Genomic DNA, 71,481 nt, shown 5'->3' on the forward strand with positions numbered 1-71,481 from the left:
AATAACTATCATGTTCTTTTTAATTTAGGGACTGTACGGAAATAATTAGGGGCAACAGAGAAGGATAAGGTTATGTATGTGTTCTCCTTGTTGAACATCTAATTATTTTTGTGTGCACAATAGTCCATAAAGGCACCTTTATTCATATGCAGAGGCACAGCCATGAAGTCTCTGTATCAGGGCTTTATTTTCCACTTACAGTAACTATATCTAATAAACCGTAATATCTTCAGTAGAGATGTAAAGAACGCACCGTTTTTTACTCCGCCAACAGTCTCCTTTACTTTTTGGTTGGCTTTCACGTGTTTGGTAATTGCTAATTCCAACATGCAATTAGGGGCTATTTGAAAATATGGAGGAATTATGTCGGGAAGTAAGGTGATGTTGGTTTGTCGTTTTGGAAGGCACAAACAAATGACATCATCCGAATGATGGGGTGTTAGATCCTTTCTCTGTGTCGTCCAAACAACATTTGGTAAGCCGTAGCTTTTGTAATTTAAATAAATAAGTCTACGGTTGAGATTTGCTTTGTGTATTTTAGGGACGTTGTTGTTGAACTTTTGATAAGAATGTGAAAATAGCTTCTTTTTTATCAAATGAGAAACATTCCACGGTGGTGACGTAATTCCTTCAAGGCTCTGTCGGGCATCGTCCCACACAGAGCACACAAACAATGGCCGCTCCGTGCTCGCTGCTACCTGCTCTGACATGATTCAAGCAGTGCATCTCATAAACCGTTTGCAGAAAGAAGAACCAAAAGTATTTCAGAATGATTATGGAAAGAAAGAAATGTGTTATAATAGGTGTAGGAAGGGTCATGGAGAGAACATGATGTAATGATAATAAATAATAAGCAAAGGTCTTTCAGGAGTCATTCAATCATTGGAAATGAAGATATTACGAAAGAGTTTGAGGGAATTCTTTTTTTTTTGCATTTTTGCTTAAAAACAACTTAAATGATTGTCCAAATTGTTGCTGATAATAGTCATTTTCTTTGAGCATTGAAAACTAATTCAGAGTTATAATTTCAAGGCATAAGTTAATTAAGACTAGGTCAAGAAGTCACAAACTCATTTTGCAATGATAAACCGCAAATAGCACTGTTTCCTCTCTTTACTTCTTCGATTAGAAACCACTTGCACATGGTGGAGGCATTCGGGGCGTTTGAGTGTTTTTCCCCCCCAGCTCACAGACAGAATCAGGCCCTATATCCAAATGGGGATGTGGTACAACTGCAGCAGAAGTCAAAATGTAGCAGACTTTCCAGCTTTCCGTTCGCGTGTAGCGGTTCAACGTGACTCGAGGACAAGGGCAGGGTGCCAAAACAAGACGTGATGTAAGAGCTTACACGCGAATGCGCGTCACATTCGGGGGCGAAGGGGGGAATGGCCGCCATTGCTGAGATATTTGAGCTATTTCGAATCCCTTCTGAAGGAGAAGTCGGGTTGCCAACAGAGTGCACGAGCAACAGGGTTGGAACGGGATAAAGTTGCACTAATTTCAGTTCTAATACGATTTGTTTGTCTTTTCGTGCACTTTGCATGTTTTTTTCTGCGCAAATTTTGCAGCACTTGAATGCAACCGTAGTTGGATTTGCGTTTAATTGTCGTGCGAATGTGTGCCAGCGGTGTTTACCTCCTGGCTGCGCTCCAACAATGACTGTTATGAAGGGAGCCACGTGACTCACTCGTCGAGTAGGACGTCCCCGCTGTCTTCACAGTCCGTTACAAACAAGTCGCAGATAAGAGGACGAGAAGGAGCGCTTTCAACGTGACACTGTTTGTCTCCACGGAGCTGTCTGTCAGGGACACTTTTGAATTCCTGTGCGGAGTTCGCGGACGAAACGCTCGAGACGGGAAACTCAAAACGTTTGACACATTGACGCTGATGGTAAGAGGGGAATGAACTATTTTTCTTATCGTGGCTTGACATTGTTGTAGTTTATTTCGCGCATGCTTGTGTTGACTCATTTTAGGTTTGGTCTGAGTTCATGCAAACGAATGTTTAATTGGTTAATTGTTGTTGTTATGCATTTAAATGAGCCAAAGTAACTTAATTAATCCTATTTTGTTGTTGATGCTTACCATGTGGCTGTTGTGTGTGTGTGTGCGCGCGCGTAACTTGAGTGCAACGTGCTTTGACAAGATGCGGACTGTTTGTGTCGCATCTCATTGCCTCACATCCGCAGTGAATCTAACTGCGCCACGAAGTGTTTTTTGCACACTTAACGCAGCCTTTACATGCACTTTCTGGTGTTGTGTTCATTTTGAACTGTCGTCGTTTTTCTCGAGGGGGTTCCGGGTAAGATATTGAAGGTTTTCGCGGTGTTTTTACTGCACAGTGAGGACACCGAGCACCGCAAACAGACCTGCACGCCGCGCCCACTTCATTTTCGACGCAAACAACTCTCACTCGGAGAGAGCAGACCTGTTGTGGAAAGAACGACATTCTGTTTTTTTGGGTCATGCGTTTTCCACATCAAGTAATTTTTTTGATATTTATCCAACTCTGAATGAAACAGAAACGAGGAAATGGAAGTTGTGCGGTTGAAATTGACCATTGCTTGTGATTAGAGTATTCGGTACTGAAGAAAGTGTTTCAATGTGTCGCCCGCTGTGGTTAAAAACACATGCTTTGTTGAAAAAGGTTCGAAAAGTAGACCTACATCGTAAAATGACATGCTATTTGCCGAGAGACAGTGCTCTACCGAGTTACAATAGATGTCAAACTCTTACGTAACGCTTTGCAATGAATCCTGTTAACACAAACGAGTCGAAATAGCCTCTGGGCACCGCTCAGGACCCGTGCAAATAAATAACTTCGATTTGATGGTCAAACCGGCAGAAGTGATTGTTATCGATTTTAAAACAATAAAAACTGTTAATTTAGTTCAAAAATCGGCACCTGTTTGCAACATTTAAAATCAAGAAAATACAACTTTTGAGACCTCGAATAGTATCAGCAGCAGAACTATACACCTCTCAGCTCTGTAGTGGTTACTGCCCATCCCAGAAAACACATCTTCTTGTTTTACTGCACACACACACACACACACACACACACAGCTGATAAAGCACTGAGGCCTGGAGAGTACAGTCAGCAAGGGACATGGTTCGGATTAAACCCGTATCTCTCTCTCTACATAGAGGGACTGCAGAATGGCATACAGTAGAGCTGGAGAAGATGGGAGATTATCAATTACCAGTGCAGTAAATCTATCCCAGGATTCAACAGCATAGCTCTAATGTGGGTTTATGGGAAACATTCCCACATGGGCTTTTTTTCCTCTGTGACCTGCTGATCTTAGCTGGCGATCTTTGACTGGCAGATGCCAGAGCAGGTGGAGAATCAGGTTCACTTTAACACGGCAGGGCAGGGAATTTCGTGGCAGATTTATTTGGTGTCGGTTCAGTTACCCTTTGCTGCAGTAATTACTCAGCGGGTTAGGGCACACGTGTATTTGATCACATAAAAAGGCGCCCAAGAGGGCAGTGTACTGCCTGTGTGTTGTAAGAAAGTAATCGGTGCCAGTAAAAACCCAGATCACACCTCACTGGAACTCAGCAGGCCCAACGCTCGACCTCTGACCTCCCTCTAACACGCTGTTTGTTCTCCGACAGGGACGTGGCGATGGCCTCTCCATCGACACCAACAGCGGGACCGGCTACGGCGCCTCACCCAGAGCTCTCCGGCCTGGGGGGCGTTGAGGCCTTGAATTTGAAGGTGGGGCCGGTGCGGAGGAACCTCTTCGGGTCCGTGGACCACCAGCAGCTGCAGCAGGACTTCCAGCGGCTGCTCTGCGCGAACGCGGAGGCGGCCAAGAAGCGCTGGAACTTCGATTTCCAGAGGGAAACGCCGGGCGAGGACTCCGGCATCGAGTGGGAGGAGCTCAGGCACCGGGACGTGCCGGCGTTTTACCGCGGCTGCACGGTTCGGCCCGCGCAGCCGCGGCAGACGTCCAAGAGTCGGACTTCGTCTTCGTCGGGCGAGGGTTCCCCAGGGTACGGCAGCTGGTACGGATCCGGGGATGAGTACCTGGAGGTGACCACGAGGGGTTGCTACCAGATCCAACGGCACGCCAAACACAAACAGTCTGCCATCACAGGTAAAGCAACATTTGAGTAAAAGTTATTCTACCACACAGTTTTTAATTCTTCTCTTAGTCATAATTCTGAGACTGTAAGTGCTTTTCCTGACTTTGAGCCATCTGCTTTTAACTCTCCAGATTATTTCAAGGTGAAGAAGAGGAAGCTTCTGCATTACAAAGCATCTTCTTTGCAGTAGAACTAGACCCAAGCGGAGGATCACGTAGTACTCGACATCCCTCTACACGCCCCCTCACACAGACATGTGTCAACTATATATATATATATATATATATATATATATATATATATATATATATATATATATATATATATATATATATATATATATATATGGAGCAATTTGTAAGTGACTGTCCACACGCTCATTCAGCGCGAGCTCCTCTGACACCACAGACCTTCAGTTTTCAGCACAAGGAAGCTACATTTCCCTAGTTAGTCTTGCTCAGTCTTTAGGTTTTTTGTTGAGTTGTAAATATTATACATGTCCTATATACTGTTCTCCTCAGCTGTTGACTATACTGTGAACTTATTTTGAATGCACTCTTGATAACAGAAAACTGGCTCTAGTTTTAAGAGGTTGATTTTCTTCTGAAGGGGTGGATAGTGGATAGTATTTGGCCTCGGTCCTCAACCGCTCTTTTTTTTCTCTCCCTCTTGCTAAAAGTCATAAGAGGTTTTGATGAGATGAGTTACTATTCCTGGCCTCGCAGCGCACTTAGCCTTTAGTCTCACCCCGGGGGCTCGGATAGCAACAAGTCAAGCCAGGAGTCTAAATCTCACCCAGGGCTCAAAATGTGGCAGCGTGCCTGTGATTAGGCTCCAGGGCAAAGGTCAACGGTGGAGGTTCAGCAATGAGGTAATGCGGTCGTATCTGTCCAACAGTGACTTAAATTCCTGTGGGACGATTTATTTATTGTTCACGACGCTAGATCATCGGCCCCAAAAAAAAAATTAAAGTTTGTGGAAACCTGTGCCATTGCCCCCAAATTCTGCCTTAGCCTATAAGTCATAATAGGTCATCTACGCTCCACCGTTGTCACTTAAAAATATTGGCCTTGTCTATAATGAACACATTGACAACTAAAAATATACAAACTGCAAATCACATTCCCTTTGTGCATTGCATTGTTTGCCTCATGGGGCTGTACAAATCTGTATATTGTTTATACCTTATTTAGTTGTATATTTCGTCGGCTTTCCGCTTGTAATAATGTAGCATTTTTCATGTCCACCTCGTACGTGATAAATATGACTTTTTTTTCATGAAGGGACTGACTGTTTATCACTGTGTTGCAGCTCAAAGGAATCCAAACCTCTTGGTTCCATTTTCTTTAAAAAAAACAAAATGTAGTATGAAACATTGTGTTGCTTCCCTTTTTCCGTCTCCGTACCGTTCTATACGTGTTTGTGCGTATACATTTGTTAGTGTATGAATGTGTTGGTTTGGTGTTTTATCTTGAGGTTTTTCACGGGTTGCAACAGTTGCGGCAGCAAACTCCGTTGAACCAAAGAGAAATTGCAGTGCCATTCAAATCAGACGCACATCAGGCCACTGTTTGAGTGGTCAGTGAAGGGTCACAGAAGGCCTCAACCAAGTCAAGATATTCAAATATATAGTGTTAACGTGCCGCAGCTGCCCAACGTACAGTTTTGGTGACTCAACTAAGATGTGCCTGCTTCTCATCCCTACCTACAGGCGTTCTAATTTCAATATGGATAAAAAGCCACACCCTGGATTAATCCGCTCTTACTACCTCATCAAGTGATTCAAGTTGCGTAAAAGTTACACGCAAAATAACAAAACCAATGGAGGTTGTTTGTGTCTACAGGCGAAAGAGAGGCAGAGACAAGGGGGGGGGGGGGGTCTCCTCATTTTGTTGTGGTAAAAACTGTCGAGGTTCAGCACTCGGGCGTCGAGTTTCACATCAGGTAAATGAGTCAAGTGTCAGTGTGGCCCAGCTCAGAGGAAACGACCAGGCGGCTTGTGTTGTTGTCTCTGCCTCACTTTGCTTCTCCATGAATAGACTGCGCAGAGGAAAAGGGACAAACTTCAATCAGGGAACATTCACTAGAAAGTGTCTCAGATCAAAAGGATTTCTCCAGCCAGACTCGCTTTTGTCTGCTCCAAGTCTGTCTTTCACCAAACCAAGCGCCTCAATCTCGGCCAATAATCAGCATGAAAGGAGTCGTTGATAATCATGTTATTCTTTCATGGCTCCACGAGGCGATATTTCCACGTTTCTTGAAATAGCAAACATGGGATTACTTGCTTTTTTTTATCAACTTATCTATGTGTGTGAGAGTAAATGTGTGTGTGTGTGTGTGTGTGCAACGATCTTCTCAGATGGAATTTTCAATGTCTATATTAACTTATTTTGAGTTTGTATCATTTTAAAGTCCCTATGTTTTTGGTATACAACTACTAATTGTGTTATTTCCGAAACTACCGTACTTTTCGGACTATAAGTCGCTACGTTTTACCACACGCTTTGAGGCGTCTGCTTATAGTCCGGTGCGCTTTATATACAGATTTTTCCGTAGCTTTTCTCCGCCACCACAACAACCGCAACTTCCGGTTCCGGTCTAACACAACATTTACTCGCTCCCGACACAGAACAGTTGCTACCATCAACCCCTCTGCTACCAGCTGTTACTGACAGGGTCGCTACAATATGGATGAAGTACCTTTGACCTCTCACTAGGACTGTTAACAAAAAAGGTTGAACGGCAAGATGCTTTTAACAGTACATGTCCGATTCGCTAGCTTCTAAGCTAATTTTAACATTACGGAACATTACGGCCAATGGGGAAATGCTAACCGCGATTAGCATTAGCGAATATATAATATATCTTTGTACATCTTTTCATGCAGACATACTTGCATTACAGACTAAGGTCTCTCACGGCTACCAAACGAAAAGCAATGAGGCAATACCGGTAACTGTTGCTCACAGCTCTGAATAGCTGGTATATCTTTGCATGACTATTTTTAAAAATAACTATTTTTTTATGGTAATCTTTAAAAAAAAAAAGTACTCTGAGAAACTGAGACACAGATTGGACATTTGACATTTGAAATTAATAAAATAGTTTTTCCCCTTCAAATCACACTTACACTGTTAAACAGTTTCTAAATGTGTTCATTAAGTTTTGTAGCACGTTAGTCTTCCTCAAGTCAGTTAGGTGGAAAAACTAAAATGATCAATATAAAGATTGATCCATTAGTGTCTCACTGCGCCCGAGCAAACTTCGCTTTCCTAAATCCCCCGTCGCAGTTATATTTAACTAAGTGTAGCGTGTTGTGGTAACTTTGTATATGCATGAATGATAATCTTTGTACAACATTTGTAATTATTTCATTGCAATTTAATTGTAGTGTTTGTACCCTTGCAACATGTAAGAGGTGGACATGTTTGGTATGAGAATCGTATCTCTTGATCATATTTGTAAATATATTTCTGGGTTGTCGGTGCGCTGTTATTGCCTTTCATATTGTTGATTTCTTATCGCGTACTCAAAATAATAAAAATGAATGAATAAGATTGATACAAACGACTAAATATTAGTGTGAAGTTTTGTTTCCGCTGTGTTTTGAAGTGTTATGAGCAGCATGGATGTATTAAGAGAAGCAGAGAAAGGTATAATAAAAGAAAGTTCAGAAAGGAAACACTCGTTACATGATCAAAAATTTAACCTTTACCATTCCCGTCTTATCTCAAATATTCTGGAGATAACTCAGTGTGCAAAATTTACTTTGCATTCATTTAAAATGAAAATTTGCATTTACATCAGTTAAAACTGAAAAAGTACACATGAATAAAAATAAAACAGAGACACCACAGATAGTGTTACAAATTCCACACACATTTCACTTTATATCCTTTTTTTACACTTTGCAAGTTCAGAGACATCAGAGGTGCAGGTTTCATTTTCCTCGTGTAGCATAAGGAACACGCCTCATCAATAAAAGGGATGAAGATGATACCAAAATGCCCAGACGTCAAAAGACCTTTAAATGGTGCGAACTATCTACTACTACTTACTGATTTGAACCAAGACAATCCTCCCCAAATTGTTGTCTGGTTACTGACCACAGTGTCTGTTAAAGTAAAGCCAACCGTCCCAAATATAAACTAGCACATAGTTGGTGTTATAGGAGGTTTTCTTTCAGCCTTATGACACAAATTGATATTGTAAAAGTGTTTTACCTTCATTTGGCCTTTAAAACATAATACCAAATCTATTCGGACACAGACGGTCACGTTCCCCAAAACAAACGTGCAAATGTGCAGCTTCTGCTACAAACAGGCAAAACACATCTCTTCCGCAATGTCAGCATGTATTTTACACTTTAATGTGCGATAGGGAAGCTACACTATAAAGTCAATGTGTGAAATAATACAATGGTAGATTTGACTCATCGTGTTTGTGTGTGTGTGTGTGTTTGTGTGTGCTTGTGACTTACGACACCAAAAAGAATGAGCGTGTTTCAATCTGTGACAGAATCGAGAGAACCAGTCCCCATACACAATATATACTTTATAACCCTGATTGCGCAAAACTGTAAACAAGAGAAATCAAGTGGCAGTGATGAGAAAGTTTCCGAAAAAACCCAGCCAACACCCGAGTGGTTCAGTAAAATCATCAAGACGTTGCCTTCTTACCAATACTACAGTGCAATGCTCATTAAGCAACAAAAATATCATACATATCTACAACAGCTGACAACACATTTCTACATTTAAATTAGTGTTCACATTCTTTAGGCGATCCTGACCCCCAACTCATCTCAGAGGGCCTGATCTTTAAGTTAAGAACCCGTGATTTAAAAAAGGCAAAACTTCATTCAACTTGACCCACTCTACATTTCAAAAAGCTTTTTTTTTTTTACATCCATTTAAATCATAAAATATATACAATAGTACACTCTGTGACGGCCCCGCAAGGCCTGAATTCACAGACTGGAGAGCTTCCTTTAAAAGCCTTTTTCAAACAGGCACTTCAACACAACCTCTCAATCCTCGAAGTCACACTAAAAGAAGGGCGCATTTACATTTGTAGGCTTTTAGCGAGTGGATAAGAGTCCAGTGTTGTGCTCAGAGACTGTCTGTCTGCTCACATAGACAAACACCGGTGGTTGTGGGAATGAAAGTGGCGTCTCTCTTAAGTCTGGGTCACCTTAACCGTCGTGGCGGTGAGGAACCTCATCCCACGGATCTTTCCACCTCCTCGAAACTCACCTAAAAGCAGCCATTTGTGAGCGGCCCTGCTGTGCCGTCACTGATGAGAGTAGGAACATTATGGCTGCCAGATGTTTGACGCTGTCACAGCTGGCGTCGCAGCGCTTGTCTGTCTCTCCACATGGCACGCACCTCTTTGAGGAGCAACGGAGTAATGAACAAGATGCTGCCCCCTGTCTGTAGCATAAGAACACCAGGAGCTGAGTTACACAAGGGTTGTGTTGATGACACTAATGTTATACAACCACATGCAAGGACACACTAATGCTTCCACCAGTGCACGAACAAGTGGTGATAAAAACATTTAAAAAAAGGAAGAAGCACATCAAAAACATGGGGTTAACAGCTGGAAATTGACTTTAAACCCATGCAAAACATACTTCATACATTAATATACTTAGAGTAATTAATGACAATGTATTGTAAAAACAAACACCGTTAACACATTTTGACTCGGCATTACTAATTACATCAACGATGGGTCTGTTCCTCATCGACACATATGAGCTACACCTGTGCTTTCCCTTATTGTGCCTTCCTATAAACATTTTTTATTTTTTTCAATCATTTTGGCCGTGTTTATTTACATGGCACGCATTTAGGCATGGGCGTACGTTTTTTTCAAATTCTATTTTGGAAGTTTAAACTCCTATAATAAGTTTATGACAAACTGTGGAGCCAAAACACAGACTCTCAGACCCTGAAGGACTAAAAGTCTCCATTGAAACCACAATGTTTGGCTGTCACTCTATTATATCAGGCTTTCAATGTAGAGCCCTGGCTTTCCACCAGATTGAGCCATTTTCTTTTAAAAGTGAGGCAAACGGGTTAAAAGGGCCTGTTGTGATTTCTTACCATGACGATGAAGAAGTAGAAGACACACATCCAGCCCAGCTTGCTCTCTATCAGGGACACCAGGTACTAGAGGATGACAGAGACAGAAATGCACAAGTCAAACGTCGACCCGAGGGTGTGACCGCAGGTGTAATTGACACACAGCCATGTGTTTTGAAAGCTTCAATGCAAAGCTAAGATCCAAACTAAAACCCACTGCAGTGCTCTCACAGTTACCGCTGTTCCAGTGCAGTGATTCCACTTCTACAAGTAAGTTGATGACTACTTATATAACCGAATGAGTGGTAAAAATAAGTAGATTTGAAAGTGCAAGCTAGCGATTCCATTCCATAAAAAGACAAACATGGTGTCAAATGTATTCCTTTCAGGATATTGGCTCTGTGTTAAATGGTTAAATGGAGTTGAGCCGCACAACGAGAGTGTCTTAACAAGCCAGGAGAAGATGATCGATGCTTTCCGATAGCTTTTTATGTCCTTTATTCTGTAGTGTAATCTCGACTCTTCCTGCTCTTAGAATGCATTTGTTTGTACAGAGAACAGACGTTTCCTTGTGAAACGTCGGGTGTTTTTCTTCACCTGTCCGATGGCCGCTCCTATGCTTCCAGTTCCGTCCACTATGCCAGTGACGGTAGCCAAGGCCTCCTGACTGCCCCTCAGAGCCTCCTGTCTGCCGAGGTCAGCAGATATGGCCGAGCTGATCATATTCGACGGGCCGCCAATGAAGAAGCCAGTGGTGGCCAACAGCGCGCTGTTTATCACTTTGTCGTTCGGGGAGTCTGAGGAGGAGAGAGAGAGTAGGAGTCGTACTGTGGCCAACACTGACTTTCATCAACCTTATATTGTTATATTTTGGTAGTTTGTTGCTGATTGATTTCCTGTTGAAGGATTAACAAACTAATCTTAAAGTCTGTACTCACTGCTGTATCCCACCAGGGCTCCCATCGCCAGCACCAGGCTGATGGCCAACACTGGAGCTCTCTTCCCCATGCAGTCAGAAATCAAACCCTGAACTGTCCCTCCTGACGTAAAGACGCAAAGTGACAGAGACGCAGTGAGAAAAGAGGATGTTTATGTATACAAGAGACGATGATTAAATAAAAAGGAAGAAAATGTGTAAATTGTCCAGCCACTCACCGATAATTCCTCCAACGTCGTACCACACAGACAGGCGGTCGGCCTCGGCTTCCTTCCAGCCGAAGTTGTTGCTCAGGTAGAAAGGAAGCCAGAAGAAGAAGGAGTAGTTGACCAGCTTCAGACACGCATAAGCCAGGGAATACTGCAGTAGAAGAAGACACAGAGTCAACATGCGTCCTGTCATTTAATCTCCATTTGTTTAAAACGCCCTTTGTAAATGAAAACGTCTCGACTTGTTGGAGCTGCGCACTCACAGGAAGCACCCCAGGCAGACAGAACGCCTGGCAGAAGCTGATGGCTCGAGGAGTCTCTGCCAGAGGTTCATCCTCCGCCTCCTCCTCCTCCACCACCACCACCTCCGCCTCCTCCTTCTCCTCCTCCTCGTCGCTCATCAAAGGCCTGTGGCTGTCCGAGTCCGTCTCCACCGCGCTCAGTCCGGTCTCTGAGTCCGAGCTCAAACCTGACACACGAAATCACACATTCAAGCAGTGGAGATACAATCAATTTCGGCAATCGAGACACTAAACCGTTTCCATTTCGGGCAGAGTTCAAGTTGAAAATGGCGTCCGTCATCATCATTCAGCCCTTACCGACTTCTTTTGGAGAGGTAAGCAGGCCAAAGAAGACCACGATCCCCCCGGCAAACTGGACCACTGATGTCACCAGGAAGGCATACTGCACGCAGCCACAGACGGCACATCATGTTAGCATTTAGCTGCTGAGAAAATTACAGTAAAATGTCTCAATAAGTGTGTGTGTGTGGTTCTTACCTCATATCCATACTTGAGCACGCTAGAAGCCAGGAAGGCCCCCAGGATGTTGCCTACAGAGGCACAAGCACTCCACAGGCCAAACACAAAGCCCCGGCTGGAAGACGGCATCATAAGAAGAAAAATGTACGTCAGCAATGTTCCTATTCTTAAATATATCCTACTAAACACAACTTCAGGCAGCACAGTGACATGCTATCTTTATATTCAGCAAATTACGTTCACAAGTCCTGCCGCTGAGGAAAAACAGAGTCTCAATAGCGTCTATGTTTTGGCCGCAGCGCCACTGAATGGATGTCATTGTGAGTGTTTCCGTGTGTTCCCGTGTGTGGTGGGTGTGTCATCATAAAGCTCCACTTGACGAGACACCAACTCGACTAAATATTCCGAGCAGCGTCGGATAAATGCAGGTTTTTTGTTTGTAAACGGAGAAATGTCACGCACCCCTGCTTGCCGAACCAGTTGCCCATGACGGCCACGACGCAGGGCCAGACGGCCGACTGCAGCAGGCCGTTCACCACCCACAGGCCGCAGTACAGAAAGATGTTGTAGATGTGGAGCCATTCGGTGAGAGTGCCAAAAACAAACTCCTACGAAACACACAGACGGCTACAGTCGTACTCCAAAATATCATACAAATACAGTGTGTTCGGAACAAATGTCTGCTGCTCTTTAATATTCCATGAAGAAGCTCTCCATCAATAGCACGCACAACCTGACACGAACAAAAGCCCCCCCCCCCCCCCCGGACGAACACAAGGCCTGCGCATACTCACCACTGCAGCAGAGCCACACAGGCCGAAGCTGAGCACGTAGCGCAGGTTCACTCTGTCCCCAATCACGCCGCTCAGATACAGACCCTGTGTGGGCGGGACCAACGGGAAGTGACACAAATGACAGAGAAGTTGACGACTGCACACAGAAAGCCCCCCCCCCCCCCCCCCCCGTTGAGTACTCACCACCGCATACGAGAAGAGGAAGATGGAGTCCAGAGCTCCCAAGAACAGAGTGGCCTGCTTTTCATCTGCAAACATATGATGGTCCTCCCACGTCTGCGACAGGCGAAGAGAGAACACAGATATGCATGTGCAGTTTTGTCTACAATAGGGGCCGTTTAAATGTTACAGGTTGTTCGTGCTGCTGGCGGTCCCTGTACCTCGCCGGGGGAGAAAGCTGGTGCGCTGCCATTCTGGACGGATGGCGTCCACTGGGCCGAGATGCTGACTTTCACATTGCTGAACGTCTTCCTGGACGCATGCAGCAGCACATAGCTGGAGAGACAGAAGACCGTTTTATTCAGCAAGTGAATCTTTATCTCAACCATCCATGTAGAAAGGTCAACGGTCATACCGACGCTGGAGGGGATGCTCAACACTTATAATATATGTATATATATGCATATATAATGGAGCAATAGTTACAGTTTCGAAAAAGGGCAATTATGTACACTATAACGCCATAACACTTGACGTATTAATATTATTTTAAAGGATCTACATAGTTCTCTTGGGCTACTTAAGGTCACATACGGCAGGCAGTAAAGATAAAATTCCAGAGAAGCGGTTCGATTCTGGTGAAAGAATTTACAAGAAACACTTCAATGCAACATGTTTATCAACAAAAACAGGAAATGGCTGAAACCCCAAATGTTCTGCCGAACAGCAGTTTTCACTGTGTACTGCTTCCTGTTGCAAGACGGCACTTTGCTTTTGCTCCCGGTAGGAGTTTTGACTTTGCCAGATAAGGTGTGATACCACACTGACTGTACTTACAGATTAACAGCGCTGACTGAAATAAACAAAGATTAATATCCTTCTCTGTTTAACACTGCAGCACGTTTTCCATTTACAGGGTTTGAACAAGTAGACAAATAAAAGACCGATCCAAACACGTTAATAATAATTAACAAAATGCATGTTTTCCTTTTTTTTTTTCTTCTGCTGATTATTTTTTTCCCCCCAATTAGAAAATATTACAATTCATTTTCACAGCATTTTTGAGACCTTTGAGACCCAAACTCTATTGGAAATCCAATCAATGACTTATTGTCCATGTTATCTTGCCCTCGTCTGACCTGGGACCGTGTAACCTTGCCCCATAAACCTTTCACCTAAATGTACAGCTCACATCCATTCAGTGTGCTTCGGCACACTCGGCATCCTCTTATTGAACAGAACTGCTGCAGAAACTTGGTTGGAAATCTAATTCCATCTTTCTTATGACTCTTTTCCAATAAATATGCAATAAAAGAACAACACAAAAGCCTTAAAGAAACAGGTCACTGTCGCCCTGAATGGGTCTTTTACAGTGGCGCCAGGTTTTGAGGAAGACCTTGACGATGACCTGGATTACCTAAAGAAGGTGAGGAGGAAGACAACCAGATGATGGTGAGTGTACTGTGACAGGTAGCCACAGCACGAGGGAGGCATCACAGGGGCGGCCGAAGGGAGGAAGAGGAAAAGGAAGCCTTCAGGGGGGGACACCAAAAGGACAAGGAGCGGGGGTCCAGCTATAGTGTCCCACTATGTCAGATGGGACAAGCACATCACTAAGGGGAACAACAGAGAAAAGAAGGGGTTGGAAACCAAAGTTAAAATGCTTAACTGCATTTGAGTTCACCCTAGAGTGTGGTGACCAGGTGATGAATATTATTGTACCTGATTATACCAGTCTTGGATTAATCCTGCACTACAACATGCAACACTAGCTCGTAGAATGTATTCATCCCCTTTAGGCTAAAAGAGCGGTGTGATGAGATGCATCTGGTGTGAATGCTGGGTTGTGCGCACAGGTATCAATGAGCCCAGTGTGTGCTGCCGACTGCCTCTGAAACCACGACACCTCTCCCACCAGCCCGTTCAGCTGCAGCGATGCATCGCCTCGTGTTGTTTGCACAGGACTCTGCCTCAACTTCAGCACTGATCCAATACCAGTGCTGTCTTTCCCCCCAAAAATTCTAAATCTGTATATTTCAAAGTGTGGAACTCATTCGGCTCACGTTATTGAAAGGTAAACAGGAGACCAGAGATTGAAAAAACTGTCCCACTGACTGAATGTCTATGACTTATAACGAAAACACTGATATGTATTTTACACTGACAAAGACACTATATTTAACGTGGATCGGTTGAGGCTTTTATTCTGGAGGCCAGAGGCCGACATGTTGAGAACCACTCATCTAAGAAACACTTTTATGAAAGTCAATAGCATCCCTTTCATTTCCTGAATTAATCATTTCCGAATGAGACAATGTTTTTTGTCACCGCACCCATGAAATCCTGGCTGTTGTTTAGGCTGCTGGGGAGGGAGAGTAAAGCACACGTGTGTCGTAAAGGTGTCATATAGATAGATAAATGAGTCTTTAAAGCCACTTCAGCGAGAAAGATCCTGCATTGAGTATGGTACTTGGGTAAAGGTAATGAAGAATAATCAAGGAAATGTACTAAAAGTATTAAATGTAAAAGTACTCACTTCAGAAAAATGAGACTGTTTTCTTTCCGATTGATCGATTATTTGGTTTCAGGGCTTTCTGTCACAAAACCCTTTAGGTTCAGGCAACACACCTACTTAGTTAGGTTTAAGAAAATATCAGGATCTGGGTTAGAAAGAACCCTTTCTGGCAGAAAACCCTGAAGGTAAACCCATGGGCCAAAATAACTTGTAAGACAACTCCCATTCGGGAAATAGTATTTCTCCGCAATGGTACCCTAAAGCAGGTAACCGACATATATGGGACACTGCACACCACACTAAAATAGAAAATGTAAGCAGGACGTCCCTTTTTAAAGGACGCAATCAATTTTCTGTAGCTTACAGAACAGGCGGGCTCTAGAGTGTGCCTCTCGTGCCACGTTAATCACTGTTTGTTTATGACTTTTGTGTTCAAAGACAAGGATTGGATTCTTCGTAGAGGACCACAACTCATCTTTTATTGACAATACGCCCATAGATGTGTAGTCATTTTAATTAATTTGTTGTGCTTATGGGCAGCAAACAGCCACTCAACAGACCAGTTCATGTCCATCTCTGCCTCAGCGGGTGACATGGCACACATCGTTAGCTAGTTATCACTTGGTGACAGGAGCCTCTAATGTTACCTGGCGTTACATTGCAAGTTCCGGGTTTATTCGACCTAAAAGTCACAACAGACGTCTACAAATAAACAGCTGGACGTCACAGTTTTAAACTCTTAACCAACAAATACAAACCAAAGCGTTTTCTTACCTTTCTGCTCATGTAAGCGTCAGCTGGCTTGTTCTCTCGGTATGTTTACTGTGATTCCTTCTTCCCGCTTCTTCTTCGTCTCTGAGCATTTACGGCAGTTGTCATCCACGATGTCGCATTACCGCCACACCGTGGATTCCCGTGTCACGGACGTCGCTGCGCGCAGTGCACAGCGGCGCGCTGCTGCCGCCAGCAGGACAGGAGTGGAATGACAGGTAAGAGGAACTGAGGAGACGGCTGTTGATCTGTCACCTGTCACTGTGACACTTGTGTGGGTAGAGCCAGCCCACCATTGGCTGCTTTGTTCATAGTTTAAAAACTGCCCCGCCACAAACACCCCACTTCACTGCCTGACACCTCAGCAGGGATCCAGCACCGAACTTGTCCAGCACCGGAATTCTGGTAAGCCTTTGACATTAGTTTGCTCAGTAGGCCTAAATATGTGTTTAAACTGTGTGTAGTAATTTTAAGGGGTGACTCTATAAGATTAGACATTGTTCCAAATTTCCATTGTGGTTACATTTCATAGTATTACAAGGTATCATATAATATCAACACCATTAACTAATTCAAGGATTCAAAGGTTTGGAAGTTGAAGTAGTAGGCTATGTGTAGTGAAGTGCTATGTGGAGCACACCTAAGGTGGTGCTAATAGAATAGAAAAATGAAATATAAGGATTCAAATTCAAATCAGAAAGTTGTACGTATATGTCAAATATTAAAACGTCACAAGTGCAAAATGACAAAGTATCTTGTTGTATGCTTCCTATACCGATTCGTGAAACACTTATTGGCCACGTGAGTTCATTTATAATACAAGAGTTCAAAAAACGCTTACCGGTAGTTTGTTTTTCTTTGGATGTAACATCATAAGTCTCATGTCCTTTCTTTGTTCACTTGCTGTTTGCAGATCCCATTGGGCCTCTCTTATTCATATATTCATTTGTAAAATAATAGACACTCTGGGGCAATGAGGGTGGGCTACAGCTGCATGAGCAACTGTAGCCCAGAAGCAGTTGTGGTGTGAATTCCAACGAACTTCAGATTTGGAGGGAAATAATGTAATACAATAACGTCTGTCCCATGTGTCATTTCCCTGCAACTTGTAGGCAAGAATAGGATATTAAAGTAGCTTCAGTCTGTTTCACGAGTCATTCATTCAATCTATCTTGTTCGTAATGTCAGCTATGAGAGGGACAGTCAGCAGATAGAGACGTACATTAAGAGAGAGCGAGGGACAGACAGGAGGGGAGAGAGAGAGAGAGAGAGAGAGGGGAGGGGAGAGAGAGAGAGAGGAAGTCATATTCTGTGTGTGGGGAGAGAAAGAGTGAATCAAATTTGAAGATTGGAGAAGAGACAGGGAGGGAAGAGTACAGTCTCTATTCTCTCTCAATTAAACCTCTGACGACTCACTTCAAGGCTTAATTCGAGCTAGAAAACCGAATGCAGACTGTTTAGAGGAGGTTATATCAATGGATACTGTTACAGCAGCATCGGCTGCGTTATGCTCCCATTTCACTGATGAACACATGGAAACTTTACAACAGAAGGAGGTAAGAAGCCGCTTTGATTTTGTGTGTTTAATATACAAAATGAGTGGGATTTCCACTCAGTGTTGTGAGAATAATTGGGGTTTCGTTCTTAATTTAATTGAGTCATACATTTTGTACTTAGTCTTCTAAATGAGAAAAAAAAAGTCAGAGTAGGAGACAATAATATGTGGTGTATTTCTTAAGGTAAATCTTTCTGGGAGGTCATCTGGGCATTTTGTGAAAGCAACCTCTATAGCGTAATTTGATTAATAATGCAGCTCTGGATAGCTTGCTGTCGTTATCACACAGTAACTATGTCGCTGAATCTGTTTCCCAGCTAATCAGCGACAGCCACCGTCTTTCAGGGCTGCACGCGGTCCTTCTGCTCATGCAAACTGTCATTCGGGGCCACATGTCAACGAAGCAAATGATGGCAACGGCCTCATTGCTGGGAAATTACCAAGCACTATCTCTCAGGCCACTGAACTTTGAAACATTGGCCTGAGAGATGTGAAAAGTATGAGAGTCAAGAGGTGGAAGGCAGAGCGGAGCAAAGGTTGGTCTCCTGTGAGGAGAATAAGGAGCACTTCATGAACAGAAAGGTCAGAGAAGAGGGACTCAATCATGCATGAGTTCCCTGATGACGATTGAAATGTTGGTGCGTGTGAACGTCATGTTTTGCTTCGAGTCTGCCCAGCTGGCCCACGATTACCATACATTACCAGCTGTGAATGATGGCCACACTGCCTAAAATGTTAGGAAGGGCCTTAATCTCATGTTGACCCATAGAGTGAAAAAATAAAAAGTGTGTGCAGATGTATTCAGTCTCAGTAAAAAAAAAAAGAAAAGAGGGTAATTGTCATTTGGAGTCAAAACCAGACTGGATGCCAATAAAAATGTTAATATCTAGATTCTGAATGCCACATTCAGCTTAAGATGCCTTCCTCTCTATCTCCGTCTCAGGTGTACAGTGATCATGGCGGCCACGAAGAGAATGATAATCACGCCGGACTGCATCTACTCCACTGTCAACAGGTTTGTATGAGCACATCTATCAGTGAACATCGTCCCTGTAGGAGATTGGACACTTTCCTCACAATTTCCTCCTGCGCAATAAGCAACACGGCTTAACTTGCCCTTTATTCGTCACATCCATGAAGGAGAAGTCAGAAAAGGTCTTTCCCATTTCCTCTTGTTTATTTATTAAAACATAGCAGTTTGATGAAATGGGCCCCGGTCCAAGTATGTGTTTATTTAGCGAGGCTGATGAGAAGAAGATGCTTGGTCATAGCCTTGTCCTCTGGCATTTAGTCTCAGGCGGAATGTTCCCACTGTCGCCAGAAAAAGACAGTGTCCCCTAACTGGCAGTGTCAGTGACTGTATGGGAAGTCTAGGAAACTATGATAGCAGTCAGTAACTTAGCCCTTTGTTGGCATGTTATTGCATTCTTTTTTATTTACTTCAGGCAATCAGTGATACAGTCATCATTCAGAAGGATGTTGGTTCTCTACATTTTGTTGTTTTTCTTGTGAAACCCCTCAGATGAGCTCAAGAATCCATCACCAATCTCAATTGATTTTTAAAAAAAGAAGATATTACAAAAAATGTTTTTTCATACAATTGATTAAGTTGCTTTGGTCAAGTTGTCATGTTCATTCATCTAAAGCGACTTACAATTCAGATTCTATCACATTTCTACAGCGTAGGCACAGCTACGGGAGCAATTTTGGGGTTAAGTGTCTTGCTCAAGGACGCATCGACATGCGACTAGCGATCCTCTGATTGAAGGACGGCCCTGCTGTCCACTTAGCCACAGTCGCCTATCTATCGTAACTGTTTGTCCAATATATCCAGCTAACTATTGAAAACACTGATCCATTACTTTTAGCTATTTTAACGGTTTAATCACTTTTTGTTAGGTTGCTATTTCAGCTAGGTTTCACACTATCAATGGCAACAAGTGGTGGTCAAGTGTTAACTGACTTCATTTCATGTTTATTTGACAGGACCAAACACAATACACACAGATAGTTGCACAACAATTATCCAATGCAATGTATTAACCGCTAATTTCCAATTTTCCAATCCTTTAAAATAACAAATATAAAACATTTTCACAGATCACAACGTGGTACATTGTGTTGCCCTTACAGGAAAAGCTGTAGGTTGGTGGGAGGTGTGCACTGTGCAGTAAATATGGCAGTGAGTGAGCATTGTGTCAATATATTTACGAAAGATCTGCAGCACACCAGTTTGTAATCCTATTTGAACGGTTTTTTTTTTGTGTATTTTGATTTATGTTAATGTGTCTTGTCTTTGTGTGCTCAGGGTAAAGAAGGGCTGTGTTGGTGAGAGAAGTGATTTCCATATCTCTTCAGGAGAAAACAAGAAAGCTGGGAAAAGAAGAGAGGAGGCACCAAAACTCCCCTTCACCCCACGAGACAACCTGAACAACCAGCGGGGAGAATCACCCACGATGGCTCACAGGAGGCCGAGCTTCGACCCTCACAGCAATGAGAGCGCTCTCTTGGTGAGCAATAAGCTCCCCAGATCCAATGGAGGCAACATCAAGGACAAGATTTCTCTGTGGGAGGGGAAGGAACCCACACATTCGCCCGTTACCTCAGGTTCTTTTGGCCAGTGCGCCGGCATAAAAAGGACAGAATCACTCACAAAAACCAGTAAAACGTCTGATGAGCCGAGTGCAGAGAGTTGCAGGAGAGTAGCTTATAAGGAAAAGGAAAATCCTGTGAAAGAGAATGTTGGATATCTTAGGGATTCAAGGCCTTGTTCACCTGTTGAAACTGGGAAACAGCAAAGAGGGATGCTTAAGAGCGGCAAGCCCAGTGAAAACCACAAAGGGGAGGATAGCGGCAGAGTCGTGCACAAGGAAAAGCAAGATCACCAGAAAGAGAACTTGGAAAAGCTTGTTGGTTCAAGGCCTTGTTCGCCGACAGTAGCAGTACAGCAGCCAGTGGGGACGTTGAGGAAAAGCAATGAAAGCCAGGAGAAGAGATCTGTATTCACCCTTTTTAAAAACCTGGAGGCTATGGGGGAGAACCACGGGAAAACCCCTCCAGAGCTTGGAAACTACTTCAGTCCACCAAGCAAGGACAAACAGGTGGGTCAAACTAGTGCAGCGAAAGGGAAGCAGCCCCGGGAGAATGTGTACACAGAGCCAGGGGCGCCCCCAATCAACCCAGTCCCCAAACCCCAACGCACCTTTGAGCATCCAGCCAGCACCCCCATTGGGAAGAGTCAGAGGAAGGGGAGAGAGCAGAGGAACCTCCCCCCACTGCCCTCCATCTCTACAAAGACTTCCTCAAAACCTCCATCTGGTGTCTACGGGAGACCCAGGGGAGAGAGAGTCAGAGACAACGTCAACAGGTATAGAGGGAACACAAATGAAACGTGTGGCTCAGATACTAGCCAGAGCTAAACCTACAAAACACAACATATAGTTTTGCGGTCATAGTAACAGTTAGACCTGATGTTACGAGGGATGAGAAAAAAATCAATTACATTAACACATACATTTAAACATCTTCCCTCATTTGCACTTTTCTGTTCCCCCATGACAGGAGATGCTTTGAGTGTGAAGACCTCGCAGGGTCAACTGGCCCGCTGCTCTCTCACCCACTGTCTCAGGAGCATCACTATGAAGACGTCCCAGGTCAGACATTGTCCATTACTGATTCGCCTTTTTAAATACACTTATTTGCTCTCTTTGATGGAAAGAGTAGCTTTGCATGAAGACGTGAAACAGGGAGAATTTGTGGTTTTAGGGAAAGTGCTTGACTATTTGTTGGCTGTGGTGCAGTGCCTCCCTGGAGTTTTCCCGGTCGGCAGAACCAGGTTTTGCCGTTTCCCCCCCGCTTTCGGTCTTTGTGCTAAGCTAAGCTAACTGTCTCTCGGCTGTAGCCTCATAGTTATCGGCCACGAAAAAAAAAGGTAATACGGGTATTTGCCAAATTGTCGGACTATACCCCTATATTCAAACTAAGATGGGGCTACAGCTCACCAATGTGTCCCTGGTATTTTCGAAAAACCAGTGTGTTACCCCATGGATTAAATGTTTTTCATGTTTTTCCACTCTATACATGACCTCTACAGAAAATGATGTTGTAGGACATAGATATAGGATATTTCTACTGGCAGCTTCAGCCTAAAAATATGAGAAGAGCCATTTTGTTTGAACTTTGAGAAATGCCTATAAACATGTGTTGCCATCTTTGGTTTCCCTCCAGACTCGTCCAAAGAGAACCCATATGAGGACATAGAGTTGGAGAGTCAATGCTCTCAGCAGTCCCTGCCCTCCTCTCCTGGCGCCGATACCACCAAGGTTCTTGCAAAACAAGCCGAGCATAATACTTAGCAATGACACCACTTCTTTTCCAAATGACTGTAAAAACTGTATTTTTTTTCTTTGTCGATATAGACCTCGAGGCCCGGCTTCTTCAGGCAGAATTCAGGCAGAAGCTTCAAGCTGCTGGACCTGCGGAGAACCAACCAGGCGCCCCGCAGCACCAGCAGCGGGGGCGTTTCATCTCCACCGCAGCTTAGCCCTCCCTCCACCCCCGCTGGGCCTGAAAACACTTCCTGGGTGCCCGGAGATCCCTACAGCCGCACCTGCCGCAGGATACCAACGGTGTGTGTCTGAGAGCTGTATATGTATTATCTTACCCAGAAATCCCTGAACTCGAGGAGACATTTTATCCTACAACCCTAATGCTTACCACGTTACTTACAGATATTCAGCTTTAATCTAAATCAAGTGTGGCTACCAGGTTCCTCTGTAGGTGCCACATTAGTATGGATTTGTGTTTTGTTCTCATCCTTGATGAAAGATATGCTGATGTATTCAATCCCACTGAGTCAGAGCTTTTCCCCAACAGGTTGTACTAAGAATCAACAGCATCTTTGAGGCTCGGATCGGGAAGAAACATCTACGAAGGATCTATCATTACGCTGAGACAAGCTCAGGGAGAGGTGATGATGCGGACAGTAAACTTTAGAAAACTTTTTCTAATGCCTATAATGTAAATGTGGAGTTTTGTTTGACTTTTGTTTGCAGTTACAGATGAGAACAGTGACTCTGAGAGTGAAGTTGAAGAAAGAGCAAAAGGTAGATTACACAGAGCATTTCTTCTTCTTTTTTTTTTACATCTTTTGGCATCTTCAATTCATCACCATGCTGTATCTTACTTTCCTCGTCTCCAGCTCATCGTCAGCGTCTCAGGTCAGTCAAGTCCGTACTGAGCAAACCAAGCCAGACCCGCTACAACAGCACCAACACCGCAAACAGCTCTCTGGACCAGGAGCTCCACCAGCGTCGGCTCTTTGAGTATTTTCTAGTCGTGTCGCTGCAGAAGTCGAAAGCCGGTGCCCACTATCTGCCGGTGGTCACACAGCAGTTTCCCCCCAAGGTCAGAATGTTTACTTGCCATCTTGTTTCACAGGAGCAAACCACAAACTTAACTCATCATGTCATCATCAATACCACTCAGGAAATGTTGGATCCAATGTTTTTGGACTCACATTGAGGACTAAAAATTCTGCTGCATTGATTTTGACCATTCTTTAAACATCTTTCTCTTGTGAGTCCACAAACTTCATGGAAGTGCAATGTAAAAAATCCCAGAAGTACCACTTCAACGTTTGAGACCTAATGCATCAAAATACAAATGTCTTTAGCCTCAGCCAGACAATAGTCAATAGTAACTGATGCCGATTAACTGTTTAGCTACCCTAATTCCTACATGCAAGCCGTTACCTGTTGATTGTGGACGAATATGCATGAAAATAATGGTGGAAATGAAGCTGAAGAAAATGCACGAAAGTAGCAAAAACAAACTTATAACTTTGGTTATGTTGCAGCTGGAGCGGAGCTTCAAGTTCATGAGGGAGACGGAGGATCAGCTGAGGATCATTCCTCAATTCTGTTTCGCTGATGCAAAAGACTGGGAGCCGGTGGAGAACTACCCAAGGTGAGAGTGTAAAAGTTACCGTAATGCTGCTGTTTATGAAATGCCACATACATTTAAGATGATTCAATAGTACTGGAAAACTTTTATTACCGCTAGAAGACTTGTTGTTTCACCCATGATAGACATGACTGCTGGACCGGACTGATGATGTATGAGTCCCTTTAGTCAATTTGTATGAACATAACTATCTCTGTATATTTCTCATGTGTGCAATCAAAATATATACGAATCGCATGTTTGTGTATCTGTTGTGGGTCATCCCTCACAGTGAGATGTTCTCCTTTGTTTTGACTGGAGAGGATGGGAGCAGGAGGTTCGGATACTGCCGGCGTTTACTGGTAAATAGAATTGACTTGAATAAATAAGAGCGCTGCTACTGAACAGGAAGTGGCTAAATACCACGATGGCGGCTGAGTAAATAACTGTGCCAAAATAGTCAATGTGCCTGTGGGAAAATAGTCCTTCTGAGAGTCTGGGAGGAAGTGTGTGAGAATGTGTGTGTGTGTGTGTGTGTGTGTGTGTGTGTGTGTGTGCATTTGCATTAGTTTCTGTCTGTCTATTTCTACAGTATATGTTAGTTTCAGTGCTGGTGCTAGTATAGTATAGCAATATGTTTTCATTTTACAAACGTTTATGTGGCCTCTATCGGGACAGATCACATTATCCTTTAGGATACTTATAAAATACTTTAAAAAAACAGTTGTTAATCCCAGAAAATACTTGGTCATTAAACTGAATTACATTGCAATAAACACATTCAAAAGCTTCATGTTTCTGAGTTTTTCCCAGACCAGCAGCAAGTAAACACCCCCCCTCTCTTTTCAGCCCAGTGGAAAAGGTAAACGTCTACCAGAAGTCTACTGTATTGTCAGTCACCTCGGCTGTTTCAACCTGTTCTCCAAGGTAAACCACTTGCACTGCTTCCTTATCATAATATTGTTGACATAAAAGTAATTGACAACATTTACAAGGTGTGTGTGTGTGTGTGTGTGTGTGTGTGTGTACTGTAGGTGCTGGATGAGGTGGAGAGGCGGAGGGCTTTGTCTCCAGCCCTTGTGCAGCCTTTTATGAGAGCCATCATGGAGGCTCAGTTTCCAGCTCCAGGCAGAACCATCACCATCAAAACTTTCCTCCCTGGCTCAGGCACTGAGGTGACTGTCACTGCAATATTGAAATGAACCCTGTTAACTTGTTTCTGGAAAACGGATTTGATTGTCGGTCAGAAAGTTTAAAAAACTATTGTTTGAACCAGTATTCAAGGTGTGCTATAACTGTAGATGTATCCCTCTTAATCCCAGGTGATGGAGCTCTGTCGGCCCTCTGACTCGCGCCTGGAGCACGTGGACTTTGAGTGTCTGTTCTCCTGTCTGAGTCTGCGCCTGCTCCTCCGGGTGTTGGGGTCTCTGCTGCTGGAGCGAAGGGTCATCTTCACCGCTGACAAGCTCAGGTCGGTCCCTCCACTGGAGCTATTGCTCCTGTAGACCTACACAATGGCCCAATATGAGGTTGCACTGAACATCCTTCTTCCATCCTTTATGTAATTATGGAGTCTGCAGATATTAAGTTCAAGCCTCAGGGATGTTTTCATTACGAAGTTAGAAAGAAACACGGGTGGTCCAGACCCTTATATTTAAAATAAATTTAAGGCAGCCCCAGTTTTATTCAGGGAACACACCAGAGAGATATTTTGAGGCCAGTCTGTTGAGCTGTTGTCTGCTGGGTTAGGGTTAGGGTTTGTTTGTTCTGCCAGTGGGAGTCAGCGAGAGCGGTCACAGTCGTGGAATGTGAAGTTAAGTGACGTAAATGAAAGAAGTATGGAACTTTGCTTTCCTCTCTGGGAAATGTTACTGTAGGGAATATTCACCGAGATTAGACTGTATTTTAAACCATAGCCCCCCCCATGTGGTGAGAATGAGTATTACTTATAATTGTATCTTTCGCTGCCTCTCCCTCTCCCTCTCTCTCTCTCTCTCTCTCATCCAGAAAAAGATCTACTATCAAGACTTTAAACATGCAATGAAAAGCGTTCCCTTTTGTGCTCATCATCATTGGATAATATCTGATTGGCCTCCACTCATTCTCCCCGTGTCTGTCCTTGCAGTACTCTCTCCCAGTGCTGCCATGCTGTCGTGGCGCTGCTTTACCCCTTTGTGTGGCAGCACACCTACATCCCCGTGCTGCCCTCGGCCATGCTCGACATCGTCTGCACTCCAATCCCGTTCATCGTTGGCCTGCTGTCCAGCTCCCTGCCCCAGCTCACCGAGCTGCCCCTGGAGGAGGTCAGAAAGGCACTAATTCTAAGCAGTCGAGCAGAGAAACTAGAGTCATATAAAGAAAAAAATATACTTATTTGCAGCTGTGAACAGATTTATCACATCAATGCAGCAACAATAAATTAAGGCTTTCTGTGCTCAGGTTCTGGTTGTGGATCTTGGAAACAGTCGATTTCTCAGACAAGTAGGTCATGTGTTGTACCACATATATGGCTCTGCATGATCCGTATGGATGTGGAACAAATTATTTCACCCTTAACTCACCTACAAATCAGTTTTCTATCCTGTTTGTCCACGTTTAGTTGGACGATGAGGACTCCATCCTGCCCTCTAAGCTCCAATCAGCCCTGGAGACTGTTCTGGAGAGGAGAAGAGAGCTGGCTAATGAGAGAGGAGGAGACACACCTGGTGGTGAGACACATCAAGGACTGACACTGAAAACTAGCTGGCAATTCAATTTCGCAACTGAGCAAGTTCATGATCCAATGTTTATCTTCTTCTCTTCAGATTCTGGCCATCTTAGCACCGTTGTGTCCGAGGCCTTCGTGCGGTTCTTCGTGGAGCTGGTAGGCCACTATCCACTCTTCATCACAGGGGAGCGGGAAGACGGCTACTCGTCCTCTTCCTCCTCCCCGGCCCCCTGCTCTTTCCAGCGCGAGGGTTTTCGTAAAGCAATCCCGTCAAAGACTGTGCGTCGCTTCCTGGAGGTCTTCATGGAGACCCAGATGTTCGGCTGGTTCATCCAGGAGAGAGAGCTCCATAGGCAGGCTCTGAGAGGTAAAAGAGCTGCAGTGAAAACAAGAGGGCCGGCTGCTGGGGAGCTGATCCAGTGATTCATGATTCCTTCTCTTTCATCAGGACTGTTTGAAGCGAGGGTGCAGGAGTATCTAGACTCCATCCACGAGAATGAACACCGGAGGGTTAACAGGTTTCTCAAAGGCTTGGGTGAGTTTGTTTCTGAGCCGTTCTTTCCTTCGTGAAACAAACTCTGTGAAAACAATCTACAATAGGCTCATTCTCACCTTGAATCACTCTTGTTTTTTTTCCCTTTGCTCTAGGAAACAAAATGAAATTTCTTTCCAAGAAATAAGGCCACTATAACTGCACACAAAGAGACACAAACTCAAAAGAAGAAGCACTGAAACAAGGAAAGACTTCGCGGACTGCAGAGAGCCAACAAAATAAATGATCTTTTATTTTTAAGATGTGCTCGTTCACGCCATCCTCATCTGTGTCACCGTGTGAGACTTTTCCTCAAGGACTCATGATGGACACAATGAAGCTCTAGTGAATCCCCCAAAAAGGAAAATCCTGCTGTATTTCACATGCATATTGAAACACGGGACTGTAGACTCACAGAAATACATAAGAGGTTCCTGGCTGGTTGTTTTTTTTAGATTACATTCTTCAGGCAACAACATTCATGAGCACAAATAACACAATGTATGAAGATTAACTTGGCCTGAGGTATAATGCTGTAAGATACATATGGCTGGCAAATGAAAGGGAAAACCTGAATAAATGAGTATAGAGTGCAAAGGACACGAGGGGTCACGGAATGGTTTGATGAGTGTGACAATTAGGATGTTTGGTGGTCAGTCAACCTTTCATTGTTACTTAACTTGAAAGCCCACAGTCACTGCACTCTCTAAATCCACAAGGGGGCAGTAGTTTGTTTTCTTTGATTATTCGATGATCTTCACATTATAGTGACTGACCAGATAATGACACAGACCTGCTTTCCTGCTCTTTAATGCTTCAATTCGTTTTTTTTTATCATCGCAGTGACAACATCACAAGTAAATTAATAAAATAAAACAAATGGATCAATATTCTCTGTTTGGTGTTTTGAACTTGAAGTGGTGAGTTACTGTCTTGACGTTGCCGTGCGTCCCCCCCATTGAAACAAATGGCTCATATAATCAATGCATTACATACTTAGTTTGGATGTCGTCATTGTAAACTTTGTAAATCTCTCACCTCCCTCCAGTTTGTAGATTATAAACGGTTGCATCAATTGATGGTAAGAACATACGGTATCCAATGACTGTGTGCTCAAAATATTTGTATTTCATTACACATTGCAAAATACTGAGCTGAAAATCAAAGCCAAGTGAATTGCGTTCACTCAGCATTTGTGTGTCAGTTTTACACAGTGAGTAATCCGCATACCGCTCATCCGCGAACCAGTCACTGTGTTTGTGTGCTCAAAGTTATTTGGCCTTTTTTACTCCAAAGAGCCTCGGTTCAGAGTTGGTGTCAGCTTTACTATTTTAGTCTCTGAGTCATGGAAACAAAGCAGATCTTTAGCCCACGAAGAGGAAAGCACATCTTTGTCAGCATGAAAACACAACACAGGTGCAGAGCAGAGCATAGTAGTGTATTGTCTGGGGACCAGTGCGCTCAGTTCGTGCCTGCTGAGCAAGCCCAAGGGGCCCCCAGGGCATCGCCCAGCAACCCAATCTGTCATCTTGTTCATGGCAAGTCCACACACACCCGCTGACACAGATGTTGATGCATACACACAGATGCACAGAGAGTACAAAACATGTCAAAACAGATACAGGCTCATAATTGTACATACTCTAAAACAATGATGACCACCCAGAGGTATTTGCACCCCAAGGAGCACTTCTGCATTTGCCACTGGGTACACTGGGTACAGTGAAGCCGTCATGGAACGGCAAATGTGAAAACCATACCGCAGCTTCCTATCTGGCTCCCAAGGTGGGAAAGCTGTGGTGCTGTGGGACAGGAGGCGTCTCAGGAAGATGGATGGATGTGGTGAGAGAAGAGCGCTGAAATGCCAAAATGTTTGCTCGCAGACTCGGGTTCTCGCACTGAGCTTGTGTGCATGATGGGTGAACAGCAAACCCAAATTGTCACATACTGTTTCCCGCTTAAACACCTGGCGGCGGCTCAAGACAACCGGCTCGTTAGTGCGGAGGTAATTATGGTTTCCATTAATTCTAGCCAGCAGGGGTTGACCCCCAAAGCCTTACATCCTGCACTGGTGTATTTCCACAGAAAAACCTCCCTGTGGAATATCTCTCACCACTGCAAATGTCATGCGTTCTCAGTCAGGGAGAGAGAGAGCACCCTTCTCTGCCACTTCGAAACAACAATAGCTTGTTGAAACTCTAATCTTCCCTGTAAAGTGCCTTTCACAGGTCCCTATTACCTGACTGGATTCCACCTTTAAGAGCCGCTGCACATGTGATACCACATTATGCTGGTAATTGAAAACATCTACCTGCTGCAAAACTCAGATTTGCAACGTACCGATGCAGTTATGCCTATTAATCTGAGCAGAAATACAATCATACAAACATCACGCTCCATTAAAACCAACCACCAATTCAATTAAAAAGTCTCTCCGGAGATTTATTGACCTCCTTCCAAGGCTTGCAAACGTGCATTTAGTCACATTGATTGCCTTACGCTGCCTGTATGATTGCACACGTGTGAGAATAACAAAGGACAAATAAGTAGGAAAGTAAAAAGGCGGGAAACAGAGAGGAAAAATGGCAAAAAAAAGTTTGATGTATGAGAACAATACTTGACACAGGCAAAAATGCATGCCCAGTACACACATACACATGCATTGAAAAGGTTCTCGAACATGCACCCGTCAGCTTGTTTTTTGGAGTTGCAGGTGCAGTGTCCAGCTGCAGCCCTGCCATGCATGCCTGAATTATTTCCCCAGTTCAGAGGAGGAGCCATCGAAGCATTATGGAGAACATAACAGCAAGGCAGGAGGAGGTGGGAGAGGAGGAAAAGGCCAGGAGAGGAAAGGAGAGGTGAATTTGACAGGGAAGAGGTGAAGGGCTGCAGAGTATAGGTCGACAGGAAAGAGAAAAAAAAGGGCAGGATTTCCATTTTGCTGCTGCTACGCCACGTTACAGCAAAGCCTTTTAAACTGTGGACGCAGACCAGAAGCTGGCAAAGAGTGGAGGAAGTGGGAAGAAAAAGAAGGAGAGAGGGAGACGTGCAAAGTCAGAATAGTGTGAGGAAGGCAAAATCATTGTGAGTTTCTTTTTTTTCCGTGGCTGCTGTTTCTCGCTCTCTAATCTCAAATTGTGAAAGAAAGAAAACAAGCCATAAAGGCTCAGAAAAAAAGGTTGAAAGAGAGAAAGAGAGAGAGCACGAGAGAGAGCACGAGAGAGAGCGAGAGGGGGAGAGCGATTGTGTGTGTGTGTGGGGGTGTTGGGTGGGGTGGGGGGGGGGGGACTCTCAGGCCACACACATAGATTTCCAGGCCGGAGGGTGCGTCAGTCAGGCCTGTGGTGTGCTGTATGTGTCCAAGTTTATCCACACCACTATTACACCACCATTAGTCATGGTATCTGATGACAAGCACTAATATCCTCCTCTCTGTCTTGGTCTCTCACTTGCTCATTCAGCTCAAAAGGACCTTTTAAAGGGTCATACGCCCCAATTTTTAAGTTGTCCTATCTCAGCTTACATCGTCTGACTTTGTGTCTGCGTTGAGCATGGAGAGGAGCCTGTCTGGAGCCTGAGGAGTGGACACACACACACACACACACACACACACACTCACTCATGCACACATAGACCAGGGTATTCTTTGTCAGAGTAGTTGGGTGGTCTGGTCTAAATGTGTCAGTAGACTCATCTCTCTTCATGTGGGTTGACTGTGTGGACTTGAGTAACTTTGTGTGTGTCCTACAACTTCAGAATGGTGCACAATGCAGAAGGCAAGCGTTTGAAAAGTTTGTTTTAAGGATTTACCCGGAAAAGTTTCAGCTCTAGAAAGCGGTCGCATCATGAAACAAGACAAAGGATAGATCCGAAATCACACCCTATTTACTATGTAGTGCGCTATTCTTACACTGAGTGTGAACTGTATGAACCGTAGATTAAAAGTAGCGTCAATGGTGCTGCATGTCGGCATGCTTACAATGACAACATGCTGATGTTTAGCAGCAGGTATACTGTTTACCATGTGCACCATCATTTAGCATGTTAGCATGCTAAAATTAGCCCTACAGACACAAACTCCAGCTGAGTCCGATGGCAATGTCATTAGTTTCGCAGGTATTTGATTGGTCCATCGTCGAAGTGAGAGACATTGCCATCCTTCGAGCTATGCCGCTAGCATGGCTGACGTGTCTGTTTGTTTTGCACATGCATGCACGGTTGTGTGTCTGAAATCATGCATGTGCAGACTGGTTGGTTCAGAAGCCTGTGCGTGCACGCGCTTCTTTTTGTGCTCTCTCCTTCGCCTCTCACCTTCCCTCTCAGCGTCCCACTGGCTTTCCAACGTTAACAATGTGGCTGCCAATCAGAGTCCACAAGAATCATAATAACTTTTCCTGTAACGTCTACCATCTGCTAAAAAGATATTCTCCATGAAATGTGATCCACTCATACCTGCGATGGCACTCACCCCGGCACACTTGTACTTTTACAGTGGCCAGTTTGACATAAAACAGCTTGACTGACAATTACCGCTATAAATGGGGAGATTATACAGTAACGTGTGGTTTTCACATTAACATCAGGCTTGCGTTTGAGTGTGTTTTTATGGGCTTTTTGTGTGTATCCACTCAGAAATCAGGCATTATTTTGCATCTTGTGCGAATATGTTGACTATAATTTCATCTGTTGGGCATTATTTTTAAAAACAGGACTAATGTGCAGGTTGTGTTGAGAGAGTGGTGCTATTTGCAGAGAGAGAAAAAAATCGCCTGACAACTGTAATGCCTGAGAGTAATGTTGCCATGAGGAAGTACGCCCATACAAACAGGCTCTGTCTTTAAGCTGTCACTCAGCCACCATCATCCCTGTGTGTTTATTCCTGAGGATTAGAAATGCTTATCTCTTGGTGGTCATGTTTATTTTCCTCTGGAGCTGTCACAGGAGCGCTTATAGCTGCTGTCCGTGTGCGTCCAGGATGATCTACACCTCCACTTAGGTTTAGGATTTTTTAAATTATTTGCTCATATTGCTTCTCTGTATGCTGATGATAATGGCCTGGAAAAGTGCCACAATTCAACAGTATTTGACCTGTTGTTTGGACAAGTAAGACTGTACATTTTGTTCAGACAACCGTGAACGGGTTTCCACAGGTTTCTCGTACACCTCGCCAAGATAATATCAACTCTCTGCATGTGCAGTTTATTGCTTTGCTCTGATTGTTGCATCTTTACTGCAATACTTTGGCTCGTGCTGCTCTCCACTTGCGATGACATGCTGTGGATGAGAAAAAGGTTTTGCTTGATTTTGGTCCCCCTTTCCACTTCAGCCAGTCTTCACAGTGATTTGTGCTCCTCTGGGTTTCAAACCAGTAAGTCTGGAAAGTTCTGGAAAAGGTTATATGGAACGTTTCCCTCTGGTGCAGATGGTGGATGGTCTTTAATCAGTTATTGTAGGTCAAAGACAAGGTTTTTACAACGCCACATTGACTCAGACCGATGCCTTGAATACTGAAAAGCCATTATTATAAAAATGAAGGACTGAAATTTATGTGACATGTATTCACTTTAAATGATTTGACAAGTTCAGAAAAGAGAGAGGGAAGAACGGTAAAGGTTTGGCAGGGAGTTCCCACGCACATGGCAAATAGATTGGAGTGTACGGTAATAAAGAGGAGGTGTGTGTGTGTGTGTGTGTGTGTGTGAGAGGGAGTGTTCGTGCACGATTGTGAGCGCAGTTTTGATAGAATTCCAGGTCTCATCTACTGCTGAGCTGCTAGAACAAATTATTATATCCATAGTGATTGAGGCATTCACACACAGATCGTCAAACTGGGTGTGTATTGTTTTTTTTGTGTAAGTACAGAATTTTTGCATATAATATGTATTTTTTACTCCATAAAACCGTTCAAACTGTTTGGAATCAGTTTTTCAGTGTGACAGGTTGGTGATGATAAGGCCAAAGTGAATAGAATAACTTGGGGAGTCGTCGGCGTGTCTACACAGGCGCCGTTGTAGCCACGTTTTTCAGTTGTCCGTGTTTATACACATGTACTTCTATTTTAATCAATTCATGGCAGAATCATGGCTTAACAGCTTGCATTTTCTTTTACGCCTTCAGTCTATTTATTCCACATGAGTATCTAGTGACTGTCCATTGGAAACTAAGCTTTGCCATAGACTGTATATAAGAAGTGGACGCACTACCATTTTGAAGCCTTGAGTTTGGCATTTTGGCCAGTGCCAAAAAAAGTGACCATACTTGTAAATGTGGGTGGAACTATGAATGGATATGCGCTGCCACACCTCTATCATTGCACAAGTGGCCATGGCAGCAACTTGTCCATCACAAAGTAGCCATGTCTTAAAGCATAACCAGCTTTATTTAGTAATTTACTCTAAATGGCACCATAATTTACAAATGAACATCATGCTGTATTGAAGAGAACTTCAATACAGTTTATTGAGGCCATGAACTCATGTTTACAATGTTTTCTGAGGTCATTTGAGTCATTTTCTCAAAAAGACTTACGTAATGAGATCTTTCGCAATAAGGGAAGTCGCTCCCTGATGGACATATAGGAAGAATGCAGGTTCAAGGCACTTCCGCATTGGGTTCACTTTTCAGGCCCAGAGGCAACGTCTTTTACTTCTATAGAGTCTATGAGCGGCGCTAAAATGCTGCTAACATGCAGACATGGTGTGAGACAGAAATAGGGACGTGGATGTGGTCCTACTTATACACTGGGTGTCTGCACAGGCGAACGTGTTCACACATGTTAGGTGACGGCTACAGCCTGTACGCAAAGTCCCTGGGGCACTTGGCAGATAACAAAATCTAAAATGTATGTGGTCGAAAACATTTTTCTGTAAAAACAAATCATGTCAGCTCTTGAGAGAGACATATTTCTTGCCGTAACATATGTGGCAATTTGTCAAGTTGTTTGTGCAAACCATTGCCTGAAATCCCCTAAAGCAGGTCGGACTCCATGTGGTTGCAACATGTCACATGTTTCAGTCTTATAGATACCACCAAGTGTGACAGATACCATGGCAGACATAATGTACTGTATGTACAGTTCACATGAGGTAGCTGGAGCTCGTTTTTGATAAATGTGGGAAAAGGGGAAGTGGCTGGGCCGTGTGTTATCTTATCTGTGTGCCGTCCAAGCCACTGACTGTGCTGTGTCCTGGGAGTGACAAGCACAGTTGTGTGTGTGTGGTAGCTGGAAGCCCCCTCGGGCCTGTCTCTTTCTACTACAGGGGCAGAGAGACAGTGCAGACTCAGAGGTTTTAGCTAATTCTCCCCAGGATGTTCCACTGAGCTGTGCGTTGATATGTACAAAACTGTCCAGAGTGAGAAGAAAATGTTGAAAAGGAAAGCAGCGTAATTGCACTTAGCTCATGAGCGTGTATTTGGCTAAAGAGCAAACAAAGGACGTTTAATGACTGCAGGCCAGAGACATTTAATGAAATCCTCAAAATTACACATGGGTCAATTTGGCTGCAATAACCTTCGAACATTTTCTTCCAAAATGAGATATCCATTCTTGGAAAAGGGTGAAACTTTGTCTTGCCAAACAGCACACAATGAAATTGTGAAAAAAACTTTGATTGACGGAATACTTCTACATGCTGGATTCTCTTTATTCTAGAAACAGTGATTAATGATCTTGCCCTAAAGTCGTTCCCCCATAGAAAATATATGCATTACATCTTGGACGTGGAGCATTTTCTGCTGCTGCAAAGGTAACATTTCCACCCTGCACAAACCTTTTCAACATTGGACTTTAGTTTGAACAAGTTGATCGATTGACTCGTGGACTCTGGCCAACGTGTCCTCATTTCAACTGGCTGAATCAGAAAGGCCTCCACTGTGGTGGGAGATGAAGTCAGCTTTCTCCAAAACCGCAGCAGGTGGCCTGTGTTTGTTTCGTACACTAGCTCAGAGTCAAGTTTCCTCCTTACACACATGTCATCAATCAGTATAGATCCTCAGTGTGGTGGAGCCGACTGCTCATAGCTTTCTGTCTTCTCTCGTCCAAACCCAAAGATATGAAGAGAGCAACAAAAAGGAACCTGGCCCTGCAAAAATGCAGTTTACATTTCAGCCTGTTTTATAATCAATTAGGTGCTGGAGTTTTAAATAAACCTGGGAGCGGGTGGTCCAGTTGCAGTAAAAAATGTCATAGCAACCATCGTAGATGTCTATTAGCGATTAATTGAGTTTGCATGAATGTTTGTTGACAAAACATCCGGGCAAGAGAAACTGCAGGAAATAATGCAAGGCCACAGGTGTAGAACGGTAGTGCCTGCAAATGAATTCCTGAGAAGTGAGGCAGGCGTCTGAAGACCCTGGAATCTGACCGGACCCATCAGAGAGGAAAAAAAAATAGTTTCCCGAAATGGTCCGTCACTTGGTCTCATTCAGAAATATGTCTGAGACTGGTCCTGTGTGAAACACTTGTACAAACACACTCTGTCCTTTAATACGTCTTGGCTGTCGGTGGCTCAGAGAGCTGCCTCCGGGGAAGGGTCTCCTTCCAGTCAGTTTCCATTCAGAGGGAACCAAAATACATCCTGACTTGGCTATGGAGACGGTGCGTGTGCGCAAGAGAGACAGATGCACAAGCAGAGAACCAATGTGTACGCCTCAACGTGTGATATGACATGAAACCAATCCTTTCTTCTGTAGCGTTCGCTATATGTTGGGCATTACATTGAAGGAGTTCCTGGTCTACTTTGACCATAACTGAAAAATACTCTTCCAGGAAAACACAGGTGTATTTTTTTTCAGTTACTGTTCAGCATTATGTGTCACATGGGTAGATCTTTTTTAAGGTTCGTGTGCAGATTTGCCTTTACTCTTACATGACCTCGTCGCCTTGTCAGACATGTCAAAAATGGTCTCAAGGAGACTCTGTAATCCTACATTCAGGTGCACAAGGTAGACTCATTCTTCCCGGATCGTCAAACTTAAGCCCCTGATAACCATCTGACACCGGAATAGTTTGACATGTCCACACCCAAATCATTGCCAGGCAAACAAAAGGGATGTCAATTTACTGGTCAAAACAAAGTTGAACAGCAGAGCGCAACACAGCATTGGCATTTTCTTCACTGCTAAAGATGCTGTCCACATCATATATGAGGGAGCTTCTTTAATCCGCTTCCTGTGATAGGCCTACTTTGTCAGCTTGTCGTTGCTTTGGCACAATCCGTACGATTGTACGGCATAATTCTTCTTCCTCGTGCTTAAACTCGTTGTTATGCTTGAAGTCAAACACAACAAAGGCAAGCCAATTGGCCAAGTTGGCAACCCCGGTAGTCTCATCTAACTGTAGGGGACAGCACCCGCTCTTTTCATGCATTCAATGCATTCTCGCTGCACTTTATCAGTGTAATCTGCCAGTGTCACCTCTATTTCTCCCCACGTAATATGTGTTTGTTCTTGTTGCGACACTCATCCGGTGCAACTGAAGTATACAGTGACTACATGTGAAAAGTAGCATTTTAATGAAAATAAAATTATGGCGGGGGACAAAACAACTTTTATTCAATAATGAAAAAAAACAGGCGAAAACACAAATTGTGCTTTATTGCCGTTAAATCCAGATGTTGGTTTATGGGAGCATTCGGGGTAACAGGTAGGGCCTATGACCTCGCCAGGAACTCTCTAAATCCCTCATCTCCCGGCGCTGGTCCTGATACAGCTCATTAAACTGTGATTAGGTTGCTCCCAAGGGTTTGGGCCCTGGACCAGCTCATTATAAAGGCAACAGAAAACAGAGCTCGCAGAATGAATCGTAATAATGCCTCCAATCACTATCATCTGCTCTGCTACTTTGTTTCAAAACAAAAAGCTTCAGATTGAATCTTAAGACATGCGTGAGCTCATGTGGTGTGCACAGAAATGTCAACAGGAAACCAAAGCTATACCTAAGAAAAGGAACCTGTGCGAATGTGCTAAAGGCTATTATATAATCAGAATTAGTGGTTGGCTGACCCCACACGCCATCCTAACCACTCTGCTTCCGGGCTAATGGCCTGCTTCGCCTCTCAACTATTGCAGGCAGTTACAGGGATCTGGTAGGCTGGTCAGATTAACCTGACCCTATCAGGAACAGATTTTAAACACAGGTGTTTGAGAGGAAACACCAGGGAGGTCCAGTTCTCCCATGAGTATTTTAATCAGGACGGTTCTTGACAAAAAATTATACTCAAAGGCGGATATTAAGGTCATTTCACACAAAGCTGAACAGCTATTGATTCATACTGGTCAATGTTCTGCTGAAGATGACACACCTAACCCATGTTTATTTTTTAAAAAGGTATCACGATTGTTGTAGTAGCAGTGATGGTTTAGATATTCAAAGATATGTTCACCACAAAGGGCAATTTGGGGAGTTTTCTTGACGAAAGTAACGAAACCAAAAAATGTACACGGAACAGAAATGACAGCAAACACAATTGTCTGTTAAAGGTTGAGAGAAATATGAGATGTTAAGTGTAGAAATGCCACTTAAACACATGGTTACGAAAGGCTTTGTTTCACAACAATACCAATTGAACTGAAACCGCTTCACCGCATCATTTCAACAATCTCTCTCTCTCTCGCTAACTCTGTTCACCTACTTCTGTCTGGTATTTCCTTCAGGCAAAGATTAGAAGTGGTGTCAGGTATCCTGCCTTATGTCTGGCAATGTAACCCTCCTCTCGTGTTCTGACAGTCATTAATGAGGGCAGATAATACAATGACGGAAAGTGTTAAAGCCTCTAATGGAGATCTAAATGTATGCCAAAACAAGCATTCTTTGTGAGGAGAGGACAGGATGTTACTTGTACCTTTGACCGGTGCCAGACTGTGGGGATTGGCCTCGATGATATCTGAGTGCAGTAGATGCCAGGCTGAATACCAAGACAGTGAATATACAGACAAGGAAACAATAGCTTTAACAGACAGCAATAAAACCTTGGAAAGCCCTCTTTTCAATGGAGATTACACACTACGTTAGAAATGCAATTTAACCCTGCCAGTCATTTTAGTCTTTTTTTTGTATTTTGCTAACACATGGCATAAGGCAAGGCAAGGCAAGGCAAGTTTATTTGTATAGCACATTTCAACAACAAGGTAATTCAAAGTGCTTCACATAAAACCATTAAAAGCATCAAAACATAAGGCAAAAGAAAAGGAGATTTAAAAACAATTAAAGAAACAGTGTAAGAAATCAAATTCAGTCATAAAAAGTAGAGGAGATTTAAAACATACATTGAAACAATAATTGAAGTAGCCAAGGCCTCTGGTCTGGACCTGTCCTCTGCTACTTTCTTTTAAACTTCGCCCGTTATCAACGATTCATCGGTTAACTCAAGATTTGCGCTCTCGTACAGAAACTCCGTCGAGGATACTCTAAGCAGAGATATCATGTTTTTTCACTGGACGCTACCCACAATCCTGGTGTCCGGAGACTTGATGTCTTGATAAGGTAATTTTCACATGTCTCCCTGAGACATTACGCTGCACGCAATCAACCATACACTGCCGCAATTCTGCAATTACTCGCACACAAACCACGTCAGGAAAAGATCTCTGCCGATCTGCGTTTTATAGTGTACGCCTTGCACGAACTCGGTCCCGGAGGAAATGGCGATATATTGTGCAGTCCTTTTAAAACCATTAAAAGCATCAAAACATAAGGCGAAAAGGAGATTTAACAGCAATTAAGAACAGTGTAAGAAATAAAATGCAATAGTAAAATGCAGAAATGCAGGAAATTGATTAATATATTAATTGAATGTGGTTCAATTAAAGGCAGCAGCAAACAGAAAAGTCTTCAATCTTGATTTAAATGAGCTGAGGGTCTCAGCAGACCTGCAGCTTTCTGGGACTTTGTTCCAGATATGTGGAGCAGCAAAACTGAACGCTGCTTCTCCATGTTTAGTTCTGACTCTGGGAACAGATAGTAGACCGGTCCCAGAAGACCTGAGGGGTCGGGATGGTTCATAAGGTAGCAGCAGATCAGAGATGTATTTTGGCCCTAAACCATTCAGTGCTTTGTAAACCAACAGTAGGATTTTAAAGTCAATTCTTTGTTGGACAGGAAGCCAGTGCAAAGACATCAGAACTGGGGTGATATGATCCACCCTCCTGGTCTTAGTGAGGACTCGAGCTGCAGCGTTCTGAATCAGCTGCAGCTTTCTGACGGACTTTTTACAGAGACCTGTAAACACACCGTTACAGTAGTCCAGTCTGCTGAAGATAAATGCGTGGACAAGTTTTTCCAAATCCTGTTGAGACATAAGTCCTCTAATCCTTGATATATTCTTCAGGTGATAGTAGGCTGATTTTGTAATTGTCTTGATATGGCTGTTCAGGTTGAGGTCTGAATCCATAACTACACCTAGATTTCTGGCTTGGTTTGTGGGTTTTAACATCAGTGACTGAAGCTGAGCGGTGATTTTCAATTGTTCATCCTTGGTGCCAAAAACAATTACTTCTGTTTTATCTTTGTTTAATTGAAGAAAATTCTGGCACATCCAGATGTTTATTTGTTCAATGCAGTTACCCAGCCCTTGTATGGGATTATAGTCCCCTGGTGACATCGTTATGTAGATTTGTGTGTCGTCTGCATAGTTATGATAACACACTTTGTTGCGTTCCATAATCTGAGCTAGTGGAAGCATGTAGATGTTGAACAGAAGAGGCCCCAGTATTGAACCTTGGGGAACACCACATGTCATTTTAGTCAGCTCTGATGTGTAATCAGCTACAGACACAAAGTATTCTCTGTCCTTCAAGTAGGATTCAAACCAGTTAAGTGCTGTGCCAGAGAGTCCCACCCAGATGTTTAGTCTTTCTAGGAGTATGGCATGGTCGACCGTGTCGAATGCAGCACTGAGATCCAGTAACACTAAGACTGAACTTCTGCCATTGTCTATGTTTAAGTGGATGTCGTTGAAAACCTTAACAAGAGCAGTTTCAGTGCTGTGGTGCTGTCGAAAGCCTGACTGGAAAACATCAAAGCAGTTATTTACGGCCAAGAAGTTGGTCAGCTGTTGGAAAACCGCTTTTTCAATTATTTTACTTAAAAATGGGAGGTTTGATATTGGCCTATAATTTTTCATCGTTGCGGAGTCTAAACTAGCCTTCTTTAGGAGCGGTTTAATAACTGCTGTTTTTAGGGCTTGTGGGAAGACACCTGAGAGAAGGGATGTGTTTACAATATGTAAGAGATCAGTGGTCATGCAGTTTGAAATATTTTTGAAAAAGTGTGTTGGTAGAATATCCAAGCAGCAGGAGGATGACTTCAGATGTTGTATAATGTCTTCTAGGCTTCTACGGTCGATTGAGTGAAATTGTGTCATGATATTTGAATGGATGTTATTCAGAGATCGGGACAACACATATCCTGTGGTTGGTGTGGAGGCACTGACTGCTTGTCTAATTTTCTGAATTTTGTCAGTAAAAAAGGAGGCAAATTGATTGCATGCCCAGGTGGATTGGAGCTCAGCAGCTACCGACACTGGAGGGTTTGTTAGCCTGTCGACGGTTGCAAATAAGGCGCGTGTATTGTTCTTGTTTTTGGTTATGATGTCAGAGAAGAATGACTGCCTTGCATTTCTAAGTTCCAAATTATAATTGCGAAGTCTCTCTTTATAGATGTCACAGTGAACCTGGAGATTAGTTTTTCGCCACCTGCGCTCAGCTTTCCGACACTCTCGTTTCTCTATTTTGACCATAACAGTTCACCTGGCACCATCATCAGGTCGAAAGCTTCGCATTAGCTTTACATTATGCTAATGCGTTAAGTTAAACATGCTAGCATGATGAACATGGTCAACATTACATTTGCTAAACTCAGCATGTTATCATTGTCTTTTTGACTATGCTAGCATACTGGCGTTAGCATTTAGCTTAACATTTAGCCTCACGGAGCCGCTAGCATGCCCGTTTGATTCTCAGTCGTGTTAAAAGTAAGGAAATGACTAAATCCTTAGTTACTGCAGGAACTTTTAACTGGCTATGAAACCGTCTCAATTTAATACTGATGCCACTATTTGACCTACATAAGTAGAGGAGTACATCAGCGAGAAGATTGGCTGTTGCAGAAGTAAAAAGAGGTTTTCTAAAGGGAATCTGGTGATCAAGAACACTACCACCTTTGTCCACAGGGACCGCCAAATACAACAGATTTTCCATTGGTTTAGTCTATTACGTGTTCCCTCTAAGCACTTCAGTACATCGACAGTAGCCTATAAACCAAAGCAGCATTTCTTCCCTTCTGTTTTTCTGTATCATTGATAGTCGGGTCTGCTGACCGTTTTCCAGAGTATTTTTATATTAGTGTATTTCAAAGCGAGACAGAAAGAGGAGAAGATGGAGGGGCATGACACGGGCCAGATTTAAATCACACACAGCAATGCGGTCACATACCACACATGCCAGCCTGCTTGAGTAACAAGGACACCAGGGCCTTAACAATGAGAAGTTCTTTAACGGAGACGGAGTGAAATATGAAGGATACTGTAGAGCTGAGATGCAGGACAGAAGCCCTGAGCAGCACTCCACCTCGTTCTGGAGAAAGCTCATGTGTCATGTTCTCCGGGCTTCGACTCAAGTGTTATACAGTGCTGGATGTACACCATGAAGGGGTGGTAGCCGTCGTCCTGTTAACAAAACCAAGTCTGTGCACCGGATGTGTTTATTTTAAAATCTCCAGTAATTACTTAGCTATGCCTTAAAGATACGCTCGACAGAAGAAGAATGCTGTGTGTATATTTAGAGTAAATGCTGGGATAGTTACAGTCAAAACACTATATAGCAGCGCTAATACACCACTGACATTAAAATGAACGGCTTCCTGGCACTAATGTGCTGGAAAGTCATTCGAGGGAGACCTCGGCACTCGTATTCTATTAACGTTGCACAGAACATTTTCAAATCTGCGCTGTTGAGGGCTGCGGTTGGTGTGCCATCGGGAGAGCTTTCAAACAATGGACAGAAGGGGTTTCCGTTGCTTTATGATGGAGAACCTGAGCCGTGGCTGCCTGCCATCCGCAGCGCACGGGCCGCAGTTAAGAGGAAGGAGCTGGCATCAAACGCAGAAATGTAAGGGCACACGCTCGGATGCAAAGGCGCACACGTCACTTTGATCTTCAAAGCAGTTTGATGTTCTCGCTGAAAAGACGAGAGAGTAACTGGTCCTGCGGTGTGTTTTATCCATTAGAGACGAGGCCAGGGAGATGACTTTAACAGTGAAGATGGCTACAAAAGGTAAAACAAAAGGGGACAAAAACATGGCCGATCATTGCGGTTAATCATTAATTATTTAATATATATATTTTTAAAGGAAATCTCAGGAACAAACTAAGTACCTAAAAGGTGAAATTTCTTTTGACATTTGTGGTAAGACTTGAAATGATGTGTAAGTGGTTTAAGTGGTTGAAACAAAAAAGCCCCTCTCTTTCTCTCACACAAAACACACGTGCACACACTTGAGGGAACTTGTTTTTTCGCAATATTGTGACTAACTTATCACGGGAGGTCCAGACTTCTGCCATATGCCGAGCCTGCAGGTGCAGGAAGCTGACAGCTCCAAACACTGGGCACATTTGGGTCTGTCACACGCCGCCTTTTGAGACTCGACCCAAAGTGTGTTGACTTTAAAGGCTCGTTGCATTGTCTGTGAAGTCTTTCAAGCATTCTGTAAAGCATTTAAATGATCAGGAACCAATTTCTTTCCACCAGCCAAACGTCTGTGTAACCAAACAGCAGCAAAGGGTGAGGGGGTTTAGATTGTGTCGATTATGATTCTTCACTCTATGAATGCGCTGCAAAAATACATTATACTTATATGTTAATTTGACATTTTTACACCTTTATATACGTAGATAACTTTTGAAATGTTCCTAGTTTTACTGTAACTTGAACTAAATTTGGAGTTGCGATGAAACCAGCTTTTTCCATCCAGCCGGCATGTTTTTCAGAAGAGTAAGAATTTAAAACTTTTTCAGTGTGGTCCATAATCGCTCTCAAATCCAGATTGCTTACATCTTCCCTCTCCACTGGGCTGACATGCGAAGTGGAAGCTCTTCATGTCAATGTCTCAAAGAACACTAAAAGAAAATTATTTGAACCATATGGTGGAAAAAAATGAATACATGTTTTTTTTCCCCACTCTCTGTGCAGCTGTGCGTGCTGATTAAAAACACTTTTTGTACCCTTTGAACATTTTTAGAGTGATTAAAAACTGGAATTTTAAGGTTGAATCTGAAACCCCATCTCTGACAAAAAAAAAGTGCAGCCTGCAGAATGTAATGAACAGTAAAGGTTTGAAACAAGGCTACTCTGACAAATATTGTCTTTGGAGTGCAGCCAGATTCTTGTGCCGATGACTCTGTGCCAGACGCAAAACTCATCCAAGCCCAGAGTACTCTCAAGTGGGCCTGAGTGTTGTTTTAGGGTTTGAGGCAAAAGAGAATAGGCCAATGGCTCCCTGTGAGATAAACTATTAAAACCCACTCAACACAAAAACACAGAACTCTGTTTCTTCTAAATGTAGGCTGAACAGACACAAGACAGGCCGGGCTTTTGTTGAATCTTGATAGTCCGTATATGAGTAGTGCCTTGTGTTACGCTCCACATGCAGGTAATCCTACTTCAGCCCAAACTCAGCTTGGCTTAGTCATTCATGTACCGTGTGCAGCCCCATTGTTGCACTATATCCTGGCCTTTGTGTACGCTTCAACTTTCACCAGAAGGGACTTTTTGTGTGTGTGTGTGTGTGTGTGTGTGTGTGTGTGTGTGTTTGGCGCCTTTCATGCCATGCATAGTTACATTTCAGAGGTTTGGGAAGTACTATGCTTTCACCATACTTTTTTGCACATACATTTTTAAGTGAGCTTTTGTCATGGCGTCCAACATTATTGTATTCTGATTACGGTTAATTGTTTATGACATATTAGAAAAACTACTTCAGGGACTTCTGAGAGGACCATTTCGATTCCACAAATTAATGAAATGTGGAAAATTGACATGCAAACTAAAAATGTAACATCTTTTTTAGTCTGCTACCTGTAAACTTCATGAACAGCAATTAAATCTGTTTATCCCTGTTTAAGGCTAAGCTAAGCTAAGTTAATCAGGTTTGTGTGTGTGTGTGTAGTGCAGCCCGAGGCCTCTGTCGTCTTTCCCATGCCCCACTGTCACACAAGCACACAGTCACGTCTCAAGCTAAGGTATTTCCTCTGTCGTTATTATCATTATGAATAATATTTCTTTTCATAGCAACCTGGTGAGGACCCCTGTACTCGGCTGCATAGCTTGCATTTTTGCACACGAGCTGTTTATACAGCTGCGTATCCTTTCGGAGCCCCATTCAGGCCCAGTTGGGTAATGCAGATGTTTGGGTTCTGCCTGGTGCCATCTGGTAGCTCTGGCTCCCTGCAGTACTCAGCTGGACTTGGATTTCACGGTTGAAGAGGAGGGAGGACGCTAGATATGGTATCTACAGTGTGGGAAATGCAACAAGGACAGGAGAAAAAAAGAGAGACAGGGAAGGAGGACGGAAGAGTGTTGAGAAAGAGCAGGGAGCTGAGGAAATGAAAGAGGGCATTAGCTAAGAAGTGATGGAGGAGGGGGTTAAAGTGGTGAGAGAAGAGAAGAGGGATTTAGGTGTGTAAGGAGGCAGTAAGTGGATAAAGGGCAGCAGGGGCAGGAGCATGGAGGGAAGGAAAAGTGGTAGTAGGAGGAGAGATGGAGTGGTGGATGGTGGGAACTTAGCGTGTGAACGTGGGCATTAGGAAGCAGGAAACAGCAGGTCGAGGGGGACTCAGTGCAAGTGTTACACAGTGTTCTGGTGAAAAAAAACACCCACACATGTGCGTGATAATCGTTTTCTCACTGACTTGATGGATGCAAATGTTTCTGTATGGTGAGTACGATTTCTAACTCATGCTTGATTGAAGCCTATTAAACACAAAGGCTATAACTCCAGTATAAAAGTATCAAACGAACGGTGCCAACATTATCAGAACATCAAACCAAACTTTGAGTCGTGGGTTATATATCAGTGATGACACACGACTGATAAACGCAATCTTTGAGTCATTACAGCCAAATCCTGCCCATGTTCCGGTCCCGCTCCTGTGACAATGCTGAACATGAAAAAATGAAAAATGAAACCTCGATCAATAATGTGGGTACATTTAGTTGAGCTCAGATTTCATCACACTGTGACACACACACACACACACAAGCACAAAATACATCAAAAAGCCAATTCTTAACTGACCTTGACCGGTGAACAAAAATAATTGCTAGAAACATGCTGATCTGAGAACTGTTAGTCACATGTTGAAACGTTTGTACATTTTGATTGCAAAAATATTCTCAGCAGGGTTTTGTTGAGTGTATTAGGCAGTCAATCAGCAAGGCTGTATACAGCTGCATCATGTTGAAAGAGGGTCAAAACAATGAAGCATCTGGACAATTACTGCTCTCCAGGCTTTTGAACAACAGTCACCTTGGCAGGGAGACATCTGTGTGTTGGACTTGTCTGAGGGTTTCATCTGGGCAAAATAATTATAGAGAAACATGATTGTGCCGGATACAGTGCTAAAGAATATGTAATCAGTGCAAAATCCATCAGAAAAAGTCCAATATTTCTGCCATTTTTAGTTAGAAATGTGATTGCACAAAGAAGTTTGGAAAGCGAAGTAGAAAAGCTGACGATTTGGACAGAAAGCAAAAAAAAAAATACAAAGAACAACACCTCAGCTTTTGCTTCTTTTAACTGATTCTTTTCTATATTGTCACTCATATGTTGTCATAATCAATCCCATGCAGGGATCCCCATCACAGCACATACCTACTCTGTCCTTGAACCTTTTGGAATGAGTTTGATTTCCTACCAGACAACAACTGGCCCACATGGGGAAATGGAGGTTGCCGCGACAGACACCGTAAAAATGCCATATTGGCTCACTCCATTTAAAAGTCCATGTATCGTCTGCGGCCTGTAGCCTTGGGCCACGTCAGTCCCTCCCTCCTCGCTGCCTTTCCTGTCTACAATATGCCCCTGCCACTCTTTGATTCAGCTCAGCTGAAACAACAATAAATCAGAGGTTTACAGGTTGTTTAGGGTGGAGGGGAAGGAGAGGGAAAGAGAGAGGCGTGGAAGGAACGGGGGAGTAGAACTTTATTTCATTCAACCTTCATTTTGCTCTCCTTTTCAGGAGACTAAATTAGTGTACAAATAAACCACAATGAACACTGGTAAACGATACAGTTAAAAGACAATCGTGAATCTTTAAAATGTAACAAATATACAGAAGCAAAAGTTAAAGGAAGGACAAGCAGAGTCTGGATGTAGGAGCATTAGCGGGACGAGGGTGCGGTTTTATTAGAGGAGACTGACACACTCAGTAATAGAAGCTTATCCTGTAGGAACCTCCTTAAGAGTTTTGTGACTGCCCCATAGGAAAAAATGACCATCTGCAAGGTGTTGAAAGGGCCGATGATCGATTTCAGTGACTTAACTATCGTGTTGGCAAGCATTGACATGTATGGCTTTGAAAAGGTTGCATTTAGATCGCCTGGATTTCCCCATTTTCTACTTCCAGATACCCTTGGCGTGCTGAACAGGAAGGCTTTCCCAGATCTGGTCTTTTTTTTCACCCCACCTTCTGATGAAGCTGGTTGAATCAAAAGAATGTGCACTTTTACAGCCCATGTCCTTGTGTAATTGGGAGCCACCAACATCTCCAGGAGAAGAGGGATCAGATGTGGTGCATCAGAGTTGAGCGTGTCTTTCTTTTTTCACATCTTCATGCAAGTAAGTGCACTTATCCTTGCATGTATGACTTAATTATCGCAAGGTCACATTAGGTAAAGACAAACAAATATAGACGGTCTCATTTTTGTATGTGTGAGAGAATGTTGTGCAAGCAAATGCTGCTGCTGCCAGATCTTTGGTGTTTATTTTGTAGTTACTGATTGCCAAAGATGTGTCCATGCATATGGACATTTGGCTTCCAGACTTATTCTCTCAGTGTTTCGACCCCCATCTGGTGGTCCACTAGGGGGCGCTGCATTCAAGTCTGTCTGCTCGGTGCACGGTTAGCCAGGCCAAGTGAAAAAAGGCCCCCACTTACCATTTGAAGAAAAGTGACATAACATCTACTCCAAAACACATGACGACAACATGGGACAAACAAACTGCTTTCTTTTTTAAAAATGTATTTTAAGCCATCATGTGTATTTCAGGGTTGTGAACGTTGCAGTCAGAAAGGCCTCTTTGTCTAACTAAAATCAATGTGTAAACATTGCATCAAACTATAAAGATTAAGGGACACTGTGTTGTCTCTGCAAACACAAGTCCCGGACTGAAACTAACCTCAGTTAAAGTGCAACACTGAATTTAAATGACCCCTCCTAACTGGAGCCGTGTTTGAGTGGAACACTCGCCGTCTGAGAATCTCCAGAAAACTCACATCAAAGTCGACCCTTCTCTTTGCATCTCAGTTTTACATCTCAATGCGTATTAAATAAGACAGCCCATAACTTTGAGCTTGGACCTGTTTGTCATGTCACAACAGAACAATCGCAGGATCAAAACGTCTCGTTCTCTCTCTCGCACTCTGTCTTGCCACAGACGGTTAAAGTTTTACTCCTTCTCTTCTCACAGAATCCCAAAACAAATCACCTCATAAAATACAGACTCAGTTTGCCATATGTGAAAATGTATGGCTCCCACGGGTGCCCTGGAGGGAAATTACTGGCTGCAAGACAGCGATAGAGGATCCTTGTTTTCTTGCTTTCCTCTTTGGGAAAAAAAAAACAACCCTGAGTACGTGCAGTCAGAGGGACTGGATGTAGTTTTGGTGTGGCTGGGTGGTGCTAGTCAGGCCTTGTTATCCACTGTGACCTTCAGTCGCTAAACCTGTCAGAATGGGGGAAGCACTTTAGGCTGTTCCTGCCGATCATGACTACATCTTTACAGGGAAATGATGTTTTAAAAAAAAAAAGAAGCTTTTTATTCGAACTGGTTTCTTGAGAGGATTTCATTGTTCAATATTTCCTCAGGACCTGAAGCCGTAAAGTATAAAACTTCATTGGAACTAAACATCCATCAATTAGATATGGGATGGAGGAAATATTGCAAACACTGCATGGAGAAGAAGTTGAAGTTTTAAGTCCTTTGTGTAAACAGTGCTGCGGTGGCTGCATGCCATACAGCAGCACTTGTCAAAACCTACATTTACAACATGCATGTTCATCAGAGCAGTGTTTGCTCGTTTTCAATCTGTGACCGAGGTGTCTTTGTGCCTTCAGTTTATGTTGTCATTAATTCAGACTGTTTCCCCTTTTAAATATATATATCTTTTTTTTTTTTGTACCATAGACTGGTGGACCTGCATTATGGGACCATTTTAGCTCTGTTAGCTGTCTCACGCTATTTTAAAATCTGTCCCACTGATCTGATTGCCAGGCCTGCTTTATACCATATGGTGGTAATTGGCCTGATATGAGCCACCTTTGTAGCAGTAAATAGGTTCCTTCAGAGTAAAAGTCCTCAGCCACTTACAATCAGCAATTCCTCGGTTCCTTTTTGGTTTATAACTTGAGAAAGAGTGAAAGAGATTGTGGATTCTTGTCTAATTGTTGCACTGTGCCATCTGTTATACAGCACACCAGTATCTCTCAATGATTGTCTTCTTCTGCTGAGTCATTTCAGTGAGTACGCTGGAAGTGAATATCGTCTTTTCCCCTTAACACAGTGAGTTTGTACGAGGAAAAGGTCATTTCATTTCACATTTTGTTGTAATATCGTTTTAACCCTACACAGAGTTAAACCATACTGTGACTAACTTAAAAGACTTTCCTCATCACAAAAAAACACGAGTAAAAGTATCATCACATCGCTGTTATCTGTGTTCATTTTACAGTTTTCTCATTTGAGGTTAGCTTAGCATCTCTTTTTCACAACATGCAATAGAAATAAAATGTCAACAGAACACTTTTTAATGTATTCTATAAACCACACGAAAGCACATCATCGATGATGCAATCACGTACACAATTCAAACACACACGCAGACTTGAGTGAGCTATTCAAACTCAGTAGTAATTGATCACCGTGTCATCGGTTATCAGAGTTCAAAGGTCAAGGGAGCAGTTGGATGCATTGGGTGTAGATTGCGCATATCATTGACGAGGCTGTTTGAGCAGTGTGACTCATGGGTCGCATGGTTGTTTAGTCATTACTGGTGACAAGGATGTGTCAATGGTGTACGTGCATTTTTCTACAACCGAATTATTGGGATTTCATTTCAATATTTGAACCACTTGTTCACTGAGGCTGTGAGCTGGGTTACCCAGTGTGTTAGAAAGTGATGCCAAGGGGTCTGACAAAGCGTCAGCATTGTGAAGAGTTGGGAAAGAGAACGTGTCGGCGGGACACCAATACTCAATATCTCTACATTGCAAATTGCTGCAGTTAACTGCTCTGAGTTTGGAATTTAGCACCATTAATTATGGGCATTATCTTCTGACTGTGTAAGGGACTTAATGGCCAGTTAAGTATTTTTTGTTGTCATTGTCGTTATGTTCAGCTCATTTTGCAAACAGTGCCTTTACACCACAGCTGCAAATGTCCGGCCTGAATTTCGTCCTCTCGTGGAAAATGTGAATGTTCGAAATGATGGGAAACTTTTGCTCCATCAACATGTAAACTTTGAAGAAACTAATTGTGGGTCATTATGCCCGCTACATTGCTCTGTTACTCCTCTGTGTTTATTTAACTGAAAGCAAACCCAAAAAAGTTTGACTCTAATTGTGTGGTTGGTGTATTTTGTTTGTGTAAAGCAGCGCTGTGTTCCTCCAAGCTTTGGATTATGTTCTGCGATATCTCCCAGTGCGCCACTTTGTGCACGGACTACTTGCATGTCTCTGTATAAAACATTTGGATCGCAGAGTAGTATTTTTTCCCTCTTTTAAGCAAACCCCACCATGCCCTCTCCCGCCATAAAGTCCTGGTTTAACATTTGATCTGAGTGGTAATACGTGCTGCCACATTTATGTTTATAATATGCGTCAGCCTTTATTGCTTTTGAACATCCGCCAAGCGCTTCGAGTTGCTCGACCGGCTTGTTGTGACCAAGCTGAACCACGAAACTGAAATGGTCCGTGCATCAACAAGTAGGCCGCAAGCCTGCAGGCCTGCACACCACTACACACATCACCTGTGTCTGTTTTCTGTCATGCAGGGACTGAGAATAATGGCAGCGAATGGGTTTGGCGCTGCAGTCAGGATGCGCGCTGAAGGACAGACATGGGTCTCTCTTCATCTAGCCGAGAGAGGGGCGATGTGGCAAACCTGGATTTCATAAGAGGCCCCACTCTCTGACTCAGACCGTTAGTGTGTGGTAAGGCCGCACGTCTGTTGGGAAGAGAGAGAAAGAGGAGTGATCCTGTGGTGTGACCAGTCAGCGGAGCGTGGAGAAACCCGTTGACCTCGACATCCCTCTTCTTCTATTCACGCTCCTGCCGTTTCTTTCACCACATGGCTATCACGAACACTTTTAATAATAGGCCTGAGTATGTGAGTCATGTGTTAAGAGGCATGCATGCAGGACGTGTGCGTGTGGAGCACGTGTGTGTGTGTGCAGTGTTGCAGTACAAATCTACATTTTGCTGCGGGGGATTCTACCTAAACCGAACTGGTGAAATAGTTTACGTGTTCTCCGCTGGTTCGGGTTTTAGGTTTTGGATGTGTGTGTTTGTGTGTTTGCATTGGGGGTCTGCACATGACAGTTATAGTTCCTCATTATTCAGACCTCAGCAGTGGTTTCACAGCCCTGTGCGGTTTGCTACACCAGACAGCGGTTATCAACAGTCTATCGCTCTCTGTGTCACACGCCACCCACCCGCTGTCGTGCAAACACAACCCACTCAAGATGCAAACAAGTGTTAACCTGTCAGCAAATGTTTCTTCAGACATTTTTAGATAATTATATGTGAAATATTTGGTGATGGTGTGGTTATCAGCAATGCTTTATCAGCTAAATTAATTGGCAGGCTACAGATAAGCCGCCTGTGAATAACAGAATTCAAATGCCACAGTTTCAGTTTAAACAAAAGCGGTTGGCTATCAGTTCGTTGGGCAACGTGGGTTATTTGCAGCATAAATCGGTCACAGCTGTGCTTCGTCACTCCTCTCTGTCCCTGTCCTGTGTGTAACTCATTAATGTGTGTGTGTGTGTACATGCATAATGTGTGCAAACGGTGTGTCCCAATCTCACGCTATATATATATATATATATATATATATATATATATATATATATGGTATGCTGCTTTTGCGGTTAGCATACATGAAATTAACTTTGCTTTTTTGTGTCAGGAAATGCTACAAGTCATCGATAGGAACTGCAACTTCGGAGAGATACTGCAAATTTCTAATTTGGAAACGTATCCATGCACCAAACCAAAACCAAAGACACAATAACATACTTTTTGTTTTCCAAGATCTTCCCCGAGCTGTCTCACCACTGTCCACGAGTTGTCTCAATTGCCTCCAGATGCTGTCGTGAGACTTTTTCTTTTCTTTTCTGTTGTGGATTGCATTTTGGAACAATGGTGTCCCATCAACAGCACATTCAAAAATCGGTGCACTTTGCATGCTGACATCTTTAAAAGGTTTGGAGTTTCTTGCAATCAAAGAGAAGTTATGTTCATATTCAGTATTTCTGACCAAATTGAATTGCGTGTATCCTTGAGGTTAAATGCATTTCCATCCTCATAAAACCTCTGTGCAGACAATTAAAAAAAAACATGCATTTTTAGATACTGCATAATTGACATTCGTGTTTGCATGCCAGTCATTTTCTTTTTCACTGCCTTTATTGTCACATTGTCACACTCCTTTGTGACTTGTAGCATACCTTTAAGTATACTTAAAGAGGATTTTAAACAGTAAGATCAGTTTACTGACCACAAGGAGTACTACTCAAAAACAGTTACAAGATGTATTTTACTATGTTCTGAAAAAATAGCTCTGATTGAGTTTCTCAGATTGAGTTTCCAGCTTTTATCTTCTTTCTAACATGAAAGAAAGAGTCAGACGAAAAGGTAAGAAATAAGATCACAGAAACGGCGAAACAAAACACGAACATACAGAGGGACACATTTTGTGTCGTGTCCCTGGGGTGCACACAGAGGACAGCGGCAACCGTGCTCAGATGTGCAGGAGGCCTGGCAGCGTTTAAACTCTGCAGCTTTGCATCTCGTCTCACGAGAGATGAGGGGATGCAGAGCCTGGCCAGAGGTCAAAGGCCAGCGTTGCACTCTCTCTGAGCTGCGATCGAATTACAGGCGTCTGAACCCACTGACACATCGGCGTGCGTTGAAAGGCCTTGCTGACTCATTTGAAATCCCATGGAGAGGCCATTTATTTGTCAATGTCAGGCTTTTAAAATCAGAACAAAGAGAAGAACAAGGAGGAAGTGGGCATCAGTGGGGCTCGTATTTGCTCGTGAGTCATTCGAGGAGTTGTGGAAACAGTACGTTAGTCCCTCTGCCTTTTCGCGTGGTTGATAGCAGAGGCATTGGCGTGAAACAGTGTTTCCTTGAAGCACCACATGGATTTTAATTTGTTTTTAGTGTACTCTGTAACATGGGTGGCGTCAAACATATTTTGTAAACATCCAGATGAAAACTTACAGTGTTAGGGGAAAATTTTAGCCATCTGTCTGCTCTCGATTTACTTTTTACACCATCAAAGAAACCAACAACATGCGTGCAATGTAAGACCTGATGACTGAGCTGCTTGATATTTGGCCCTGGTCAGGAACTGTCACTTTCATCTGCCTTCACCCGTCCACACTTAGGAGATAAAGCTTTCATTGCTACAGATCCTCCTATTGTCTGCGACTGCCGTTTGCCGTGTACATCACACCTGACCCCGACACCCTTTGACCCTGCCGGTCTTTTGAAAGAGACATGCTTGTGACAGATGGATGGATGTTTTTCTGTTTTGTTGTAAAGACTTTGGTATGTTCCTACTGCTGCCTGATAACCCCACGGGACCAAAAAAAACGACTGACAGTAAGCGTTCTTCACATTCCTGCTGCAGGAATGTTCCGTTTTCAGACTTTAGGGGGATCTGGTGACATCATAATGCATCATATCCTGGTGGCGGACTCAAAGTCTCCCCCTTAGGGGTCTTTTGAAGTCCAAACAAAGCAGGAAGTTTCCGAGCAAAGGTCACTATGATGATGCATCTCACCCTAACAAACTGTGACTGAACTTGCTGGGGCCGCAGTAAACTGGTTTCTGTGGCACTTTACCTGAAACCAGTTTACCTTGGCTTCGGAGTAAAAGATTCTGCTTTAAATTGACCGTTCCACAAGAGCGATCGTCCAATCGGTTGCTGCTGGAGTCTGAGCTGAAGAATTTTCCGGTGAACCTGCATGATTCCATCTTATTTCGCACCAAATCAGACCCGGTGGCACCGATGACGAGCATTAACAATAACTAAGTAAAGATCGTCAATCTTCTCACTGATGGTCTTGTTTACTTATGCAGGTCATATAGAGACATCAGTATTAAAGTGAGACTGTTTCATTGCAAGTTAAAAGTTCCTCACAGCAATGTTATTAAAAGTGAAAACATACAACTTTGATGTATGTAAGTATGTAAGCTAAGCAGTAAAACAAGGTTATGTTAGAAAGGCCAGATCTTATATTTTCCTTTATCATACATAATTATACTAGAGCTAGGACCAATAAACAAGCCTCACTACAAGAAAAACACTTTTTGTCTGAGACATTTAGCTTTATTCTTTTAGCGTGATATAATGCATGTAGCCATTATATGCACATGTAGGACGTCAAAAGCAATAAATAACAATGAAATACATTTTGATTGTACTAAATCATGAAGTACAGGTCATTGTTTTAGCAAAATAATGGCATGCCATAACCAGACACACCACTACACTTACACATATAACCATAATCTCACCCCTAAATCCCCTTTAATTCAATGTCTTACACACGTCACACCCAGACATGGTTTTGTAACACTGTAATACTTTAGGAGATGAAGGTGTATGCTTTTCTAGATCTCAGCTGATCAAGTGATGAGACGGGGAAAAGCTCTGGCAGCAACTTGGCGGGGGCAGGTTGGGAAAGAGGAAGTTTTCTCTGACACCCGAGTGTAAAGAGAGGAAGCCTTTGCAGGGACGAATACATTTAAGAGACAACAGTCTGTTTTATAAGATAAGATAAGATAAGATAAGATAAGATAATCCTTTATTCGTCCCTCAGTGGGGAAATTACAGGATTACAGCAGCATTGCTCACAAGTAAAAAATAAAAGATAAAAATCAAGTAATATAATAAACTAAACGGTAAACAGTAAAACAGCAATAAAATAAGACAGTAAAGAAGAATATTAAATATACCATCAAGTATATTATTATTATATTATCCTGTCTCAGCTGTCAGGCGCATCAATTCCGTCTTTCTTTCTATTTCTCCAGGTTTCTCTGTGGTGACCCAACCCAGCTCGTGTTTGGATATAAGTTTTGCTTTTGTTTTATATTGCATTTGTCAGTTTCCTGTACCAAGACATAACACAGTTATTTTTTTCTGTGTTCAGACAAAATTTACAAAAATGAGAAGAAGCTCTTTTGGCAACCAACGGGATCACGGCAGCCACGGAGCAAAATCTGTCCAGGGTGTCCTGACTGTTGTGAGACTATCGCGTTGACAAAATCTGTCCACAGACATATAAACACCTGGTAAAGTACTCAAAACCACGTCTGGGGTCGTTCCTGAGGTGTCTCCAGGACCACAATTAGCCATGATGACACACACGTAGACAGAGAGAGAGAGACATGATTCATATGTGAGCTTAAGAAACTCTCCTTCAGGTATTCTAGTCAGTTCTGTGTCCTCACATTTAGAAAAAAAAAGTGATGTCCTGCTCTTCTTGTGATGTTGTTTTATTGTTCATTTCTTTATTGGGGGTTCAACATGATTTCTGGTTTTCTCTAATAGAATAAGCAGCAGCCAGGTATTGAGTTTTTGGGGATATAATCAATGCTAAGCTGGTGCATTTGTTTTGAAATAAATTGTCTTGTACCAAATCAGATCAAGAGATGACTAAATCTATCGTTTAAAACTTAGAATTGAATGTTTCGTCATGTCATAATGTTCCTCAGTGCATTTATTGTTGTTGCAGATGATCTTGAAATGCTTGTTTGGCCTGTTGGGTCACTTAAATGTCATTATCATTACACTGTCACTTGATGACATGTTTTGCTGCATGTTGGAGCTCTTTAAAACCAATCACGCTGCAACGCTTGCCTGCCACTGCTCAGAACATCACCTGTCATATTAACAACCAGTCATTCAGCTGGTAAATTACACAGTTACAGTCATTAGAGACTTAATCTGTCCACAGTGAGGAAGCAACTCAGTCTGCCAGGCAACTTAATGTTCATAATATCTGTCTTGAAGTTTAAATTTTCACTTTGTTTCTCATCATATTAAACCCTTTTGCAGCTCTTTTGAATTAAATGCAGCTGCAATTTGGGAACAGATTATGTGAGATGTCAACATGAGGCCAAAAATAGAGCTCTGCAGTCTCATGTTGCTTTGGGAACTCAAATTTACAGCAGATTGCCAGATCTCTTTTATAACCGACTAAAACTGTGATTTAGTTAAGTTTTCCGTGAGGTCTTTCAAGCATCTGTCATCTGTTGAAGCTTCGAGTCATTTCATCAGTCAGCCAGTCCACAAGGGACGGGTTTCATTCCTAAATTTGATATCTGTTTAACAAAAAACGGCAAAACATTTCCTCACACAATGACTGCTGGATTTAATGTTACCGTGTAATATTGAAGTCGGCAGTCACGAATAAAACACTTTAATTCTAAGGAACATAATCATCTGCACTGGGGAAGCATTCATCATGTGCATGCAAAATAGATGCACAGTGTGTTACAGTGAAACCCTTCACACCGACTTGTCCAGCAGCCAGACAGGCACTCTCCAGCTCCAGTCCTCACCCCTCAGGGACAGTGGCTGGCAGGGCGCCCTGTGTTTTTGTCTCAGGCACGCTATGCCTGTCTGCCACTCGCAGTTCCTCTGGCTGCAGTAACTCGGCCTCAGCCAATCACGGTGCGGCTCAGGTCGCCACAGAGGCCAGACAGGGGCGGCGTCCTCCTCTGAGAACACGCAGACGGAGTGGGAGAGGAGCTCACGTGAGACCTGTTTATTTGTCAGAGGAGAGATAGAGACAGTGAAATGAAGTTAAAAAAACTTTCAGTTGGCGGGAAAGCAGGAAGGGAGGGGAGGAGGGGGACTCGAGACACAGCACTGGACTGGCTTTCATTTTATGGACATTTCCACTCATCAGCTGTTAGTCATTGCTGTGGCTCATAAGCTGCCACACATCACTCTACGTGACCAATTACTTTAACCAACCAGGGACTGTATATGATTATTTTGGTTGGCCTCTCGGGCTTTGAAGGAAATCTGGTGATTAAATTACCAAGCAAATCTAGAAAAAAGTACTGTTTGTTAGCCATATTGAGCTCTTAGCTCTGACCAGGTAGCGGATGAGCTCTCTCTCTGGAAACAGCTCTGGAAACGAGGCTGTTGAGATCTGTGAACCAGAAACGTTGCCGGGTGTAAAACCAAAACAATGAGCTGAAAGACGCAAAAAGTAAAATCCCAGAAATCCTTGAATCCTGGGAATTGTCTGGAATGCATAAATGACCCGACTGACATGTTGATACATAAAGATGAAACATATACAATTTTCAGCCGTATGCACGACAGCGACCTGTGACCACTGTCTCTAACGACATTGTGGTCTTTGATATTTGTTTGTGTGGGCGATTTATGTTTCCTGTTTGGTTGTGTAGCTTCCTGCTCCGCCAGCAGCACCTGTGTCGCCTCCATTTGTCAGTGTACACGTCTTCAAAGCCTAATAAAGAGGGGAGGGGCTTTCTGAAGAATGATTTGACAGTCACATTACTAATGCCGAAAAAATGTCTTTGTGATTGACTTTTAATTTCCAGTTCAAGCAAAAAAAAACATGACTTTTTTCCATATGGAAAACCCGTGCCAGAAAGTGTCTAAACAGCCAGTCCAATCCAGCACAACAACTCTCAGAGGCAGAAAACAGATTTTCACTGAAAAACAAAGCTTGCCAAGCTCCACAGTGCTGTTATAAATCAGCCCAAGCGTACATGTCCTGTGTGGATAATATCCCAACTGTCTTTGCAACGGCTCCCCTGCTCTTGTTTTCTCTGCTCGAGTGTTGGTCGGCCTCCAACTAAAGCACAGGCCCCTTTCTACTGGATCCCTTCACATTTCCATCACTATCACTTCACCATTTGTATCTGCTGTGGGCCTCATTTCTCTCTCTCGGTCCCATCCAGGAGGTCAGTACGTGGTCATACAGTAATAATTGAAAAAATGTGGGATGAAATGAAGGCAAACAAAGGGGAGATGCGGCCTCTTTTGATGACAAATTGACCGGCTGAGCTTTGTTTTTTGCTCACATTGTAAAACAAAGAGATTATGTTGTTCCCCTTTTTTAATAAAGCAGTCAAACGCGATTGGTTATTACATCAGCGGCATTGTACAGTAATTGGCATTATTTCACTCTTGTGAACACGGCATGTTGTCGTGTCGGACTTGTGTGGCAAGGAGAGATTCATGTTATCCAGGAATGTGCACAACACACCCATCTCTTTCTGTGAGTGTACGAGAGCAACACACCTTCAAACATACCTTTAATCTCATCATGGCCTCTTATGGGTACTCACGCAATCAGTACAAGTACGAGAATACGTTTTTCCCACTTCATGCCTGTCTACAGAGCGAGCCGGCAGCATTGGAAACGCCTTCAAATGAAATTATACGAGCCACCTGTTCCTAATCCGGAGGCATTAATGGGCGAGTGGGAGTCGTGTGAGCTGCCTGCGGTTCAGTCATGGTAAAGACATATACCCGTCTCCTCGGGCACGTGAAACAGAGACACGGGTCCAGGCACGACAGAGAAGGGGAGAGGGGAGGATGCGTGTGATGGCGAGAGAGAGAAAAAGTGTAGATGAAAGGTAGCGTGACGGAGGAAGGTTTTTCACCAGTTAACAGGCAATTAAAGTTGACCTCATATACACACATAACAACGTCCCTATGTCCTATCTGTGAGATCTCACTGTGTTCACTGCATGATATGAATAGTATGAATAGTTGCCTATAACTTCAATGATAAAGCTGATGACTTCTGAGTTTGTGGGATTGACTTAAAATGAACCACAATGCCCGTGCTTATTGTAATGATGGAACATGTCACCCAGTGCAACAGTGTGGGGCTCATTGATGTGTATTTCACAGTGTGGGGACAACGATGGCGCTCTGTGGCACAGAGGGTTGACGTCCACAGTCTCTGTGGGTGTGGCTCCTTTCTTTGTCTGTTTAGGCTTCGTGGCTTTAGCTGCTAACTGCCCACTTCCTCCTTATTTTATGACAAACAAACCACTGTCGCGACCTGAGTGCCAAGTTTCAGTAAAAACGAACCTGACACAAGAAATTTAAAGCAACCTTTTGAAGTTTAACAATACGGGTAATGGGTGAAATGCAAAAAGCTTTAAATTATGATTTGAAAACAACAACGACAAATGAGCGCAGATGAGGCAGAATTTGACGAGGAGCGTTTCTTGATCCCGATGACCTCACCGTGGCAAAGAGGGCGCCGATTAGTGTGGGGTTCTTGTGTGTGTGCTTATGACTCAGGTCGACAGCACTGTTTGCTCGCTTTTCTTCTTTTAAGCTGAGTTTCGGTGACGTCATTTATCAAACAGGACTCTTGCTTGCTCAGACTGCAGGGCTAAGACTTGTGTTTGGTTTGTTTTTTGCCCTCTGGTCGGTATTTGCGACAGGAGGAGTTCACTTCCCGTCTTAAGCTTGAATGCTGCAGGCTACAGACTTGTCGACCTGGAGGCGTATGACTTGCTTGTGTCTGCGTGGGTATTTAGCTGTTCTTGGGTAAGGGTTATTATCTTTCGGCTTTTCTGGGTCAGTAAAGGTTTTTTGTACATTTCCTTGCAATGTTCCCATTTTTTTTCCTTTTCACTACAACCAGTCAATCTAATTTCGTCAGATGTGTCTGAACTGTCCAATAAATCCCCCCAAAAAAATCTACAAAGCTAAATTGACAAATGTATATATACATAGTACGACAACTTTAGGTTGTTGTAAACAACGCTGAGCAATGATGCAGATGGTTTTTTTTTAACATCACTGTGCTTCACCAACCGAGCAACATTGCCATCCTGAGAAATACTTTAAGCCTTTAAATTGATGCATCAACTGACCATTCCCGTTAGTACATGTGATAATAATATGTAATTTAGAAACAAACTAAAAACATACAAATAAAGCTTTATCGGCGATCTGAACAGCCGTGATTCTGCTCTATACATCATGTTGTTCCTCCCACGCTGAGTCACCGCATTACCAAAGAGGCACAGGTGAGAAAAAAAGTCCAACAGCACAGACAACGTGGCACTTTTTCTTTATATGCCAATGAAAAATAAACCCTGAATGATTATTTTCAAAATGTGTATGCTACCAACGCATGTGTGTGTATCTGCAGTCGTCCCTGAGAGTAAAATGGTGGAAAAAAAACCCCTCTGTGGTGGAAATGCGCATGGTGGCTTTTTTCAGCTTTCTCAGCTCAGTTGTGATGACAGTGTAAACATGAATTACTGCCGGTTTGTGTGTTTTGCAATGTGAACCGCCGGTTCCAAAGACCTGTGCTGCAAATCAGTTGTACCAAAATTCCCGTGCAGCATTTCCCAAACTAATTTTAGTTAAAAAAACAGTGGAAGGGCAAAACCCTGTATATGACTTCACAGAATTTCCTCCTTTTGTTTACCTACATGCTGAGTGTGGCAGGTGTTTGGGCAGCGGTGCCGGCCGCAGAACACAGAGTGGGAAGTGGGAATCGCTCTCCTGGGAGAGGCTGCTGCAGATTCGTGGCGTTTGTGTGAGAAGCTTCTGAGCCTGTGCTTGTGTTTGTGCAACCTCATCAGCGCTGACGAGTGATTAAGTACATACATAAGCCTGCTCACACGCCACAAGTCAAACAAGCCTGCACGCATACGTGTGTGAGACGTCATTCATTCTGACTGAGCAAGTCTGGTAGAAACCAAACAATGCGGCCCTGCTCACACCCTGTTAAGCCGCCACAGTGCAGCCCTTGAATTTACCTTATAATCTGAGTCTTTTTTACAGTAATTGCTGTGCTGCTAACACTCAAAGAAACACACACACACACACACACCTGTAACACACACACAAACAGAGTGCGCAAACAGTGTACAGTATTTACACACTGACACAAAGTAAATATACACGCTCAAACACACATGCACATCATCTGCATACAAACAGCTACGTGCACACGCTACACGATACCATCCAAATATGCCCACGTGCGCGGTTCTTTTTTGCGTGACCTCGGCTGCAAGTTCATTCTTCCCTTCGCACATATGGAGCCCTGGCAACGTCTCAGCTCTCGGTTGCTGCCCTGCTACTATCAGCTCATTTTTAATTGCCTGGCTTTAGAATATACCAGCCTATGTGATGACAGCACGCTTGCTTATTTTTGTATGCAACCATAAAGGTCCCAACAGCCCGGACCGTATAAGGTATAGATATAATGTTTTTCCCCTGACAAACATTTTTATTTTTAGCAGCGTGCAAACAAAGTGTACTTTTGAGAAACTAAGGAGTTTTCTTGTGGAAAGTGTCTGTAAAAGGCAGGGGAAATGAGCTAATGAAGAGTGGCAAACCTGACCTCTGATCATATATGCAATGTCAGTGGACTCAAGTGACTGAATAAAGGTTAATGTCCTCTCGCTGTCTGGGTTTTTGTGTTTCTGTTTGGCTTGAATAAACAGATTACGCCACAATATTGTGACTATTACCATGGAAGCAGAGCCGAGTGAGACCAATAGGATGAGATGAAGGAAGGCCTCAGTCTCACAGTCTCACACAAACGGACATATAATATGATAAAGATTATTGAGAAAGAAGAAAATGGGAAACCGGTAACAGGAGTCTGGTAATAGCGTGGTTACATAATGTGGACACTCTTCTCACGACATCGGAGTAACTTACTGTACATCAAACAATAGATTCACGTGATTAACCAACTGATGTACGCCCTCCTTGTTACCGCTGTACTACAGCAACCCGGTTACACAGGCTCTGTCAGCAAAAGAGTCTCATCAGAGTGGTAATGAAGGCAGGACATTGTCACATTGTTTTTTGACATGTCGCACAATGAAGCTTAAGATGTTGAATAGCATTGCAGATAAACTAGATAAACCTGCTACCCATTAGACTGTATTGTACAGTGTTGAGTAATGTTACAAACATCGCAACCAAAGCTGATGGCATCATGGCCGATGCAAATAGTACTGTTGGGTTTGAATCTTGTCATTTAGTTGGTAGACCATCTTTCGACGCAGGATGCCTGCAGGTCCCACTAAACTTTCGGCCTTCTGTTGACTTGACAAATTAACCTGGACGTCATAACCACCACTCACACAGGATGAGAGAGAGAGAGAGAGAGAGAGAGAGAGAGAGAGAGAGAGAGAGAGAGAGAGAGAGAGAGAGAGAGAGAGAGAGAGAGAGAGAGAGAGAGAGAGAGAGAGAGAGAGAGAGAGAGAGAGAGAGAGAGAGAGAGAGAGAGAGAGGGGAACGGCGTGCGACGTGAGGAGTGCTCCCTATACTTAGTGAACTTCTGGCGTTTTAATGGGCCTGACGTAGTTCCATGCTGCGGTCTGAGGTCTCTCAACCAGCATCTATTTTCCCTCAGAAACTAAGAATTGGAAAAAAAGCATTGAAGCAGGCTAAAAATGTATCTGATGGCAACCACCGTTGGCTGAAAATAGCCCTAGAAGGGTATTATTATCATTAATGAGGGATAAATTTGTCGGCTGACTTACCCCGGAATTATTCTGGAGTTTGCCCTTTTTTTGGCCGGTTTGGCAAAGCTGAGCTATCAAGTCTGTCTGAGGAATGGATGGTCTCCTGCTGATTTCTACTCATAAAGTCAGCTTCCCCTGTAGAGCAGAGGAGATCTTGCTGAGTAAACATCAACCTAAGCGCCTTTTAAGTTCAGCTGACACAGAATGGGAGTCTCAGCGTGTTGCTTTATTGACCACGTGGACTGTGTTGCATATTTTAGCCTGTTCACTTCAAATCACCAATGCTCTACATTTCTGCTGACGATCCTCCAATGCTAACAATGTGTTTTAGATTGGTTTCCAGGCTTCCATTGTTTTCAGTTCATACCACTACACCAGGGGTGTCAAACTCATTTCCACTCTGGGGCCGCATCAGCATCACGGTCGCCCTCAAAGGGCCGGTTGTAAATGTAAGATGGTGTAAATGTAACTTCTCCTAATATATTTAGTTTAGTTTCCCGGGATATCTGTGACTTCCACAACACCTACTAAGCAGAAATAGGTTCTTTTTTCCATGGTTAATGGCGGACAGTTGAACGGCTTTCAGGGCGATAAGCCACGCCCCCTCTCCGGCGCGTCCACTGCGAATGAACACAAATAGCCCCCGGCGAGACCGGCGGCGCGAATGGTCAACTTAAATGCTTAAACAACTAACTTCTCGCCTCAAAACATCCTAAAATTACTTTCTGTGACTTAACAACAGTAGTATTTTGAAAGTTTCAACTTCCAGTTGTGTGATTTCTCCTCCGCCATTGTTTACTGTTGCTGGTACAAAATGCATTCTGGGATATTTGGCTGTCCCAAGTACAGACAAGTCACCTCCGATGCATCCCCGGTAAAATGGGCGGAGCCACATCCGGGCATTAGGACCGTGCTTGGCTCGATGTGAACTTTGAATTGGAACAGTACTTGGGCACTGATGACATTTCACAAGTCCACGAGTTCACAAGTGCAGAGAAGTACGCATGTTGAGAAAGGCACGATCACTTGTTGGAAATCCTCTTTATGGGTTGTTGCATCTCCTGTCCACCTGTTGTGATAGTTTTAATGTCGGCACACATGCCATCTCATCACTTCGACTTTCTATCTCATAATTTCGACCATGGGGATATTTTTATTTTCACATCTAACTTTAAATTTTTGTAAAAATTTTTTTTTATTTATTTATTTTTTTTTTGGCTGGCGGATTCGCGGGCCACATTAAATGACGCAGTGGGCCGGATCCGGCCCGCGGGCCGTATGTTTGCCACCCCTGCACTACACCATGAAGGACACGATGATTGTTTGTAAAAAGTTAATTTATACCAGTAACAATATCTTGAAGACTTCTTTGTTGGTGTGTTCAAGGGAAATGTGACATCATCAGCTTCCTTTCTTCTGTCTACAGCCATGCTGGCAGCTCTGTGAGGCTCTGTTAACGTCAATATGCTAACATGCTAATTTGCGATAACCACAAAGTACAGCTGAAGCGAATGAGAATGCCATTCATTTTGCAGGTATTTAGTTATCGGCATTTTGTTTTTTGTTTTTTGTCTGTCGCCTTCTCCTTATTTTGCTCCCAGGAAGTGACACGAGAGGATGCAGCTAAATACAGGTTGGTTTTTAGGCAACCAACATGTTGAAGTGAGAACACACTGTGAAAGGGTTAACGTTGCAACTTGAAAACATTGACAACTCTCAGACAGGACACCGCCGTGGTAGTGACCTGTCAATCACAAGGTAGCCACGCCCTAAAGCACACCCTGCTTTATGGTCTATTTAACTCTAAAGGGGACCATAACTTACTAAATGAACATCATGTTGTTTTGAAGGGCACTTGAAACGAGCAATTGAGAACATAAACCCATGTTTTACAATGTTTACTGAGGCAATAAATCAAATGAGAAGTAGGGTCATTTTCTCAAAGACTTCTATACAACCAGACTTCTTTTTGTAACCAGAGGAGTCGACCCCTGCAGGTTTAAGGCACTTGAGCATTGGCTTTACTTTTCACCAGCATCCCACCATCCCTTAACCACAAAGGAATCTAAAAGCAGTTTATCATTCAGTCATTCAGACATTCTGCTGCTATTACATGTGTGTCTCCTACAATTAACAATTACAGTGTGTGGAAATTTGCTCATTTGTTCCCTCTGAATAAAGGTGGATGTAGAACAGTTACCCGAACAATTTCCAAGCTGTCCTGTCTCTCAAAAGTCTCTCCACTCGTATCATCACATCAGCAGTTTAAAAATACTACAACGTAATTCATACACTGAAGGTCAGGCTAATATAGTACATGCTGTTCTCGAGCTCCAGAGATATAGTCATTTGCATATCTCCACTGTGACTGCTTTTAATAGCAAGCAGGTCATACCTTCATATCATATATACAGCATATATAGCATATAAATTAGGTGGGATTAAAGGAAGACAGTGAAGCTGTGTCATCTGTGTTCCTCAAACGTCTCTCAGACATCTGTGACTTCCAAAACCAACACCCATGCTTTTCATGGCACTGTGATGGTCAACAAACGCAAAGAAAACAAGAAAAACATCTGTCCCAACCCAGCGTTCCTTCATGCCACCCAAACGCCTCACATACTTTAAGATCAGAGACTTGCTGGAGGACGGATCGAGATCAAGGCTGTCTTGTTCATTCCTGACATCTTATGCATTCATTGCAGATTCCGTCACATACTCTCTCACATGTTGTAGATCACACATACAATTCACAAGGCAGTGGCTTTGTTATCTGGTAACAGTTGCATGCCTTTGCATAAATATTTGTGTTTATTGCATTAGCCACCGTGAAAAAGATGTGAAGCTCCTTGACTTGTTGTAGCAGCCAAGATATCTTTTAAGTGAGCTTCCGATCTTCTTCTATCTTAAGCTTGGCTACTTCCTTTTGTAAAATATGAATGAATTGATAGTCATGTTAAAATACACTAACGCACCGTTACTATGCGCAGGACATCCATGATCATGTGTTCCTTAAATGGGGGGCTGTGGGGTTCATGCATTAACCCTGCATGAACCAGATGGAGAGAGATAAAGGAGGTGTGACGAAAGAGTAAGAACAGAAAGAAAGAGATAAGGAGAAGTACAGTATGATGAGGTATGCTGTTCCTGATGACCAGGCGGGGAGGAGTGGAGCACTCTACAGTTTATGTTCAGGGAGAGAGGGTGTGTGTGTGTGTGTGTATGGGGGAGTTACAGTAGACGGAGGCAGTTGGGTGAGGTATATAGAGAGAATGGGGGAGGAAGGCAGAGTAAAGTGCAGAGGAGCCAGGGAGGACAGGCAGAGAGTGTGAGGGGGTAGTCTTATCTCGGCTTGTGTATCGCAGTGGCCAGCTATCACGCACATGTGGGAGGTAGAGTTCATTACCGTAAGCCAGGAATAGTCATGATGACTCTTATGTGTTTTATATATATATACGTGAAGTAAATACATTTTTGTTGAAACTGGTGTTTGTGTGTCATGATTTTAAACAGATGCTATTCAACCAGCTGTGGCTGGTGTACAGTTATATAGTTAACTGAACATTATATGTACCGGTAAGTCTAAATCAGAAATGAAGGCTGCAATAATGTTTTGGCCACTTGGGGAACAGAACAAGCCCTACATACGACATTAACGTGTGAAGTTGTTGGGGCAAAAATGTAGAAAAGTTAGACGTAAAGTAGACACAAAGCAACATTCGCATTCATTTGTCATCATGTTTCTGGTTACCTTGCAAATATAGGTCGAATAGTCACTCTCCTTTTAGCTCGGGATTGGTCTCCACTAACTCCGGAGAGAAATATCTGGCTCTTTACCTGCTAAATGCTCCACTATGTTCACCAGCTAGTTGTTAATGTTGTCTGTCTGTTATTTGGTGCTGGGCAAGTAGCTACAGTGGGTTTATTAATGCTTTTTTTCCTAGTGAAAGCTGGCTGGAAGAGTGAACCAAAACAATGAGCAGAAAGATGCTAAAACACTCGAGCTGAGGGGAACTGCAGAGTAAGGTTAGTTACATATCCATTGTTGATATAAAATATGGATTGGTGCAGCTTTAAAGAAGAAGAAGAAACTATTTCATTGTCATGTCATACTGACACAAATCCTTACACTTTTGATTGTCTTGCATCAAGTGAAGTACAAAGCAAAATTTCATTTTTGTTCAAGTGATCCCACTGGGAGGGTTATTTTCTTAATTTTGAAACACAAGTTTAACATTTGGAGCAAATGATGGCACATAAAGTGTTGTGCTGCACAGTATAAAATGTAATTCATATCACACATGAATAAGTAATAAGGTAATCTGTGTTCGTGATACCACTGCTGACAGAGGAACATTCCTACTGAGGGCTGCACGCAACCCAGACGTTTATTGAGCATAATGCAGCTTTAATCACTACCTGCATGGCTTGATTTATGGGTGTTACTGCAAACTTTACCTCTACTCTACACACACAGGTTGTATTTATATATAGCTCATGACTTCTCGGGTTGACGGCATTGTCACAATGCCAGCACACACCTTTATACGTAATGATTTTTTACACAAATGAGCAAATACTGTAGTTACAGTACAGTACACACTCACCAATAAATGCACTTGGACTATACACATACTTGTGCATACACACTTTATACTTCTGTTGAGTGGGTGCAGGTCTGGTTCTTGTTTTTATTCATTTATTTCTATCTGCATCACGTCAGGCTAGAATAAAACCCTGAAGCATTGTTTTTCATTACTGCCTCTCTGCTACAACTTCTCTATAACATACATCTTCTCGAGGAATGCAAGGAAAAACCCTGGCACAGATCCCAGTAGTGGTTTACCCTCCCGGACAGGCTTTACCATTGGGTTGGAAAAGTACCTCTCTATCTGTGTTGAAATGTTCCCTGCCTGCAGAGCAGAGCGGGCAACGTGCCAACACCCTCTGCACCTGTGTCTCCGCCCAGCAGGTTTGGAGGGAAATAGTTGAGTTGCTGGTTGGAGCAGTTTGGCTGTTAGAACGAGTAGTAAAATCAGTTCCTCTGATGCGTTTGTGTGCATGTTTTCTTCCACACAGACTGAAGAAGAGGACAAAGCAGGTACTAGTATAGTGAGTTCCACATTTTACTGACTAGACTGGCTCTCTCAAGCCGTGTGGCACTGCTCGTTTGTGTGAGTGCATGTGTGGCGAAGTTAAGCACAGCCAGACCCTTGTCGTAGTAAAATCACACACGTCATTATGACGCAACCCAAACAAAACGCAACTGCGGTGGCAAGATGACAATGTGTGCCACATTGTCAGCTTTAACGTCATCTTGTGCTTGTAACCAAAAAGCAGTTGACTACTGTTACCTTTTGAAGCCATGTTTGGGTCATTTGTATACTTTCTGTCTCGTGGTAATTTCATATCTGACACAGTTTAGATACAATGAAGGCCTTTGAGCAGAACTGGCCCTGAGCAGTTTGGTGCCCAAAGCAAGACTTTAGCTGGTGCCCCTCGCATCGCAGCCAATTCCACCACCAATCACTGTGTTCAGACGCTCACACAGACACTGCTTAGCTTTCTGACGTTGAGATTTATTCATGCAGATCACACTTCAAAGAAAACGGTGTTATGTTGAAGGTATAGTCCAACTTCCCCGAAAGACTTTAAGGTGGAAGTAACTGACGTTAAAGAGATAGAGAAATTGGCTGAATGTTGAGCATATTGCATACATGTGTAGCATATATATATATATATATATATATATATATATATATATATATATATATATATATATATATATATATATATATATATATATATATATATATATATGAGTGCCAGCACTGGCTCCATTATTATTAATCAGCCATATGTGGCTGCTCAGTATGGAAAATATTCTGGCGTTTGCATATTTTTTTGGCAGGAAATCAAATACCTCGCATGTCTCCCATGTGTGGAAAAAAAAGTCCACTGTATACTGCCTATCCAAAGATTAACATTAAACTCAAAATCTTCAGTGTTCTTAATCCATTTCATTTTAATCTCAGGTTGAAGTCTCATCTTTCACCCCTTATCTCACCCCTTATCTCCGCCTGTCTTCATCATGTGTGTGACTTCACCTTAAATCACTTTTAAGGGGAACCTTGGAGACCTGAAGAGATCTCCTGCTTCACACAGCTGTCGGAGATAAAAGCTTGTCCTCGTGCCTGAGCACCTGTCAAACAGCAAAGACGAGAGGTGAGGGGAATAACAATGAAAGAAAGATTTTCGCTCCCACCCTTGATGCTGGATATGTTCCAGCCTTGCTTTTATTTTTCTGGCTCTTTCTCCTCGTGAGGCTCCACTTCATCTCTCTAAGCAGGCCCTGATTGGATTAGCAGACTTTAATAGTTGCCCGAAAACCAGCGATTAAAAGGTAGATAGACAAACATAAAGAGAGAGAGAAAAACCATGAGGTCACTCTTTGATCTGTCTCGCCTGGGAAATACTTGTCCCCTCCAAATGCCCTTCATCACCGAACATTCACTCTCTCTCACACACACACACACACACACACACACTTTTGCCCTCAGGGATCAGTGCTGTAAGCACGCACACCAGCGCCTGTCTTTCATTTTGCCTTTCCAAAAGCAAACGAGAGAGGTGGAGGCCAAGAGAGACAGAGAGAGAAATTACGAGACGCGCTCCCAACATTCCTTACAATTTAATGGCCGCTGCAGTATGTCCTGTTTTGACAAGGAATGGATTTGGGCCCCAATACTCGCCACGATTTCCTTCCATTAGATGACTTGTGGCACGGTGGTCGGAGCATATGAGGGGCTCACTTCCACAAATGTTAGCGTCTCAGTTTTTGGGGTTGAAACATGACCTGATGCTCGTCAGTCATCTCTAGATTTTCTGACCATCAATTAATCATTTTGTCAAGCAATCATCAACATGTAGTAAATGAGTTCAAATGTTTTGTTTTTATCTTAAATTATGATGAACATTTGAAAGATATATAGAGTTGGAGTAAGTCTCATAACAGGCTTACAAACAGTTCAGTTCCACTTTAGTTTGAGTTGTACGCTCCAAAAATAAGTGAGAATAAAGAAAATTCATGGTTATTCACGGCAGGTTCCAGCTGTTGTTGTTCAATTTTCCTTGTTTGACCCTGGATGAATGTTATTGAGCTTAGGATAGATACATTGTTTGTGTTCTCAGCCGTGTTTTCTGCATTCAGCTTAGCTCAACTAAGTCCCCAAAAGTGTTGAATAAAAATGACATGTGGGACATAACAAACAGAAGACACGCGTGGAATTAGTATGGAAGCTCAATGTTAAATTTATGGATTCATGAAACACATCGACATTGCTGGTAAAACATGGATTCTGCAAGTAATCTGATTCATTTTCCCGAGAGCTATAATCAATATTTTCACAATAGCAATGGATCAAATGACTATGCATAATGTGAAAGCTGTTTCTCGGTAGTGCTGAACCCAAAGAGGGGAAACCTCTGTGGATTTTCCAACCTGCAACTTTGCTGTTTTGGTTCACTTCCACGGAGTCTTTTGCAGCCGCAGGAGGCTCAAAAAGCTCCAAAACCCCAGTGTACAATACCGGTTGAGAACCAAACGGCAGATAATACAAAGTTAGCGACTAGCTGGTGAACATAGTTAAGCATTTAGCAGCCGAAGAGCCATACATTTTCCTCATGAGTTGAGACAAAAACAGAGCTTCTCTGTACAATATTCAGAGCATTATTATGGAAGCAAACAACTATTTGCTATTTAAACATCTAGTAATGTCCACCTTAGCATGGAATGAAGTTGATCTCCCTCTGTGTGTGTTATAATCTGAGTTTCTCTGTGTTTTGCTGACATATTTGGTCAGCAAAACACATTGGCTGGCTAATGGCTCATGGCTCATTGCGTTCATACGACCATTTTTAAAATAATTTAACACAAACAAGGTTACCAGACGTCACATACACACAGAAAGTCTACCATACAAACTTGTGCCATAATGCCTCTGCATGGTCACATGTGAGAGTCGAGATTGAGTTTTCCCTTTGACAAAACAAGCACAGCCCTGATAAGATCTCCACCTATCTCTCCCTCCATCTACCTTCTCTACGGCCCACTGACTGCACTCCTGATGGGAGGAAGACAAACAGTTTGCCCGCTGACCTCGCGCTACTCCACTACCTTTGAAGTGGACCAGTAATCCGGAGGTGGATGGGATTTTTAACAACACTGGACATTAGAGAGGGCAGTGATAAAACTACTCCCTCCTTTTATGGATTGACCCAGATGAGGAAAAAGGCCTCCCTTAGGGCTAACAACATGATGAAAAGGTGGTTTAATGAGAAACGTCCCAGATGACTGACCATCAGTAGACCGAAAGGCATTTGTGGTCCTCTTTCCTGGAATGTTTGTGTGGCTTTTTTTACTCCACAGTCTTGAATATTACTGAAAGTAAAGTGAAGAGATTAAGAGATGTTTTAGATCATGCCATTTCACAGTTATGGCCAGTCTCTGCTGTAAATGCCAGTTAATTATTTACCATTGAGTGGGGCAAGTGCGGCATAGGACGTACTTGCAACTGATTAGATGTTTCCAGTCAGGATAGATGTCCTAATGTCACCTGTTTTTCTTGGTGTTTTATGGCTTCCATGAATTACTCATCTACATTAATGTCGGTAATGTAGTAAACCCACATATGCAGATGAGCAGTTAGCCATCACGAGTATCACGTCACGCACATGCATCTTTTTGCCCTCGCTAGTAGAGATACAAAGGAAATGGACACCTGCTGTCCTAAACCAACCCCGTCTCACACGAGACGGGGTTGGCAGTGCAACGTTGACATATGATCACCTTAGTTCAACTTCAAAATCTTGATTTAATCACATTCACTCTGCTTTTAAACTGCTGTGTAACACGTTGGTTAAATCAACTCCTGAGGAAACTATCTGTCCCTTTAGCAGCTCAATGCTCTGCTCTGTTCATGAGCAAACCTCTAACTTTGTCTGCACGGTCAGTTTTATCAGAGCTTTATAAAAAGCTACCTGCTGCGGCTGGAATCCTTGCCAGGGTTTGACACAATCACTCTCACTTGACACTCATTTAAATGATTGTTATTGTAAAAATATTGATGAATGCACCTTTAATTGCAGGGCCCTTTAGTATGATGGCAAAATGCAGGAAAACACAATTTACAGAAACAGTGGGAATACATAGACTTCAAGACAAACTCTGAATATTTGTTCTTTAACTATTTTAGGTACAAGAGTGCATGTGGTTGAGGGTTCAGAGGGGTTTTATCAGACTCCAGAGAAGTGTGTAAATGTAAAATCACTGCACAAGAACCTCAGTAGTGGAGCACAAGATAGGAGAGCCGACACCGATAACAACAAAATCGAAGT

At 43.1% G+C, this 71,481-nt stretch overlaps 3 protein-coding genes across 5 annotated transcripts; 2 read left to right on the forward strand and 1 right to left on the reverse strand.

The window, feature by feature from the left end:
• The first annotated feature begins 1,593 nt into the window (after positions 1-1,593).
• Positions 1,594-4,354, forward strand: cdkn1d (cyclin-dependent kinase inhibitor 1D). Of its 3 annotated transcripts, none has more exons than XM_079294275.1 (3): positions 1,594-1,890; positions 3,621-4,105; positions 4,226-4,354. In XM_079294275.1, exons 2-3 carry the CDS (start codon positions 3,631-3,633, stop codon positions 4,282-4,284), a joined length of 534 nt encoding a protein of 177 aa, XP_079150401.1. In that variant the 5' UTR covers positions 1,594-1,890; positions 3,621-3,630; the 3' UTR covers positions 4,285-4,354. The 3 variants fall into 3 exon arrangements, with proteins under 3 accessions (XP_079150401.1, XP_079150403.1, XP_079150402.1); XM_079294277.1 differs by lacking the exon at positions 1,594-1,890 and adding an exon at positions 2,163-2,301; XM_079294276.1 differs by lacking the exon at positions 1,594-1,890 and adding an exon at positions 2,315-2,482.
• A 3,608-nt stretch (positions 4,355-7,962) lies between these two features.
• Positions 7,963-16,408, reverse strand: slc37a3 (solute carrier family 37 member 3). Its single transcript, XM_079294396.1, has 14 exons — positions 16,333-16,408; positions 14,461-14,656; positions 13,265-13,379; positions 13,068-13,160; positions 12,885-12,968; positions 12,553-12,698; positions 12,109-12,205; positions 11,929-12,013; positions 11,593-11,798; positions 11,339-11,480; positions 11,122-11,223; positions 10,781-10,980; positions 10,205-10,270; positions 7,963-9,526 (listed from the first exon to the last, which is right to left on the reverse strand). The coding sequence occupies exons 2-14, from the start codon at positions 14,535-14,537 to the stop codon at positions 9,434-9,436; spliced, it is 1,506 nt and encodes a 501-aa protein (XP_079150522.1). The 5' UTR covers positions 14,538-14,656; positions 16,333-16,408; the 3' UTR covers positions 7,963-9,433.
• Positions 16,409-17,779: 1,371 nt separating this feature from the next.
• On the forward strand, positions 17,780-27,865 carry LOC306795705 (DENN domain-containing protein 2A-like). Its single transcript, XM_079294294.1, has 20 exons — positions 17,780-17,885; positions 18,828-18,899; positions 20,193-21,251; positions 21,446-21,537; positions 22,112-22,206; positions 22,303-22,512; positions 22,760-22,853; positions 22,939-22,989; positions 23,085-23,290; positions 23,742-23,851; positions 24,120-24,189; positions 24,677-24,754; positions 24,862-25,002; positions 25,150-25,298; positions 25,953-26,130; positions 26,267-26,308; positions 26,427-26,535; positions 26,632-26,901; positions 26,983-27,069; positions 27,183-27,865. Exons 1-20 carry the CDS (start codon positions 17,854-17,856, stop codon positions 27,212-27,214), a joined length of 3,177 nt encoding a protein of 1,058 aa, XP_079150420.1. The 5' UTR covers positions 17,780-17,853; the 3' UTR covers positions 27,215-27,865.
• Positions 27,866-71,481: the final 43,616 nt, after the last annotated feature.

This window comes from Melanostigma gelatinosum (assembly GCF_949748355.1).
Source record: "Melanostigma gelatinosum genome assembly, chromosome: 22".
NCBI lineage: Eukaryota > Metazoa > Chordata > Actinopteri > Perciformes > Zoarcidae > Melanostigma > Melanostigma gelatinosum.

What these genes read in the sequence shown, in the direction of transcription:
- cdkn1d (XM_079294275.1), top strand. Translation starts at nt 3,631, where the DNA reads ATGGCCTCTCCATCGACACCAACAGCGGGACCGGCTACGGCGCCTCAC. An exon ending in CAAACAGTCTGCCATCACAG is followed by an intron (nt 4,106 to 4,225) that starts GTAAAGCAACAT and finishes TTAACTCTCCAG; the next exon opens with ATTATTTCAAGGTGAAGAAG.
- slc37a3 (XM_079294396.1), bottom strand. Translation starts at nt 14,537, where the DNA reads ATGCCTCCCTCGTGCTGTGGCTACCTGTCACAGTACACTCACCATCAT. An exon ending in AGCCCTGGTGGGATACAGCA is followed by an intron (nt 10,981 to 11,121) that starts GTGAGTACAGAC and finishes TCTCCTCCTCAG; the next exon opens with ACTCCCCGAACGACAAAGTG. An exon ending in TCTACTTCTTCATCGTCATG is followed by an intron (nt 9,527 to 10,204) that starts GTAAGAAATCAC and finishes CTTATGCTACAG; the next exon opens with ACAGGGGGCAGCATCTTGTT.
- LOC306795705 (XM_079294294.1), top strand. Translation starts at nt 17,854, where the DNA reads ATGAACACATGGAAACTTTACAACAGAAGGAG. An exon ending in CCTGCCGCAGGATACCAACG is followed by an intron (nt 22,513 to 22,759) that starts GTGTGTGTCTGA and finishes TTTCCCCAACAG; the next exon opens with GTTGTACTAAGAATCAACAG. An exon ending in TTCACCGCTGACAAGCTCAG is followed by an intron (nt 25,299 to 25,952) that starts GTCGGTCCCTCC and finishes CTGTCCTTGCAG; the next exon opens with TACTCTCTCCCAGTGCTGCC.